Here is a 65700-nt window from a genome sequence, read left to right on the forward strand (position 1 = left end):
TCTTCTTTAGACACTGCCATGGGCATTCTCTCTGCCCTAACTTTAATAAAACCTTTCTTCATTCTCCCACTTTGTAGAGTCTGTGAATGCTTTCACCTTTTGTGAACGGCCAGGGGTTCATTCTACACCATGACAAGTCTGTTCTAGAAAGTTCCAACAAAACTGACTTGACGTCGGCTTCCCCATTTCCTATGAATGTCCTTGGCTCAGTTCCCAGCACCCTTGTAGCGTCCTCTTGACCATTTTCTGATGTAGAGCAGGTCCAGGGGAACCCAGAAACATGAGCATCGGACTTGGGTGACCCTTGGAAGATCTGTGTGGGTTGGCCCATGCTTTATCTTTCCCCAAGCCTTGCTTTGGCCTCCTAGCAGTTCCTTAAAGAAGGTGCCCTCTCCTGATCTCCTGCTCTTCCAGGCCTTTGCATCTGCTATTCTCATTTACCTGCCTGCCTAACTCCTACACACCCTTCAAAGCACAACTCCAACATCACCTCTTCCTGGAAGCCTTCTGAGACCATGCTCCTCCCCAGGTTGAGTTTAGTGCTTTCTCTGGGCACCCACATCTCCTCTTTTGACCTATCCTTGAGTTGGCCACATGTGTGCATCTTTGTAACTGCCTCGAGTCTTATCTGTCTCCAGGAGGACTGGGACTGATCTGCTCATGACTGAATCCTGAATACCCAGCACAGGGCCTGGAACACAGTAGGCAGTCAAACAAATGTTTGGTGAATGAATAAATGGATGAATGAAGACACCAAGCCACCCTCAAATTTCTCATCTAAGTTTGTAGGGCTGGGGTAGGGGTGGGTACAACAACTCACTGTGGGTTTGCCTGTTTTTTTTTAATTTTGTTTCATTTTTTTGTTTTTTCCTTTTCTCAGGAAATGGTTTCAAATGTGAGGGGCCCTGTCCTAACTCTCTCGTTACCAGGAATGTGTGGGTCCTGGCATTACAGGAGCGTCTGGCAGGGGTTGGGGGAGCTACTGACACCCTCCCCGTTGGAGCCTCCTCCCACCTTCTCTGTGAGACCCTGTAGCGTTGTGCAGAGCTGGACACAGGGTCAGCCAGATCTGAATTGGAGTCTTAGGCCTGTCACTTTACTACCTAATTGCCCTGTTTGCTGCCTCAGTTTTCCTACTTGTTAAGTGGACAGCTTAGAAGTCCTTGCAGGCATTCTGTGGCTCCTCTCCCTATCTCTTTCCCCTGGGAAAAATAAAGGGTCAAAATATGTGTCAAGAGAGAACAGGGGAGTCTTTTCAGGAAGAGAAGGCTGGAGCTGGGGGGCAGGGCTGGGGGATTCCCACTCTTGAGGTTTAGTGTCCTGACAAGGCCAGTCTAGGTCCCGGGAGGGCAGCTTTGCCACTGAGGCCCCCAGCAGGGCTGGGCAGGCTGAGCTGGCAGAGGGAGGAGGCTTGTTTTTCAGGGCCTGGCCTTCCCTGGGGGAGGCCCCTCCTTGGCCTGCTGGCTTGGCCCAGCCCCTGGCACAGCCAGGCCTCTCTGCTAGAGGTTGAAGGTACTAGGGAGGCAGCTCTGGCCTGGCCTCAGATACTGACCTTGTCCTGTTTTGACTTTCCCGCTTTAAAAAACAGGGACATTTCTTTCCTCCTGGCCACCCCCAGGGGCCTGGCTCTCCTAGACCAGGGACTAGTAGTGGTTAGGACCGAGGGGGTTGCCTGTAGCTAGCAGTGACCACAGAAATTGATGAGGGTGACGTTTATAGACAGCGTAGCACGGTGGTTAAGGGCCTGATGGCCACTTTATTTGAATCCCAGCTCTGCCTTTTAACTTCTCTGGGCCTCAGTTTACTCATCTATAAAATGGGGCTAATAATAGTGTCTGTCTCTTGGGGTTGCTCTCAACCCCAAGGAGAGGATTCAATACGTGATTATTCTCTGGTAACAGCATTTGGCACATGGTCAGTGCTCTATAATAAGTTTTTCCGTGGACCTGTGGGAGACAAGAAGTTGAGACCCTTCTCTGAAAGTCTAGTTCGTGGGGCCTGAGTAATGCGAAATACCTGGGCAGCAAGACAGACAGAGTCCAGGGCGGGAGGAAGGAGAGAAGAGGGAGGCTCCCAGGCAGGGTACGACATGGGGTGGGTGGATGTGGTGTTGCTCTGGCAGGCAGGATGGGCTGCTCTTTCGTAAGAGCCCCTGAGAGTGTGGGCATGTGGCGGGAGGAGGATGGGGGCAAGGCCCTGGACTGGCTTCAGGAAAGCCTGGGCCCCAGCCCCAGCTCAGACCTGCCTTACTGTGTGACAGGAAAACCACTGTCCATTTCTAGCCCTTGATTTCTTGGAAGCCAGAGCCATCTGGGGTCAAAGGGTTGCTGCCAGCACAATCCATGGTTTGGGCTGACTCCCAGAAAACCAGCTCAGGAGCCTAGCAAACGCTGAGCCAGTGGCAGAAAAAATGACTCATCCTCACTCTGATTATCTCTTCCCTGTGGCCCCAGCAAAGGCCTTATGCCCATTTCACAGATGAGGAAACAGCCTCAGAGACTAAGCCACTCAGTAATAATTCCTCACTTCTCAGTGGCAGGGATTGGGTTCCAGAGCCCTTCTGTACGCATGAGAATCCACTTAAATACAATAAGCTATGTTTGTCTGTTACCATATCACACAAAACAACGGAGTGGAGTTTTACATGCTAGGGATGATCTGATTTTAAATATAGGCTACCTCGAGTATTCAGAACTCACTTTGGGATTTTCAGGTCTACCCAGAGCATCTCAGGAAGAAAGCAGTTACCATCTAGCAGGCCTGAAACTGAGGTACAAGGAGAGGCAGATGGGAGATGAGGCAGTGGTGGAAGGATGGGTGCTCCCGAGGCAGACATCGATTTCTGACCAAGCTACTACCAGAAGGTCAAGGGCGTGCTGTCGAAGTCGTATGCTCCTTGGGGACAAATAGCAGGACTTATTTGTTTAATGACTGACGTGACATTCTCACTTGGATGTTTGAGACCAATTCCCAAACCAAACTTCTGCTGTCATCCACCAAACCAGCGACTCCCATAGCCACGTCATCCCAGACAATAACAATGTCCTCCTTCTTTAGGTCAGAATCGCTGGAATCATCTTTGATGCCTCTCTCTCACACTCACACTTAATCAGCAAATCCTACTGGTGCTACCTTTAAGACAGATCCAGAATCTGACCCTTTCTCATCACCTTGCCTGGTACTTCTGTAACTCGTCCATCGGTGTCAAGCCTCCCCCATCAGTCTAATCTATTCCCTCCACAGCCTCCAGAACCTCCAGAACATTCTGTTGCAACCTAAATCTGATTGCTTTTGTCCTCTGCTCACACTCCTTCAATGACTCCCATCTCACTCAGAGTAAAAGACATTGCCTTTGGAATGTTCTAGAAAGCCTAAATAGTCTGGTACTCCTTGTTGGCTCCTTACAATATATCTGGGAGGTAAGCATGGGAGGAAGGATTGCTCTAACTTTATAGATAGGGAAACAGAGGCCTGGGGCATGGAGAATTTCTGCTTGGGGCTGGAGTGCAGGTCACCCATTTGGGGACTCTGTCCACCACTCTCTCCCAGCTGCCCAAGCAGGCAGCTGCTGGGATCTCTAATCTGTTGAGACCGCTTACCCCACCCTCTCCATAGAGCGCTGGCTCACTGCCCATTCTCCAGAGACAAGCCAGATGCTGAAATAGGCTTGTGGACACTCTGCACTTGGCTGGGACCGGCCCCTGGATTCCACCCCTTTTTAGGCCAGATCAGAGCAGTGCACGGTCCACTCTGGGCTGCTGAGTAGCCATCAGAGGAATTTAAATCCCCTGGGGCCTGGAGTGGGTCAGCCCTAGGGCAGCCTACTCTACCCTGGCTGTTCCTCTCACTTGCCGAGTGGCCGTGGTCAGGTCCCTTCTCTGTTCTGAGGTGCACTCTTTCCACTCCTGTGGAGTTCTAACATTTAAGAATTCTAAGAACAAGTCGATGACACATGGGTTGCCTCCTACGAAGTCAACAAATAACCAGAAGCCAGAAGATGCCAGATATCAGCTCACCACTGCCCAGAGGAAAGGTCTGGGATGGAATGTCACAGGGTTCTGTCCCCAACCCCATCCTGTTCGACATGTCTATCAATCACTTTAAAGGTGGAAAGATGGCCTCTTACAGAGTGGCTGAGAGGGACAATAAAGCATTGAAAATCAGAACCAGGAAATCCAAAGACCTTGAGCAGCAGGACCAATGGGCTGTGTATAAGAAGATGAAATATTAGGTTGGTGCAAAAGCCATTGAGGTTTAAAAAGTTAAAAATAATTGCAAAAACCGCAACTACTTTTGCACCAACCTACTATAATAAGAGTGGCTGTTAAACCCTGTATTTGGACCCAGACACAACCAATTGAATTTGAGATCAGGAAGAAAGGGTTGAGATGAAGCAGTGTTAAGTCAGTAGTTCTTTAAGGGGCACTTTACAAATTCATGGGGTCATTTTGGGGTGTCACTATAATTGAGGGGTTCTCATAATATTTAGGTGGCAAGGACCAAGCATGCTGCCCATGCCATAAAACAGAACAGTTTCACACTGTTGAACATCTGTCTACGTTCTTCACAACTTTCAAATGTCGACCACATGAAAACTGACAACAAATATGAATGGGGGGGAGTTAGTGTATCCTAATGCTGAAAGATTTTTACAAGAAGTTGCCTGAAAAACTCAATAACTTAGCAAAAGGTTGTCAAGGAAGCATAAATGGAGTAAGGACAGTAACTCAATTATTGAATAATTTTCTTTCTGCCCAGCCTGTCTAGTCGATGTATTAGACCATCACTAACTACATATTTAGAGGTAAAGGGTTCCAAGGCATGAATGTAGTTACTGCAAAACAGTGAAACCCACTGTAAATATTTAATAGAGGAGATACGTAACTCTTTTTTTATTTTTACCAGCTTAGAGTCAAGTATTAGTAAATTAGAGATGCAAGAAATCTCATTGAATTTCTTTAAGGTCGATCGTTTTGAGTCTATGTTGGGAAAATTACATTTTGAGATGAATTTTTGGGGTTCCTTCTTGTTTTGCAATCTTACTCAGAAATTACCCCCTAGATGCATTGTGGTTTCTTGATGGAGCTGGATAGAAAGCTTCCTTTTGTGATCCATCCACTTGCCTCCTCTGCTTAATGAGGGGTGTGGTCACAAAAGGCTTTTTGTTGTTGTTTTTTAAGTTCTGAAGGTGAAATGCACCCCTCTATTGAGAAGTGAGATTCCAAGGAAGAGGTGTTTCCTCTGTGATCACACCACTACCCTGTCCTGTGTCATCAAACGGGAATTATTTATCCTTACACTCAGAGGCTCACCTTTCTTATTCTCTCCCCTTGACAGGATGCAATGTGCCCTGCTGTGTTCTCCCTACTTCAGGGAAGGTTATTTCTCTCCTTCTCTTATCTCACACAAATAATTCAGGTCTGTTATGTCTTGCCCTAACAGCAGTTTTAATTTTAATTTCCACCTGCACCTTCTGCCCTGTCATTTTCCTGTACTTCTTGTGTGTAATAATGTCTGATCTGCTTACGTCTTTGGAATCCAAACTTGTTCATTATGGGTAGATATGGGTTATTATGTCTTAAGGAATTGTGGCCAAGAACATATTGAAATACACACGATTTTATTATAAATTGCTTCCTGTTTATATCTCCTTTATATTGCAGACTGGGTACCATATTGACGTATATGCGTGTGGGTAGATTATCATCCATGAATTTCATTTCAGAAAATTAAAATGGAAGGAAGCATAAAATATATGCTATAAAAAAGGAGCTTTGGCAATTACGCTTTTGGGTTTATACCCAACTAGAATGTTTCACATGTTCACTAAAAGACATGTGCAAGGATGCTGGCAGCAGCACGTTTGTAATAATCCCAAACAGGAAACAATGGGATATCCATCAATGCTGAATGGACACGTACACTGAGGTGAGTCACACAGCAGAAATCTCCACAGCAAGAAGAACGAGCCTTTTACAACTATGTTCAACAATGCAGATGAATCTTATCTGAACATGCAGTTGAGTGAAAGTAACCAGACACAAAACAGTACGTACTGAATGATGACATTTCTATAAAGTTCTAAAATGAGCACAACCAATCTATGCTGTTAGAAGTCTGGACAGCAGTTACCTTAGGGCGGTTGTAGTGATTGGATGGAAGCATAGGGAGGACTTCTGGGGGTGACGATCAGGTCCTGTTTCTTGATCTGTCATGTTCAGTTTGTTGAAAATTCATCAAGTTGTACACTTATGTACACGTTTCTGTATATATGCTTGCATTGGTCAAAGTTCTTCAGAAAAGGAAAACTAATAGGAGAATATATTTTATATATATATATATATAATATATATATACTCTATATATTCTATATGTACTCTCCTATTATATATTCTCATATATATATAAATATATATATATATATATATATATATAGAGAGAGAGAGAGAGAGAGAGATCTATATATCCATACCTCTATCTATCTATCTATCTATCTATCTATCTATCTATCTATCTATCTATCTATCTATGGGGGTATTTTAAGGAACTGGCTCATACAATTTTGGAGGCTGGCAAATCCAAGATCTGCAGGGTAGCCCAGCAGGCTAGAGACCCAGGGAAGAGATCATGTTGTTGTTCAAGTCCAAAAGCAGTTCTGCTGGTAGAATTCTCCAACAGAGGTCAGTTGTTGTCTATTAAGGCCTTCAACTGATTAAACGAGGCCCACCCACATTATGGAGAGTAATCTGCTTTATTCAGAGTCTACTGATTTAAATGTTAATCCCATCTAGGGGTGGCCGGATGGCTCATTTGGTTAGAGCACGGGCTTTGAACAACAGGGCTGCTGGTTTGATAGCCACATGGGCCAGTGAGCTGAGCCCTCCACAACTAGATTGAAGACAACGAGCTGCCGCTGAGCTTCTGGAAGGGCAGCCGGATGGCTCAGTGGGTTAGAGCGCGAGCTCTCAACAACAAGGTTGACTGTTTAATTCCCACATGGGATGGTGGGCTGCGTCCCCTGCAACTAAGATTGAAAATGGCGTCTGGACTTGGAGCTGAGCTGCACCCTCCACAACTAGATTGAAGGACTTGGAGCTGATGGACCCTGGAGAAACACACTGTTCCCCAATAAAAAATAAATAGATAGATAGATAGATAGATAGATAGATAGATAGATAGATAGATAGATAGATAAATGTTAATCCTATCTAAAAAATATCTTAACAGAAACATCCAGAATAATGTTTGATGAAATATCTGGGTACTGTGGCCCAGCCAAGTTGACACATAACAATGCTCTACCTCAATAAAAAGTTATTGGGGAGTGGGGAGTCTTTGGACTGACAGGGTTGAGAACCACTCATTTAGGAATTCACATTATGGTTATAGTCACCATGGAGCCAGGTCCACATTAAGTTGCATGAGTAGGAGTATTGTAACTAGATTAAGGGAGGTGATTTTTATCTCTCTATCTCTATCTCTTTCTGCTGATCAATTATCACCTGGAGAGTTTGGGTCATTTCTGGAGGCTACCCCTTCATAGTAACCCAGGTTGTCACTGGAATGATGTGACTAAAAGAGTGGCCAAATGATAAGCATGTTTGGGGCATGATTCACATGACAAAGAAAAAGCCTTAAGAAATGAATGAGTCCTTACTGTGATAAAGGACATCTAGAAAAACCCCACAGCTAACATCATCATACTTACTGGCAAAAGACTAGCAGTTTTCCCCCTAAAATCAGGAACAAGAAAATGATGTCCACTCTTGCCACTTCTCTTCAACATTGTACTGGAAGATCAAACCAGAGCAATCAGTTAAGAAAATAAAATAAAAGTCACCCAGATTAGAAAGAAGTACAACTATCTCTATTTGCAGAGGACATAATCTTATATAGAGAAAACCCTAAGGAACCAATTAGGAAATTATTAGAACTGATGAACAAGTTCAGCAAGGTTGCACAATATAAAATCAATATACAAAAAAATCAATTGTATTTTTATACACTGCAAATAAACGATCTGAAATGAAATTAAGAAAACAGTTCCACATATAATAGTATCAAAAAGGATAAATATTTAGGAATAAATTTAAGAAAAGATGTGCAAGACTTGTATACTGAAAACTACAAAACATTATTATTGAGAGAAGTATTTCATGTTTATGGATCAGAAGACTTAATAGTGTTAAGATGGCAATACTCTCCAGATTCAATGCAATTCCTAACAAAAATCCAGCTAACTTTTTTGCAGAAATTGACAAGATGATTCTAAACTGCATATGGAATTGCAAGGGACCCCAAACATTGAAACCAATCATGAAAAAGAACTAAGTTGAAGGATTAACACTTTCCTGTTTCAAAACAAATTACCAAACTATAGTAATTAAGACAACGTGTGTGGGCATTAAGGATAGACATACAGAACAAGGGAATACAATAGAGAATCCAGAAATAAACCCTTACGTTTATGGTCAATTGATTTTCAACAAGGATGCCAAGACCATTCAATGGAGGAAAGAAGTCTTTCAACAAATGATACTAGTACAGCTGAATATCCACATGCACACAATACACAAAAACCAACTCAAAATGGATCATAGACCTAAATGTAAGAGTTAAAATTATAAAATGCTTTGAAGAAACCATAGGAGTAAACATTTGTGACCTTGGGTTAGGCAAAGCCTTCTTAGATATAATACCAAAAACACAAAGGGCCAAAGAAAAAATAAATAAATTGGACAATTAAAAACTTTTGTGCTGCAAACTATCATTAAGAAAGTGAAAAGACAACCCACACAATAGGAGAAAAATATTTGCAAATACATATCTTAGACTTGTATTCCAAATATATAAATAATGCTTACTGTTCATATACATAATAAAAAGACAACTCAATTTAAAAATGGGCTAAGGATCTTCATGAAGAGACATTTCTCCAAAGAAGATATACAAGTGACCAATAACCACATCAGTTATTAGGGAAATATAAATCAAATAGCACTTGACACCCTCTTGAATGGCTCTAATCAAAAAGAGAGACAATATGAAATGTTGCAGAGAATGTGGAGAAAATAGAAAGTCATACATTGTTAATGGGAATGTAAAATAGTGTGACAACTTTGGAAAAGAGTTTGGCAGTCTCTCAAAAAGTTATACATAGAGTTACCATATAATCCAACAATTCCACTCCAAGGCATTTACCCAAGAGAAATTAAAACAGTCACACAAAAACATGTACACAGAGCGGCCGGTTAGCTCAGTTGGTTAGAGCGCGGTGCTCTTAACAATAAGGTTGCCAGTTCGATCCCCACATGGGCCCCTGTGAGCTGCGCCCTCCACAGCTAGATTGAAACAACTACTTGACTTGGAGCTGATGGGTCCTGGAAAAACACACTGAAGTAAATAAAAGTTTTTAAAAAAAGCAACACAAAGGTTCACAGCGGCATTATTCACAATAGTTTAAAAGTAGAAACAACCCAAATGTCCATCAGCTGATGTGTGGATGAATAAAATGTGGTATAGCCATATACTGGAATATTATCTGGCAATAAAAAAGGAATGAAATTCCTATATACGCTACAACATAGTATATTGCTTAAAAGCATTATACCAAGTGAAAGAAGCCAGTCACAAAAGACCACATATTTTATGATTCTCTTTATATGAAATATCCAGAATAGGCAAATCCATAGAAACAGAAAAGAGATTAGTGGTTGCTGAGGATGGGGAAGGGGGTGGAGAGTGACTGCTCATGGGTATGGAGTTTCTTTTTGGGGTGAAAAAAATGTTTTAATATCATATTATGCTGATGGATCCACAACTCTGAATATATTAAAAAGCATGAAATTGTGCACTTTTAATGGATGAATTTTATGGTACTTTAATTATATCTCAATAAAACTATTTTCAAGAACAAAGGGTAAATCCTTGATTCCCTGGGTAGAAGTTTATCCTGAGGCAGTAATATCAGTCAACAGACTTAAAAAGGTAGTTCATGTTACTCAGAGTTCAGTTGCAGAACGCAGAAACCACATTTACTACTTTAAACAGGAAGAGATTTAATACGGGGAAGTTGGGCTCTTGCAAAATTATTGAAAGAACTAGAGAGTGGGCTAGGCCTCCAGGAATGACTCTCAGAACATTACCACTATACCGACTACCCATGGGAGCTGCTGCCTCTGCCACAACCCAGAAGCTTGGAAACTGTTGTCCTCAGGAATTTGTCACTTTAGTTTTAATCTAGGGGTTAGATGTTGCTGATGTTCCAATTACCACCTGTGGACACTCATGAACTGGTGACTGGATACTGAGACCATGGCTGCAAAAATCTTAATGCCTTGACAACCAGCAGGAAAAGCCAAAGCCGGAAGAATAGACCTCTATCTTACTTTTGCCTTCAAAATTTCACACATGTGCACTTAAAGGGCATGACATAATTGATCTCTAAAACCTAGCGGCAAGGGAGTCTGGGAAATGCAATCTTCAGCCTTCAGCCTTCCAGCCCCTGCAGTACAAGAAGGCACAACAAAAGAGGTTGAAATGGATGTTGGATGAGCCAACCCACCATAACCAATGGCTGCTAGGATGACCACTGTTTGATGTAGTGAAAACATGGGAAACAACTTAACTGTGCAACAAAAGGAATTTGATAAATTAAGCTTCATCTATTTGGTGATATCCTGGACAACAAATAAATTTGTGTTGTAGAAATACACGTTGTGACTTGAAAAATGTTGTACACACTCTGAAAAAGGACAGGTGACAAAATAATACTTACAGGCAACTTTCATGAGAGCAGGAACCACCTCTGTCTTGTCCACCTGTGTATCCCGCTGCCTGGCACATGGTTGGCACAGAGTAGGTGCGCAATAAACATTTATTGAATGATTGAAAGTGATTCTATTTTTAGAAATTAAAAACATTAATATTCCATTTTTAGAAATGAAAACCATTTATACATACACATATGTTTAAATATGATATAGCAATATTGAAAGAAATACAACAAACTGTTAACAGTTATTTTCTCTAGGGATGATACTTGAAGTGACTTTTACTTTCCTCTTTTGGCTCTTCTGTATTTTATAAATTTTGAATAGTGAACACACATTAATATCAATTAGGAAAAAAACACAGATGTTCTGCTAAAGCCACAGAAAGAAAACATCCTGTCTCATTTCTGCAGGGTCTGGCACAGGGCTGAGCCCAGAGTGGGTCCACATTCATGCTTGGTGACCAAGGGAATACATCTCCATTTGCTGCCTGAGGGATTTCTGGGTCACTCTCAAGGAACCTGAGGGTAGAACTGAGCTTCTAAGATAATCCTGACTCTAACACAGTAGTGCTTCGCCCGGCTAAAACTGGCCAAATGCCAAAGCCATGTGACCTTTCCCAAGTGCCAATCTTGAGTGCTTGTAGAGGCTGTGCCAGGGTGAGGTCATGCTCCAGGGTCTTTAAGAGCTAGATCGATGACTCATTCCTGTTCCTCCTGTGTACCCATCAGACCCTGGGGCCATTGCGACTTTGGCCTGCCACGCCAAAAGTAGGACTGACCTCACTGCTACCAGCTGGGCTCAGACAGGCCAAGGTTCTGTGGAAACCGGAAGGGGGGTGGTGTCTGTCCTCTAGGGCTGTCCCTTGGTATTGTGAGGTATCCCTCAAGGGATGGTTTTTACCACTTCCACTTACACAACTGTTGAGGTCTTAGGTCATCTTGAGAATTGCATAGAGACCAGAATGAGAAAAGTGAGAATCCCAGTTGCCATCTAGAGCCACACTTGGGCTAGTGAGGTAGAATATCAGCCTTGGTTTCCCCATCTCACCAAGAGCCCATTTGGAGCACACACTTTTTGCCAGTGGACAGGAGAACTGGTAATAGCTGGCCTTCGTCCTCCTTGGGGTCTTACTGAGGCCTGAGAATGTTTGATAGTCAGCACCATCTAGCATTTCACTTATTACATCCATTAGCCAGATGGGAATACTGAGGCTCTAGAGAGGAAGATCCAGGATCATACAACCAGAACAGGATTGTGTAAGCAGAGGACTCTCAGAGCCATCACGTTCTTCAGAGATTCCAAGGCATGACCAAAGGGGAGAAACAGAGAGGGACATCACAGAAAGATGGGAACCGGTCTACTGGGAACAGCTTCCCTTATAGGACCTGCAAACATATCCCAGCCTCGGGCTCAGTCCATCTTGAGAAACTAGGTGGGAGAAAACTGTTTTCTCCCCTGACCAGCTCTGGGTACCATTTCCCTTGTTAGCTTCAATTTGCTTATATTTAAAATAGAGCTCTGGAATTACAATGATCACTAATTCAAGCTCTAAAATGCCATAGTTAATGATTACACCATTATCTCCCCCAAACTCAGCCCTAACCACGCCACTCCCCCATTTAAAAGTGTTCCCATGGTTCCCTATGGCCTGAACCTGAACCTGACATACAAGGCACTTTGTGGTCTGGGCCTCACTAAGCTTTCCAGCCTTAACATTCCTTTCAAGTACACCTAAATTTCAGCCACACTTTTTGACACCCCCTTGCTATGAATTCTCCACATTCTTCCTCACCTCTGTGACTTTGCCCCTGTCTGGAGATAGCTCCCATTGCATCGAATGCTCCTCTTTGGCTTGTCTCTCTGACTAACTCATTTTCATACTGTATTACCTCCTCCGTGAAGCCTTCCCTGATTTGCCACACACAGAGTTTCTCTCCCATCTCGCTTCCCTCCAAGCTTTCCTCCACCACAACCCGGAACAGTTTATGGGAATTACTGTTTACCTAGTGAGTATATTATAATCTGTTTCCTCCACTGAGTTCCTTGATAGCAGGAACTGTGTCTTATTCATGACTCATCCCACAGTAGGTGCTCAATAAATGTTCAATAAATAAATTATCCAATAAATAAAGTAATCTCAAAACAAAGAAAAGGAAGAAAAACCCACACAGTTCTGTCTCTAACTCTTTATGGGTCTCTAGACAATGTGAGTCATATCTGAACTTCAGTGTCCCTAGCTATCAAATAGCAAGGCTGAACCGGCTGGCCTCTGAGGGCATAACCTCTCTCTCCCACAGCTGTGACAAATCTGAGGCCCCAGTGATGCAATCAGTTTATGTAAGAGCTAGTCAAAATGAAGAAGAAATTGAAACAGAAAAGTTAAGCAATCTCCAAGTTCACACAGTATCTAATGTGTGGGGGCCAAATCTTCACCCCATTCATCAGTGTGTTTCCTCCAAGCTCACTGCAGCCTGCCAAGCAGACGCAGCACACATTTCTCAGGTCCCCATGCCGTGCCCAGGTGCCCACACCAGGGAAGAGCATTACTCTCTGGCAAAGAGAACAGCCAATGCAAAAGCTCTAAGCTGAAAGCATGCCTGGTGTGCTGAAGAAATGGCAGGGAGGTCTCCCTGAGTGAGCAGGGAGAGCATGACAGGAGAGGAGGTCAAGAATAGCAGGGTCAGACCATGACAGCACTGGGGACGGCAGATGAGAACTTGGACTTTCAGAGGAGTGAAATGGGGAGCCACTGCAGGCTATTGAGCAGAGGAGTGGCACGATCTGACTTACATTTTAAAGGGATCCCTTTGGCTGCTGTGTGACTAGGGGTAGAGGGGAGGGGCAAGGGAGGAAGCCAGGAGACCTAACTCCAGATGAAAGACACCCGTGGCTTGGAATAGATTGGCGGCAGTAGAAGTCCTGAGAAAGGGTAGGATTTTGGAGATAGTTTAAAAGCAGAGCCACCAGGATTTGCTGACATATTGGGGATGGGGCCTGAGTTGGGAGGCGAGGGAAGAGTCAAAGTTTGGGGCCTGAGCAGATGGAATGGTAGCGCTGCCATCCACGGAGATGGGGAGACTGTGGGAGGACTGGGTCGGGGGGTGTGGGGACCAGGAGAGTCGAGGAGGTGATTGGAAACCTGGGTCTGCAATGTAGGAGTGAGAACAAGGCTGAAGTTGCACACGTGGGGCCATCCGTACATGGACAGTGTCTAAAGTCACAAGGCTGGCTAGGTGTGCAAATGAAAGGAGATGATGAACATAAAGCGCAGGTAAGTAAGCGCTGAGTGAATGTTTGCCACGCAGCTGTGTGGTGGCTGTCGTCGGAACATGTGACTCTGCGCTTAATCTGTGAAGGATAGACAAGCACGAGGAACAGCATGGGCAAAGGCACAGAGGCGGGAACTGGGCCCTCCCACCTCCCTAGCCCGGGCCTGTGTCCTCTCCCGCCTGGACACTGACACCAGCCTCCTCTCTGTGCTCCTCACGTCCTTTCTCCCACCCCAGTAACAACTGGCCCCTTATAGGGAAAAGGTAGTTTGTAAAAAGCATGGGTTTTGGAGCCAGGCAGGCCTGGTCCTAGGCAAGTGCATCAGTTGCCTCACCTATAAAAGGATGGGTCATTCAAAGGCTTTCACAAAAGCCACTGGAGGTGGCTGAGCTGGGGTTTGCTGCTCCCTGTGAACCTGGAAGGGAGGATTCAGGAAGGCCAGAGTCCTGCCGGCCTCTGCCTCTGCGGGGTACCCCAAGGGATGGCCTGTCCGAGCTCCAGAAAGGCAGTGGGTGTCTTGGAGCTGTTGGTCTAGAGACATGCACTTTTCTCAGGGCTACCTGACGGCAGTCTAGAAGGGGACGGCAGTAGGGGGTGGGGAGTGGAGCTAGCCTGTTGGGTTTAGCTGGTGGGATGTGTCAGAACGGAGGAGTGGGACCCACAGGGAAGAAACAGACTGAGCGTTAACCCAGCCTGACGGATGCCAGGACCCGTCCTATCTCCAGAAGTGTCACCCAGTAACCTCAGTCAAGCTCCTGCTCTCTCTGAACCTCATTCTTATCTGGAAATTGGACGACAAAACCATTCATCACGTAGACAGAGACCTACTTGAGAGAATGACAACGTAGGGTCTTTTGGAGCCAGACTAGGCTGAAAACTAACAAAGAAAAAGCCACAACATGCATAAATCTTCTCCACACAGAGCTGGCCCACAGTAGGTGCGCAATGATGCCAACATCCCCTCATCTTTGCCCCAGAGTTGACTCGAGGGAGCAAATGGAATCAAGGTCTTCAAAGCCTTTGGAAATAAGAGTCATGAAAACAGCCAACATTTGTGCCGCTTTTCCCTGGGCCCAACGCTCGGCCATGCAATCACTCATTTATTCTTGAGTCTGGGAGGTTGGTACTCTCATTGTCCCCATTATTTGGGTGAGAAAACTAAGGTGCAGAGGCCAAAAGGTGTTTGTAATCAGGTCATGCAGCTGGGAGCTGTCCGACCCTAAAGCCCTCCATCAGCTCGGCTTCCAGGCTTCCTGATAAGCCTGGGGACAGCCCTGAGCATCCAGGGACGGTGGTGATCTGGGAAGAGGGTGGGTCCTGAGGTAGGACTTGTCCTGATCCCAGATGAGATATCAGTCACTTCCATCTTCCCACCTCCGTCTCCCAACAAGCCAACAGCCCCCCTGCCTCTTATGAAAGGACAGGGTTAATCTAATTTGAGCCTCCAACACATGCATACTGTGACTCATTTTTATTTTTAAAAAGCTTAAAAAGAAGAAGAAGAAGAACCTCACCTGTCAGGTCTCATTTAGAAACCTGAACGTTCTGAAAAGATTGACGAAGAAAGGGGGCTGCGTCTCTGAGAAGACTCGCAGCAAAAAGGGTGATGCTAATCCAATGTGACAGAGGAATTTTTTTTTCTAGGCCAGAAAGGCAGAGACTGAAAATTGCTCTTCTAGGGGTCAAACAGCTGGGGTGCAAGCTCAGGAAGTCGTCTGTGGGGGTGGCTGTGGGGTGAAGACTGGGCCCCCCTCCCCCCCTCCCCACCCTTGCTCCATTTCCTGCGATTGTTTATCAGAAGATAAAGCCTTGTGGACTCCACTCTTAGAGTCACAGTACGTGGGAATCATAGACTCTAGGCGCATCAGAAATTCATTATTTGATCCAACCTCGTTATTTCTCAAATGGGCAACTGAGGCCCAAAAAAAGGAAGTGAAGCATTCATTTAATCAACTATCAGTCAATACACGTTGGCTAGACCCTTCATGATGAAGCCGTTAGCCTCCCACCAAGGTGATCAGGGATTCAGAAAGGCAGCTGGGCAAACTAGATGCCTTTGATTTGGATCCAAGTTTCTGCTGTGTGGTCTGGGGAAGCTTATTTAGGCTCTCTGAGCCTTGGCTTCCTAGGTAAAATGAAGAGAATAACCGCAAACCTCATAGAATGGTTGGGAGAGTTAAATCAGTGAAATGCAGGTGTCTCCACTCAGCTGTTTGGTGGCATGCACAGGCACAGACTGAGGGCAGCTTAACAACATCCAAAAAATCAATAGGAAGGACATGGGGGATGGCTCACAAGTATTTATTCCAAAGAAAAGAAAACATATGTCCACACAAAGAGCTGTACCTGTGTGTTTATAACAGCTCTATTCATAATTGCCCAGGACACCCCACGTGCCCTTCAACTGGTTAATATATAAACAAACTGTGGTATATCCCTTCAGTGGAATACTAATCATATAGCAATAAAAAGGGATCGACTGCTGTTACCACCACTACATGCATGAATCTCAAATGCATTACGCGTCGTGAAGGAAGCCAGACTCAAAAGGCCATCTACTGTAGGATATCATTTAGATGATATTCTAGAAAAGAGAAAACAATGTGAACAATAACCAGGTCAGGGGTTGCCAGAGACAGAGAGAGGACAGGAGAGAATTGCCTGCAAAAGGGCAGGAGAGAAGTTTTGGGGGGGATAGAAATGTTCTATGTCATAATTGTCCATGTAGTCACACGACTGTATGTGTTTGCCAACTCATTGAGCTATATACCTGAAAATGGGGAATTGTATATCTATTGTAACAAAAACTCTAATTTTAAAAAAATCAAACAAAAAGCTAAAAAGCCTAGTTTCAGAAAAGACAAGCTGTGAAGTAGTTCTAGGAATGAACCAGTGAACTTGAACCATTCCAGGCATATGGTGGAGATATTGTTGGTTCGGTTCCAGACTACTGCAGTAAAGCAATAAAGCAAGTCACCCAAATTTTTTGGTTTCCCAGTCCATATAAAAGTTATGTCTACACTATACTATAGTCTGTTAAGTGTACAATGGCATTATGTTTAAAAAAGAAAACAACGCATGTGCCTTAATTAAAAATACTTCGTTGCTAATAAATGCTAATCATCATCTGAGATTGTCAGGAAAATGGAGCTTGCTCAATGCAGGATTACCACAAAGCTTCATTTGTGAAAAAAATGCAATATCCACCAAGCGCAATAAAACAGGTATGCCTGTATTTAGAATCTGTATTGGGACCATAAGATTCAAAGTCCCAGGAGAGACTCTGATTGGCTGAGTTTGGGTCGCAGGCCTGCCCTTAGCAAGAGTTGGGCGGGGTCACTTGATTGACAGCTCCATCAAGATTGTAGAAAAGGGCCCTTACCAAGAAACAAAATGGTGGACAAGCTGTCTCTACAAAGAGGGTGCTGTCAACTGCAGAAGCCTGTAGGCATTGGGGTTTATTATCCTGGACACTGAGGCCTGCCCTTCCAGGAATGAGGCCCATCCTCTCATTTCCTGTGATGTCGGGACATGGTGACCACAAGTCCCACTCAGATGTAAAGACCGGGTTTCAGACTAACTGGGTCAAGCTGAGTGTGGCTTCAGAACTACAAGCGTTCAGTTCAGGCAGACAGTCACTCAAGTGTCTCATCCAACAGTCAGGAGAAGCAAGTGGTCAGTTCATCTAAACATGTGTGCAGCCACTGCCCTAGAGGATCATTTATTTCCATGAAAGAAAGTGTGTTCGAGTCTTATTGACTGAACTGGGTGTGTCAGGCAGACACAGCCAATGACTCAGCCTAAGGTGGGGAGAGGCAGGGGAATGCTGCAGAATCGGTGGTTCATTCCCCCTGCCTCCCTCTGGCAGACCCAAACGGCCATTGGAGCGTGGTCAGGCACCCACCCCCAATACTTTACTTCCCTTGAGTGAAATTCTAGCAGTATCAGTTACAAGCATGGACTTTGGGGCACTCACTCTGTACCTTCCAAGCTGTGTGACTTTGGGCAAGTCATTTCACCTCTCTGACTCTCATTTTAACAAAGTATGAGATTTTTCAAGAACTTTGTTGGAGTGTGTGTGTGTGTGTGCTCCAGAAACATTTTAAGACATAAATAGGGTTGTGAAGTAAACCAAAACTCAGTGTTCAATCCTTGAAATTCTGAATTTCAGATGTGGGAACTGTCATTGTGAATTTCCTCCTTATTCATGTGCTGGGCTTGTGGGTTTGGTTTTATAAGACTGTGCCAATATTGACAAAGTTTTCATGGGCTGATGGCGGATTTTTTTTTGACACGTTTATTTATTTTCTCTTTTATATGTATATATTTTTTTTACCTACTTTGCCAGAAGTTCTTTATTTTGGAGTATTTCCATTTTTATAAAAGCTCAATTCTAAATGTAAACCAGGTTATTCTTTTCTTTTGAAAATTAATCCTTAATTACCAAAGTGATATATAAAAACATTACCTCACTTAAAATCTTTTCTCACCTTCCATAAAATACTGAAACCACCCTTAATCACTACTACTTGGCCCCCATTCACGGCTCCCAATATTCCTCCCACCATTGGCAGCAATTTGGAATGGTTTTTTCCAAACTTTCTCCTGTATATTCACATTTACATATTTTACATATATTTGCCTTTTTGTTCTTATAGAAAATGAACAGACTTGTGGAATCATCCCCCACATAATATTCCCATATTTGCTTTCTTTGCTCAACATTATGACTTGGAATTTATTATTTCCATGTCTATACACAGAGAACTGCCTCTTCTGTTTTTTTCAATGCTGTGTAATATTCCCAGGCGTGGTTTACTTACCCATCCCCCTTTGCTGGGCACTTAGGTTGTGGTCAGTTTTTGCCATAACAAATAATGCTGTAAAGACTCTCCTTGTACACATCCGATGGGCACACATGCAAGTGTTTCCCTTAGGTTTTTGATTGGAGAATGGGACAATATTTGCAAAGACTTCCAGAATTTTATGATTGGCTTTTTGTTTTATTTTTCCATTACTATTTCTTTTTAAAAACCATGTTATTAAGATATAATTCACATCCCATAAAAGTCATCCACTTAAAGTATACAATTCAATGGTTTTTAGTATATTCATAGACTTGCGCAACCATCAGCACAATCTAATTTTAGAACATTTTCTTCATCCCCAATAGATGCTCCATACCCATTAGCAGTCACTCCTCATTCCCCGTCCTTCAGCTCCTGACATCCACTCATCTACTTTCTGCCTCTATGGATTTGCCTATTCTGGACATTTCATATAAATGGAATCATACAATATGTGGTCTTCTGTGACTGGCTTCTTACACTGAGCATAATGGTTTTGAAGTTCACACATGTTGTAGAATGGATCAATACTTTATTCCTTTTTATTGTCAAATAATCAACCACCCTTTCTTGAGTGCTTTCCCTCTACCAGGTATGGTGTTAATCCTCACAAAAAGCCCGCAAGGTAGGTGCTCTATTGTTCCCATTTTACAGATGAGGAAACTGGTGCTTGGAAAGGCGCTGTGACTTACCCAAGATGCCACAGGAAAGTAAGTGGCAGGGCTGGGTTTGAACCCAGGTCTGTTGAGCTCCCAAGCCTGTGTTCTTGTAGCTGAGCCATGCTGCTGCTAGAAGAAGCAGGAAGGGAGCGAAAAGTATCTCATGGGTCCAACGTACAGATTATAAAGTCTCTTTACTCACAGGATGCCTCTGGGCCACTGTCATGAGTGCCGATGATTGCCCTGTGAGGCTAGACAGAGGGAACGAGACTATTTACCCAATTCCAAATGGTCCCAGATATTACCAACGTTGGAGCTCTTGGACCCGCTTGTAAGGTTTTTCTGACATCTCCTTCTGTTGGCACCTCCCACCTCTGGTGTTTTTTCTCCCCAATCCTAATGTCTTAACTTCTAATCTTTTGGAGCTGTTATATCACGTTAGGATGTTACATCTTTGTTAGGACTGTATGCCAAGGATGTGATAACTGGTTGTGAGTAAGGGTCTGAAGTGGGTATTCCTATGAGTAAAGCAAATCTTGCTGCCTGAAATGGTCAGCGTTCCACTCTGCAAGAATCCTAAAACTCCCCATTCCTTGGGTGTCTGGACAGTTAAGAAATGGAAGCACTTAATGGTGACAACACTAATAGAATTAATTTATTCTCCTTGGAAGGGGCTTTCACTTCCTTTTACTTCCTTCCAGTGGGTTAGGGGTGTTGAGTCCCTTTTTTTAAAGACTGATATTTGAGGCTACATGGCCAGTAAAAGGGGGGCCGGGTTGGAGCCTGGAGCTATCGGACTCCATGTCAGACTCACCACTGATTCCATGCAAGCCTCATGTTTTCTGCTACTCCCTATTACAAAGCAATACCCACTTGCAAATTAAATAAAAGCAGTTTCCTAAATTTTCAAAATTGGGGGTAGAGGTACAGGGCAAGTACTTACTTTTCTATAGTGTTTGGAGGCCACACCTAGGGGTGAAAGCACCCAGACTCTGCCCTAATTTGCTGTGTGACCTGGAGAAAATGGTTTGCCCTCTCTGAGGCTCAGTAGTGGGCCTTCCTACTCCTGGGATTATAGGAGATCCGATTGGAGAGTATGTTGGCCCCAGACCTCTCGTCTTTGATGGAGGCAACCAAGATTGAGAGAGACCACAGCACTATACCCTGGTTCCTAGTCTTGCCATGGGCAACCAGAAATACAAATCCTGCCAACCAAGGCTCTGGACTAACCCCCAGAGCCTGGTCCAGGCTCGGACAACTCTCTGTCTCTCTCTCTCTGTCTCTCTCTCTCTCTCTCTTTCTCTGCCACAGGTCACTTATTCATTCAACAAACATTTATTGAGTAATCACTAAAAGCCAGGTGGGTGGAGGGAGACAGAGACGCAACACACTGGTCCTTAGACAGGCAGACTGTGACTGTTTCCTGTGGTGCTGGGGGCAAGAGGGAAGTCTTGCTCTAGGTGGTTTCTGGAAGGAGGTGTCTCTTGGGTGGGGCCTAAAGACCAAATGAAATTTTGATAGGTGAAGTGAGGTGTGTATCCCAGGTAAACGGCACAGCTTGAGTAAAGGCCTGGAGGTGGATAAAATTGCAGCATGCATTTGGGACCTAGCAGAGTGTCTGGTGAGCCGGGAAGGTACAAATGTGGGAGATGCTATAGGAGGGTAAGTCGAGACACACCTGCAGGGCCTCGGATGCCAGGCCAGATGCCAGGCTGAGGCGCTCAAACTTCCCCCTGAGGGGTTTCAGCGGAGGAGGGGCAAGCTCAGACTGCATCTCAGATGGTTCCCTCTGGCCCCAAGGCTCGTCTCATCTTCACAGCAGCCCGGTGAGGTCTGCTTTCACAGAAATGGAAACTGAAGCTTCAGTGAGGTGAACTAAAGTGCCCATGGCACACAGAGCGCCATGTTGGGGCTGAGATCCAATGCTGGGCACAGGGGCAGTGGGGAGGGGGGATGCATTGTGACCGTGGAACTGAGGACATCATGGTCAGGTCAGTTTCTCCATCTGTAAAATGGACACAATGGGAGGGCCATCCCAATCAGGTGCCCTGTTTTCTGCTCCCACAACCTGGGACACACAGATTTTGCTTCGGACAGGCCACCAAGCACACTCCCTCACATAAGGCCTGAAACATCACACCTACCTCTTGACCTTTTCCCCAAGTCTCCCATCTTCAGCCCATCCCACCTCAAGGGAGTTTGGCCCTACCCTCCCTGGACTTGCTCATGCCAGACGCTACTAATCTAGCATTAGTCACCATTTGGTAGAAAAGCTGAGGCTTTCTAATACCCTATCACTATTGCCTCATCCTCCCTGTCCCCCAGTTCAGCCATCTAGGGCCATCTCTGGCTTTTGTGCCCCTTATCCTTGAGGAATTGCTCAGTCGAGCCAGAGCCTGGAAGTTCAGTTTTGCTGTGTGACCTCAGGCAGTTTCCCCAACCTCTCTGAACTTTAATCTTTTTCCTTTGCTTTTTTTCCCTTTCCTTCCATTCTTCCTTCGACTCTCTGTGACACATCCCACTCTCTTTCTCTCATGCCAAACACTTATTGAATGTTCACTGTACACCAGACATCATGGAGAGAAGCATGGACTATTGCTCTTGGAGGGCTCACTTGCCATGGGCTGTAGGACATGACCCAGGCCACTGAGGCCCCACCCCCAGGGTGGTGGCAGGAGATAGGACTGACCCCTGAACCATGGAAGAATCGCTGCTGGCTTTTGAATCAACCCTAGGCTCCACGCTCCACTTCCTGACTGTGTGACCCTGGGAAAGTCACTTCACCTCTCTGAGCCCCGGTTTCCTCACTTAACAAATCACAGAAATCATATTGTGAGATTTAAATGGGACATCTGGCTGGTAATGAGTTATTTCAAAGTTCTAAAAATTCACCTTTTTCTCTACCTCGGGCCTGGAAATTTTTATATCAATGAAGGACTGATTTCTCTAATGGTGGGGTCCAGGCGTCATTGACCCTGGGTACAAGACTTACGTAGGAGGCAGGGAGTTCTTCTGAGTACCCCTCCTCAAATATTCTACATTGTTTGCAACCTGCCTCACCTATTCATAGGAACCTCCCTTTGTGAGAGAAGGGGAGTCCTGACTCTTGATAAGATCGTCATAAAAAAGTCTTAGGTAGCATTAATTGAACACTTACTATGTGCCTGGCACCGAACAGACATTATCTCTAACCCCCAGAGGTGCGGACTCTTATTACACTGAGATTCAGAGAGGTTTAGTAACTTGTCCAGGGTCACTCAACCAACAGGGACCCCAGATACTCCCTGCTGTACCCATTCCACAGCACTTCCCCTGCACAGGATGATTAAGGGCTCTACCTGTACTGTCTAGGGACCTTGAGCCTATGACCACCCTCTCTGAGTCTCCATTTTACCCTCAGGAAACTGGAGTTTTGAATCTTTACTTGCCCAGTGAGGTCAGACAAAGCAGGGTTTCCCAGCCCTTCTGAACAGATGGGAAAACTGAGACTCAGAGTGGGGCAAGGGCCCCTGATCACTGGGCCAAGAATCCAGGTCTTTGGCCTCTGCCTGCCAATTCTCAGAAGCTAGTCCTGACCCCGGCTGGCCTTGTTCTGGGGTTGCTCAAGACACTGCACCAGTCAAGTGGCCATCGCTCTATGGAAAGGGGAGAGGAAGGAAGAGGAGGCAGCTGGCTGGGTCAGACACAGGTCAGGACTCGGTGTCAAATCCCATGCTGGGCACCAGAAACAATCTGATGGGTATTCTAAGAAGACATGAGTGCATTCACTTCCCCCAGGGAGCTCCCAGACGGGGGTTATAAAGGACAATTAATACCAAGTTGAGAACATGTCATTTTCAATGGAAAAGAATGGACGAAAGCAAAATCCATCCTTTCATTTGAGGTAGGGCTGACAATGGTGGACCATACATCTTGCAGCCTTCTTTCTGCAAAGCCTGACTGTCCCCATGACTCCTGTGTCTTTGAGATTCCTGTTCTTCAGGGCCTGGTTCTGGGACAATTAGCATTTTTTTCTCCAAAACTCAGGGACTCCAGTTATTGATTGCTCACTATGTACTAGATGCCTGATCTTGATCATATTGGTTCAGTCTTACTCCAGGCCTGTTAAGGATAAATCCCTGACCCCATTTTGCAGAGGGGGAAACTGAGGCCTAGAGAGCTGAAATACCTGCTGGTCAGGGAAAGAGTGGGAACTCAAACCCTGGCTTCCTAGCTGATGTTCACTCACCCTGCTCCTTCCTTTGAGCTCTCTCCAGCTGCTGGGAACAGTTTCTGCAGCAATACCTATGAAATGGGGCAGTTACAAGGTCCACCCATGGGGCTATTTTCTAGGTCAGCAGGACCCAACACTGTGTCATGAGTTTGTTCACTAAGAATCCAGGCAGGGCCCATTTGACCCACGGACAAACATCCACTAAAGCAACACAGGTTTGTTCCCTGCGCTGTGTCACACAGGCATGAAAAATGGGGCTAGTTCTAGAGCCTAAATCCATCAACAGATACGGAAGTTATTCTAGAAAAATGGCTGGGGGGGGATCCAGAGGCTCCTGTCTCTCCAGAGACCCTCCTCACTCAGGCCTCCCCATGGGTAAGAAGTATAGGAGGCTAAGGGACCGGAGAGACCAGGATGGACGATGGTGCCCCTACCCAGGATGTTAGGCGATTGAGTCCCTGGAAAGTTGGTTTTGTTCCCTATGGCACACAGTGGGACTGCAAGGAAGATCAGTGAAGGGAGGAAGGGAAATGGGGGGGCAGAGAGGATTGAATGGATGGGTGGGTGGGTGGGTGGTTGGATGGATGAGTAGACGAGCAGATGGATGGATAGATGATTTGATGGATTGAGGGATGGTTAGATAGGCAGATTATGTGGGTTTTGCCCCAGAAAGATATGTGGATATGCCTGTCTTTTTTTGTGAGTACGTGCCTGTCTTACTTTGTGGGTATGCCTGCATCTGCACGTGAGTCTGTATCTGTATGTGTGCCATCTCTGAGTATCTGCATCTTTGTGTGTCTGTGGGTACCCCTATCTGATTTTGTGTCCACCTCTGGTGGTGTGTTGGTGTCTGCGAGAGCTGTCTGTGTGTGTCTATGAGCTGGGTGTGTGTGGACACCCGCTGTTTTATGTGTGGCTCTTGGTGGGTACCTGTGTGTCTAGCTGTGTCTTTGTTCTGGCTTGTCTCTGTGGTTTTAATCTGATTTTGTGTCCACGTCACTGTGTCTGTATGTCCAGGTTTGTCTGCATATCTGTGGAAGTGTGCCTGTGTCTCTGTGTAGCCCATCCCTACGTCTCTGATTGTGCGTCTGTATCTGCATGTGTGAATTTTTGTGTCCAGGTGTCTCTGTTACCCAACGTCTGATGCTGTGGGTCCTGGTACGTCTGTGTGTCCGGGTTTCATTGTGTGTCTTCGTCCTTGCTGTCCGGGCCCTGTACTGGGTCTGTTCCCCCCCAGGGGGAGCCCTTGCTTGGCTACCGCTCCCTCCCTCCCCTGGGCTCCTGCCCCAGCCGGCCAGCCCAGAGCGTGGGCTCAGACTGGGCAATAGTGGACTCACCAGGTCCCCGCCTTCCCTTGTGGCCCCGCCCCCTGCCCTCCCCAAAGCGGGCTATAAGTTGCCGTTGCTCTCCGCCTCAGCACTGCCTGCTGCCTGTGGTCTGCACTGGGAGGGTCCTGCCGCACGTGAAGAGTTTGAGTCACCGCCAGCACCTGACCATGGCCGAGGGTGAGTAGTAATGTCAGCGCCCCTGCCACCCCATGCCTGGCCGTCCCCTCCTGGTCTCAGTGGTCTGCCAGGGGTCAGGACAGGCTTGGGCTCAATCTTGAAGTCCCTGATTTGGAGAGCAGCAGGAGGGTTGGGCTGGGTGAGAGGTCCTGGCTCCCAGTCCTGGCTGGGCTTGGGGCCTCAGTTTCCCCATCTCCAGGGAATAATCATTAACCCCTGCCTCCCCGGGTGAGATGAGGCAATGGAACAGGAAGGCGTGTTGTAAACTGTAAAGTACTATGCTAGTGGACCGTTGTCCAGGTTCTCAGTCAGTTAGCGGGGCTGGTCCCTGCTGTGTGCCAGATGGTGAGACGCTGTGTATGGGCTGCTGGCCTGGCCTCAGAACACTTAGCTTTGTTAGTCCCTGCCAGCGGGAAGGAGGCGTGCATGCTGTCCCTGGTGGTGTGCAAGCCAACCCTGGCTGACTCCTTGGCCTGGGGGCCAGAGAGGAGGTTCCAGCTTCATGGGGGAGTGGGCTGAGAGCAGGCATGTGGTCTTAGGCCCCTTCCAGCCCTCAAGTTCTACAACCTCGTCCTTGGCCACTTGCTGAGTCTCAGTGTCCCCTCCTATAAAACATGGATGATAATGCCAGCCGTTGGTATATCTGTGAGGGCTGAGAGGAGCGGAGAAGGGGCTCAGTTCATTTCATACCTGCCCCCGATACACACACACACACACACACACACACACACACACACACACACACTGGCAGCACTATCTGCCCAAATAAGGGATTTCTACAATGGATGATGTCCCTGCACCAATGCTGCTGGACCCAGTTTCCCAGCTGGCTCTTGGGTCAAGTTTGTTTGCAGATGACGTCTGCACCACTGCCACCCCCAGGAAGGAGGTGTGCGGAGAGGGAATGTGGAGAGAGACATGGGGCAAGTGGAGCCGGGATGAGCGGGAGGAACCATGGACCTGCCTTACTGGCTGTGTGATCTCAGGGCACCTCTTTCCCTCTCTGGGACTCGGCTCCCCAACACATGGGTTTGAAAACCAGCTCAGGGCTGGCTGTGACATGTAACCTAAGTGACCACTTGTCCCCAACACAGCTTCCCATCCCTGTCCCCAAGAGTGACTCTCAGAGAGGGTGGGAGACCTTGGAGATGCCAGTTATGATAAGCCCTCGGTACCATTGCCACAGGGGCCACTTCCTACAGTGGTCCCCCGGCATGGAAGACCTCAGGTCCTTCCTCAGTGCAGACACCCTATGATTCCAGACCGCATTATTTCTGCACCTTTGGAGCTGGGCATGATTTCTGGCAATGCTTCTTTAGATAATAGCCTGAGACTAGGGACTGACCAACTCTCTAAGGTCTCCCAGGGGGACACCGTGGTCTTTCCTGCTTAAGAGATTAGGGGGTTGACGTTTCCAAAAACAGTGTTTCCTCATCCCAGCAAAACCAGCAGGCTTTCTTCCTTGTGGAAGTGTCTCTAGCTGTGATCGTAGAGGGTCAGCTGCCAGAGGACCCCTCCCAGGCTAGAGAACAACACAGGCCATGGAGGGAGGGGGAAGAAAGAAGAGGGGGAGGCTGGAGAACAAACCCTGAGTTCTGACTGACGTGCACGCTTCAGAATTTATAGCCCTGGATTCAAGTCCCAAAGTCGTCGCTTGCCCTGAGACCTGGAGACACAAAATGTCTCTCTCTACAGTCACTAGGCACTTTACACCTCACTTTTGGGATATTCTGCAACAGGAGGCAGGAGACCTGGCTTTATGTCCCAGTAGAAGGATTGACACGCGGGGTGACTTTGGACAAATCCCCGCCCATGGGACTTAGTTGGACTTCCTACTCCCCAAGGGCCCTACAACTGTGAGAGTCTATCTTGCCCACTCCCCTCGCCCTACGGCTTCTTAATCTTGACCTTGAGCTTGCCAAGATTTATGAGGTTTGTGCTTCCCTCAGACGTCCATCAACCCCATCCGCCCACCAGTACCTTGGTCTTCATTTCCCTCTGAAACTACACATAGAACTTGCGCATATCAAGCTTCTGCCCTGGGATAAGCCCTGGCGAAAAGGTATCCCAAGATCCTCTCCTGGAACTCAACAGTAGCCCTTTGAGGATTCAGCGAAGGAAGCACAGAGAGGGAAAGACACCTGTCCAGGGTCACACACTGGCACAGCAGAATTGAAACCTAGGTCCCAACCCCTGTCATTTAAAGAAACCTTTTATTATGGATAATATTGAACATACATAAAAGTAGAAAGAATAGAATAATAATAAATGCCTATGTTCTCATCACCCCGTCCCCAAAACTACCAACCTATGGTTACTCCTGCCTCTGCACTTCCATCTCACCCCCATTATTTGGAAGCATATCCCAGACATCACATCATTTCATCTGTAAATATTTCAATATGTATCTCTAAAGGATAAAGACTCTGTTTTATACATAAACAAATTAACAGAAATTCCTTAATATCACCATTTTCCCATCAGTATTCAAATTTCCAGTTGTCTCATACATGTAATAAATAGTTTTGGGTTTTTTTTCTTAAAGATTTTATTGGGGAAGGGAAACAGGACTTTATTGGGGAACAGTGTGTACTTCCAGGACTTTTTTTTTTTCCCAAGTCAAGTTGTTGTCCTTTCAATCTTAGTTGTGGAGGGTGCCATTCAGCTTCAAGTTGTTGTCCTCTCAGTCTTAGTTGTGGAGGGCGCAGCACAGCTCCAGGTCCAGTTGCCATTGCTAGTTGCAGGGGGCGCAGCCCACCATCCCTTGCGGGAGTCGAACCGGCAACCTTGTGGTTGAGAGGACGCGCTCCAACCAACTGAGCCATCCGGGAGCTCAGTGGCAGCTCAGCTCAAGGTGCTGTGTTCAATCTTAGTTGCAGGGGGCACTGCCCACTATCCCTTGCGGGACTCGAGGAATCGAACTGGCAACCTTGTGGTTGAGAGCCCACTGGCCCATGTGGGGGTTGAACCGGCAGCCTTTGGAGTTAGGAGCATGGAGCTCTAACCGCCTGAGCCACCGGGCCGGCCCCAATAGTGTTTTTCAAATCAAAATCTAAATAGGGCCCACACAGCCCTATTTAGGGGTTGGAATGTCTCTTAACTTTCTCTTAATCTATAATTCTCCTTTCAACATTTTTTCCCATTTTTTCTTGCAATTTGGTCATTAAAGAAACCAAAACCTTTGACTATAGTTTCCCTGAAAATGAATTTTGTTGATTGTGTCCTAGTTCTTTACTTACCATGTTCCTCAGTCCTCTGTATTTCCTGTAAAGTGGAAATTGAATCTAAAAGGCAAAGGCTGTGTAATCAACGTATACCAAATATTGCCTTTGCAGTAACCGAAAGAACCCCCCAATAACGATAGAATAACTCAAGTTTAGTAAGCATTTATTATGCGCCAGGCACTGGGCTAAGTGGCTTACAACAGCCCTGTGAGATGGATCCTACGATCCCCACCTGTGGACAGATGGGGAAACTGAGGCCCAGAAAAGTAGAGTTGCTGAGGTCACACAGCTGGGAGGGGGCAGAGCTTTCTCCCGACATGCTACCGTGGGCACAACCTTGTGATTAAGAGTTAGGGAGATTCATCCCTGGCTAGTCTCTAAGTGATGGGGTGGGGTGGGGGTCAGGAAGAGAAAGGGTTGGTTACTATTGCGTAGCCAACGTAGAAAGGGCTGGCTCCCTGGGGGCCCCGTGTCCAGAGCGCAGGTGTGTGGCAGGGGTTCACAGCTGGCTGAGGGAGGCCACCACGACCTCATGCTCCTCGTTGACTCTGTAGAGCTGGTTCTGGAGAGATGTGACCTGGAGCTGGAGGCCAATGGCCGTGACCACCACACAGCAGACCTGTGCCAGCAGAAGCTGGTGGTGCGGCGGGGCCAGCCCTTCCGACTGACGCTGCACTTCGAGGGCAGAAACTACGAAGCCAGTGTGGACAGCCTCACCTTCAGTGTCGTGACCGGTAAGTATCTGCACCTCCCACTCTACTCTGACTTGTTCTGTGATTTCATTGTCCCCTGACAATGAGACAGGTGACCCCGTTCCTCTTTGCCCCCTGGGCGTTCCCCAGCAGTCACTGGCTCCACTTCACAGATGAGGGCACTGAGGTCAGTAAGTCAAGAGATGTCACCTCAGGCCACCCAGCCTTGTAAACAAGTCTGTGCTTCTGCACACCTGGGTTCCCGAAAACATGTTATCAGCAGTCTTGGGTCAGCTTCCTACCATGTAGGTCCATCAAGATCTTGCTCGCTCTTTCCTACATCAAAACAACTTTGTAGCTTTATCAACAGCCAATTCCCAAAAGCCACGCAACCTGACCAGACCTCTGGGATCAGGCCCAGATCGGGCTTGGGTGGTGGAGAGAACCCAGAAGGCTCGTCTTCTGGAGGCTCGTCTTTGGGGTCTGGACGGACAGACCTGGGTTCTGGTGCAGACCTGGGTTGCATACCTGCTGTGTGGCCAGAGGCAAGTTGCTTAGGCTCTCTGAGCCCATGTGAAAAGCACTCATGGTAGAGGTTTGTGAAGTGAGAAGGGCCTGACTTGGGGGAGTACCCTGTAGACATTAGGAGACGTTGCTGGTCTTGCTCTAGGGGCTCCAGCGATGGGCGAAGGGACATCGAAGCCCCATTCCCAGATGCCCAGGGCCCAATCCTGGGAAAGTGGACTTGGATGCCATATTGGTTGCTTTGGCTTCTGGTGGGAACCACTCCTTTGAGGTCAGCGAGGGGCCACCTGGCTGGGCCTCTGGCCCAAGGGTGGAAAAGGTCAGCTCTTTCTAAGGTCACCAAGGGCAAACAGCAGCAAGCAGGAACCCGCCTGGCTGAGGCCTGTATTTACCTGGAAGCCATTTGATAAAGCTTATCACAATGCCTGCAGACTGACCACGGAAATCCCCTTTATCCCTTGCCTCCCCCCTCCTTCCCTTCTGGCAAGGACTCACCCGTTACCCAGGGGCAACCCCCCCACAGACGCACACCCAGCTCCCCTGGGGCCCTTTCTAACGGAGGGGCCTCCAGTTAGTCTCTGATCTTTCTAGCGTCAGTTTCCCTTCCATAAAGTGGAATGTTGAAGTATAGGACAGCGGGTACTCTAAGAAGAGTCAGGCTTAGGATGATAAAACTCACATCCATGTGGCACCTACTGTTTGCATTCCTATTCTATTAGAATCCTCCCATCTTGGAAGCGTAAGGAGCTCCCATTTTACAAATGGGAACACTGAGGCTCAGAAAAGTCAAGTTCCTTGCCCAGGTCACACTGTGAGCAGGGAAAAAGCAGGATTCAACCCCTGACCCCCGAGTTGACGTTTTTCGTCACTATGACCCCACAGCAGGCATCTTCACCTATTAACCCCAAGCACCTGCCGGGCCTTGGTTTGTTTCGCTGTGAAATGGAATGGTAGATGAGCTGCCAGTCTGGAGGGCAGCCTATGAGTCCCCACTTTCTTTTTTCTTCTTTCATTCTCAAGGTGTCCCCTTTCTTTCTCTTTCTCAATTATCTAGGCAACCTGACCTTCGATAATTAGGGCCCCAAGTTCAGGGTTGTGGAAGCAACTGGCCTTCCCACTCCAGCAACTAATCTCTGTTCTCTGGTCTTCACTAGCTTCTCTCAAACTGTAGCCACCTTGCCCTGATCACTTCCACAGCTCCTGCGAGCGGCCATTGAGGGCACCATTATCTCTAGAAGCACACTGCTTCCCTGTCTGAGCATCCAAGACCCTCCCCAACGCTGGGGCAGCCTGAGGGACAATAACAGGAAGCCAGGCCTCCTACCTCAAGGCCTGGCTTGTGTCAGCTCCCAGCCCCGGAGCCTGGCCTGGGCACCCTGCTCCTGTGTTGGAACATTCCAGCTTGTGATTGGCTTGTTCTACTTCTTCAGGGAAAATGAGGCCCAGAGAGGGGAGAGAGCTGGGCAACAAATGGAGTGTGTGGCCTGATCCCACACATTCCCAGGGACCGTGTATTTCACCCAGACAGTTGGAAATCTGGCAGGCTCTGTTAGAGGGTACAGCCCCCAGGAGACGAGCACTATCTTTGGTACAGGATTAAAGCTCTGCTTCCCTCTAAGGGGAAGTCAGGGCTTGGGGGTGAGTAGGGAGGGAGTGAGGTCAGCCTGAAGGAGTGAAAAGAAAGCTTATGAGGCTAGCGGAAGGCTTTGTTCTGGAAGATTCCTCTCACCCACCCAATCCAGTTCCCTGCCACCATGGTCCAGGAGAGTAGCCGGGACGCTTCAGGTCGCCAGAGTCATTTAGGCCTAGAGGGGTCCCTGTGGTGTCTCTGGCCCCACAAAGAGTACCATGTGGAACCACAGCCCAGGAATTTTCAAAGCCAGCTTACGTGAGCAGAGCAGCAGTGGGGCGGGGGTTGTGGGGGTATCGTCCTTCCTCACCCCACCCTCCAGGCCCCTTGGAAGAAAGGGACATGTATGTGTGTGTGTGTGTGTGCACAGCTGGTTTGGGACAGAGAGAAAGGGAAGTGTGTTTCCTGACCTTTCCCCAAGGGTGGTATGTCAACAGTGATCATGGCCATGGGACCTGGCCCAGGCTGTAACCATGGTGACCAGATCATTGATCATCCAAACAGGGACCTTTCTGAGAATGAAAAGGACGCCATAAATAATTATGCTAAGACCACAGGCATAAACTGGAACATAGAGTCACCCTAACTTTACTCCTGTTAGCCTCAGTTTCCATTCTACTCCAGTCCGCACATCTGTTATTTGGCCTGAGAATTCTGATTTTTAATGGTCTTTTATGATGATACTGAGTATAGCTCACATTTACTGCATAATTAATATGTGCTAGTCACTATTTTTAATGCCTTCTATGAACTCTCTCACTGAATCCTCTAAATAGTGTTGGGAGGTGGTGGTGACAATAAACAATAACTATTATTTATTGAGCACTTACTATGTGCCAGGTACCTTGTGATAGGCCTTTACATGCCTCACCTTCTTTAAGTTTCATATTGACGAGGTACTGCAATTGACCCCATTTTACAGATGAGGAAACTGAGGCCCAGAGAAGCTACGTAGCTTGTCCAAGCTTACAGAGCCAGTATCAGACCTGGAATCAAATCCTCCCAGGCGTGTGGTCTAAGCCTATTTTCTTCTTTGATGAGAAAATGGCAGATCAGAGAAGCCTGGTGACGTAGTCCAGGTTACACAGTGCTCAGGCCTGAGTGGGAGAACCAGACCCTGGTTGGCCCCAGGACTGTCAAACTCCTCTCTCAAATGTTGACTCTGGAAGACAGGGAGCATTTAAAGGCTTGCAGCTGGCTCCTGGCACCCAGACAGGGTCCTGGAGGCCTGGGTCAGGCCTGTTAGTTCATGGTTATATTTGGGCCTGGGTGTGGGTGGGAAGCAGGGGTCTGCGTGATGGGCGGGAGGCCCTCAGTGCGCAGGCCCCCATATTGTCAGCAGCAGTGGGCAGAGCTGCAGGGAGGGAGATGGAAGAATAAAAATAAACCTTCCTGGGCAGCCGCCCAGTCGAGCAGAGAAGGTTCTGTTTCTCTTCTCCGCCACGCAAGTCCAGAAAGGGTGACCAGCCAGCTCTTGCCCTCCCTATGACTCAGACCTGCCTACATGGGCCAGGCCCTCCCCTCCACCTGAAAAAGCAGCTGTTTGAGGAGGGCTTTCCACCTCCCTGAGCTTTGAGATCCCGAATAGGGAGCGTCCTCTGGGAATGAGAGGTGCCGTGCGGGATAGCCCAGAGCCTAGAGACCTGGGCTCAAATGTTAACTTTGCTATAGACCCTGGGATATCTTTGTGAGACTCTGTCTCTTTCAGGCCTCAGTTTTCCCACCTGTATAATGGGTCTTAGAGGAAGCAGGAAGTGCCAAGGTATTTCATAAAGTGTAAAAGGCTGTAGGAAGGTCAGGGATGGTTATGACCACTCCTCAAATCTGCCACTGGAGATCCAGAAGCCAAAAGCTGGAGGGGACACTGGGGAGATAAACACTTAGAGGCTGTATGGGACAGGACCCGACAGCACGGGGACTCTCAGACAGGCCCCCGTGGAGACGTCAGAAAGCCAAGGTTCTATCTTACTCAGAGCCTGGGCTTCTCTTTCTGAAAAGGAAAGGACACTAACAGGTAGAAGAACTAGGCAGAAAAGGAGGACCCTTGGGGTCATCTGCCTATTTCCTATCCATGTTCCAGATGCACAAACTGAGAATGGGATGGTCTAGTCCAAAGTTGTGCCATCCTAGAGCGGTATGACCGAGACCCCGTGCCAGGCTGCACTGTCCTCTCTCCCAGGAGGAATCTGTCTAGTTGAGGACCTGCTGAGTGCCTGCAGCTTTTCGTGCTTTCCCACAAAACCACTCTGTAAGATTGGGGTTTGGTCCCCACTTTACAGATGAGGAAATTGAGGCTCAGGGAGATGAAACCTCTTGGTGAAGTTCCCTCAACGTTTCATGGCAGAACTGGGTCTTAAACCCAGGCCCATGGACCCCCAGCATGTGCCTGATCCTTGTCACCCCTGGCTCCCCCCTCGCCCCCCCGGCTCACAGCCCCTGTTTTCTTCCATTGCAGGCCCAGCGCCCAGCAAGGAAGCTGGGACCAAAGCCCGCTTTCCGCTGTCCGATGCCATGGAGCAGGGCGCCTGGACAGCCTCGGTGGTAGACCAGCAGGACAGTGCCCTCTCGTTGCAGCTCAGCGCCCCCGCCCATGCCCCCATTGGCCTGTACCGCCTCAGCCTGGAGGTCTCCACCGGCTACCAGGGCTCCAGCTTCGTGCTGGGCCATTTCACCCTGCTCTTCAACAGCTGGTGCCCAGGTGAGCCGCACTCCATCCACGGGCAGGTGGGAGATGGGCTGGGCTAGACCCACCCATGGGAGCCACTGAGGGTGGGGAAGGGGGCAGAAGAGACATCAAAGTTGATTGAGTGAGGCCCACTCTGTGCAGCTCCCACAAAAACCTGCTGATACGAGGACTCCAGCTGTTCCCATTTACAAGCAAAATGACTTGCCCAAGGCCACACAGCTACCAAGTGATCTTACCCCAGGTCTTGGCCCATAGGTTCCCATGGCACTGTGAGCCAGTCATGGAGGTGGCCCAGGGTCAGAAGCCCTGTTGAGGACGAGGGTGGCCAGTGGATACCCAGCACCATGGCTCCACACATGGTTCTGTGTCGTGGGGCTCTATTTTAAATCTCACCAGACTGGCTTGGAGAGGGGAAAGTGAGGGAGGTGGGGCGTGCGGTAGCCAGGAGAGGTGGGCAGGCGCAGTTTGGTTACCTAAACGCCTCCTCATACAGTCTCTCAATTACTCCTCTCAACAATCCCAAGGGAGGAGGTCAGAGTCCTCATTTTACACACAGGAAACTAAGGCTCAGAGAAGTTAAGTGGCTTTTGGCAGTTCCTTCAATGGACAAAAGTAGAGAGTCAGAGGGGAGAGCTCAGAAGAACCAAGGCTGACTGGAGCCGGAGGGAGGAGGCCAGGGCTGCCACGCCACTTCCTGGACCTCAGTTTCCCCATCTGACTCCCAAGGCAGTCAGATCTGTTTCCTTCCTATTCCTACACAGTAAGGCAGAGAGCAAGGCTTTGTGGGCAGGCCCCAGACTGGGAATGAGGGTGTCCCGCCTCAAAGCCTGGGACCAGGGCAGAAATTCTGGCCTCTCCAGCATCAGAAAACCAGCTTTTTACAGCGCCACTGCTTTATTTTTTTTCTTCTCCACGTTGGGGGCATTTTATAACACATTTGAGCAGAAATACTTTTTATTTTCTCGTTTATATACTTTGGCTTTTATGTCTAATTATAACAGTACTACAGGAGAAGATCCTCTTTCTAAAAGCTTCAAGCACTACAGAGAAACAGCCCCCGACTGGCTTCCCTGGGGAATACCATCATTAGCCATCTTGGGGGGTTCATCTCCTTCGATTCAGGTGCACGTGCCTGGAGACACGGCTGTATTAATGGGTTCCTCTGTCTCTCTTAACCATAAAAGGATCCCGCAGTATACATCAACCTACTGGGGATTTTTCCCTCTACGATATGTCTTAAGGTTCTTTCCACATCATCTGCATACATCAGCTCATTGTACTTAAGAGCCTGAGTGTCCGGCCCATATGGATGGTTCATTCATGTGACCCATGGCCATCCGGTCGTCCCCGGTGACTCCTCACGGGGAAGGGTCACATCCAGCACCCTTGCTCACATGGCCACGTGGAATGATTTCTCGGGCCGGAAGTGGGCTTGCTTGTGCCCCGTTGTCTGTGTGTTTTGATTTTTGACAATCTGCAGAGCTTACTGCTGTTTGGCAGCCCGGCCTGTGGAGCAGGAACATGCCAGTGTTCTCCTGTGACCAACAATGCAGGGTTTCAGAGTACAGGGAAGCACGGTTCCGGGGGATCTCTTCCTTCCTCCGGAACTGTCCCCACCCTGCCTAGCCCCTTGGGATGGCAGCCAAGCAGCACAGTGACTAAAGTGACCCATATCCCAGGGTGGGAGCCTTGAGGAGGCGGTGGGGCTGGTGATGGGGAGACAGGAAGTTGGGCTCCGTGGGGGTGGCAGCGCTGGGCGAGCACACTGCTCTCCCTCTTGGGGGGGGGGGCGGGATCTGCCTGTGAAATGGGACCTTCCAGTCCCTGAGCTCCAACATGGACAGGACCGAGTGCCCGTTATGCGGGAGGCTTCTGTCCCCAGGGCCCCTACCTTTACCAGAAAGAGACCTGAGCTGAGGACAAAAGTCCCAGCGTGCTCACACCCTCATTCCAACACCATGGGGTTTTCTTTCTCTTTCATTCTTTCTCCCACACTGCCAGCTAATTTATAACCATGACGTTCACTTATCGTAAGGCTAGTTTTTATTGCACAGTTTCCAGAACCAAAGAACAGGATACATAAGACACTGAGCCACTTTTGCATCTGCCTTCCTCCGTGCAATAAGAGTGGGAGGTGCTGGTCACTGCAAATGGGCCTCACAGAGCCCAGGGGCCCCAGGGACCTGGGCAGCTGCAATCTAGGCTCACCTTTGCCAGCTTCTGGATGTGCTTTGCAAGCTGACTTCACTAGATACAGTGCCTGGGCCCACCATCCTTTTAGGAGTCCATGAACATACGTTCATTTCTTTTAAAATCAGAAGAAAAAAATGAATATTTAGACCAGAGAATGTTTGAATATGTACTATTAATATATTCATCATTATATCAATGCAGTCATAAGTATATTTTTGATATCTTTTGTTATGGAGGAAAGGGCCCACAGAAGCAAAAATGCCCCGGGCCCACCAAAGATAGAATTTGGCTCTCAATATCCCCTTCCCAGACTCAGTTTCTTCATTTGTGAAGTAGGGATGGTAAAGGTCAGCCTGACTTTTGACCTGCTGCCATCTGCCCCCAGTACCTCAGCGCCCTTTTCTGTCTTTACTAGTCACAGGGAACGAAGTGTCCCTGCATTTTCCAGCAGCTGCACCTTTGCAGTCTCTGGCCCTCTGCTTAGAATGTCATCCAGGCATCAGGTGCCACCTGCTCCGGGTGGATCTCCCTGACTTCCCAGGCAGACAAGACCCCACCTCCCCACGGTCACAGTCACCCTTCCTTGGCTTTCTCTCTTCCCTGAATCATGCTTCTTCCTCATGCTGGCTCAGGGCTTTAGCTTGCCAAGCACCTTTCAGTTCTGAAATCACATTTTATTCACAGGGAACAGAGAAAAGTGGGCAGGAGAAGGAGAAGTGCCGTACCCAGGGTCACACAACAAGTGAGGATCAGAGCTAGGGGCTCGAACTTCTGTCCAGGGCTCCTCTGTTTCTTGTTTTGGCAGCAGTTTTCCAATCTGTAAAATGGGGCTTTCATGAATGCCTTGTATACAAGGCTTTTGTGGAGAATAAACAAACTAATATATGCCACACACTTATCACCAATCCTGGCATGGGACAAGTGTTGGATAAAAAGCAGCCATTGTTGTCACTAACTGATAGCATCTTATGTCATTGACAGAGTACTATTAATTAATGATTAGTTTTTCTGATTCAAAGATAAAAAGGCTTCTGAGACGCCAACCTGGCCCTGGAGAATTTGGCAGCTTAGCTGTCACGTCTGCGGGGACTCTGGGCCTTGCCAGACCCAGAGCTGAGTTTCCTTCCTTCTCACCCATAGCGGATGCTGTGTATCTGGACTCAGATGAGGAACGGCGGGAGTACGTCCTGACCCAGCAGGGCTTCATTTACCAGGGTTCCGCCAAGTTCATCCAGAGCATACCTTGGAACTTTGGGCAGGTAGGGCCACACCCTGCCCCTCTCAACCACCTCAGGCCCACTGTGTGCCCTGCCCTGGGTCGGAGGCAGTCAAAGCTGCAAAGGTGTGAGCAGGTCTCAGGGTCAGGATTCAAGGGCCCTGAAATGGCTGGAGTTCGGAAAGGAACCAGGCCAAACCTGAGGTCACACAGCAAAGGGTTGTCCTGCCCACTATGGGAGCGGCAGCCCTGGATACTCAAAGTGGAAAAGAATCGGGAGAGTCTTTGGGAGTTGTCGGCTAACAGGTGCTTCGGGAAAGAGAAGGGGAGCATTCAAGGCCATGGATCAAAATAATAGGCAGCATTTAGAGAGTGCTTACTACGTTCTAGGCATGTGCTGAGAAGGAGCTTTAAACCATTGTCGAGATCCGTGGTTCTCAAACTTGAATATACATCAGAATCACCAGAAAAGTATGTAAAACACAGATCACTGCGTCTACCTTTAGTTTCTGATTCAGTAGGTCTGGGTGTGGGCTCAGAATTTGCATTTTTAACAAGTTCCCAGGTGAGGCTAACGCTTCTGATCCAGTGTGCATACTTTGAGAACCCCTGGTCTGGTTGTATCGACTAGCTACTACTGAGTAACAAACAAGCCTAAGCTTTAGAGACTGAAACAATCATTTATTATTTCTCAGAAACCTCTGGGTCAGCCAGGACATGGCTATCTAGGCTGGGCCTGGCTGACCTCAGCTGGATGGATCCTTTCTGTTCCATGTGGTTCCTCATCCTCTAGCATGCCAGCCTGGGCTTATTCTTCAAACCAATGCTCTGATTTCTTCTACCATCCAGCCTCCTTTAAAAATTCCTGAGATATTGCTAAAAGAAGTCATGAAGCAAGAACCATCCTCCCCTGGCCCCTTACCCTCCTTGTGTGTTAGTGGCTGTTGGCCTGCTGAGGTGAGGTTCACCTTGAGACATCCCCTGCATCAGAGGCCGTATTCAGATATAGAGAGTCCTATCCTGGGACCACAGAAAAATTCTCCCTATGTGATCTGGGACGCTGACCTCAGTTTCCTCATCTGAATATTGGGGGTAATAATTGTAAAACTATCTGCCCAGAAACCCTGTAGCCTGTTGTGGGATATAAATGAAATGGTACTGTGACGGGGACACATAAAATATATCCAATAGTGAATTGGTTCTTATTTCCCAGGGTCTGTATTCTCCCCTGAGAAACAGAACAAAGCCAAGGCCCCCTTTCATTTCCTGAGTTCCTGCTCTGTGTCCAGGCTGCTCTGGGCCAAGGGACATGGCCCCTGCAAAGCTCCCAGAAATCATCACAATCCAGGATCACAAGACAGAAAGGAAGGAAGGGAATCAGGGCAGTTCCTGGACTAGGGACAATTTGAACTGAGCTTTGAAGGAGGTGGGTGTATGGTCTACTAGGCAAAGGGCAAAAGCTCCGAGGAGGGGAAATACATGCCTAAGAAGAACATGGTAGCTTGGGAAACACCTTATTTATATATGAAGGAGCTCCAGGAGATGAAGTGGGAGAAGTCAGCAGTGTCCAGATTGTAAACAGCCCTGAATGCGAGGCTGATGGTAATAAAAAGTCACGAAAGGATTCAAGCCAGGGAGGGCTGTTCTGCAGCCTGGAGGTCCAGTTAGGGACAAGACCACAGAGACGGGGAGCATGGGGCAGGTGGAAGTGCCCTTGAACATGACAGGTCCAAGGGAAAGTGACCGGGAGGGGGTTCTACTTTTGATAAAGATAACAGTTGAGTCGCAAGGATGGAAAAGTGTGAGCCAGATGCAGAGTGGTGGAAAGAGCATTCCAAGCAAAGGAAATAGCAAGTGCAAAGACCCTGAGGCAGTGAGCCTGGGTCAGAGCAAGTGTCTGTGAGAGTAGTGAGAGATGAGACAGAAGGGGTGAACACAGATCATGAAGGGCCTTGCAGGCCGCAGGGGAAAGTCTCGATTTTGCCCTAATTGTAGTGGAAACAGAAGGGTCATGGGATTAGATTTATATCTTTATAATCTACCTCAGCCCCAATCAGAGCAATGTGTGGTGGTGCGGTGGGGGAGGAGGTGCCACGCATCAACCCTGCGGGGTGAGTCAGGCTTTAGGGGAAGTGGGAGATTTGGCTGAGCAGAAAGGGGAGATGGGGTGAGGGGCAGGGGCAAGGCCTGAGGTGACTCTGAGGGGATGGAAGCCTCGGGGATGCTGAGTTCCCTACTCTGTGGTCTCTCCTCCAAATTCCCAGGACCCCCTAGCCAGGACCCAGATGCAAACACACCCCCTTTCCCTTTCTCACAGTCTTTGTCCCACATTACCCCATCCTGGGCCAGGAGAAGCTGACATCACAGACATGGGGCAGACCCAGCCTGAGGCTCCCTGTCTGGTGTGTGAGACAGAGGAGAGAGGTCCTACAGCTGCTGGGCTTCAAGGCAGGCTTCCTGGAGGAGGTGACCCCCCTCATTTTCCTCTTGTTTCCTCTGACATAGTTTGAAGACGGGATCTTGGACATCTGCCTGATGCTCCTGGACGTCAACCCCAAGTTCCTGAAAAACGGTGGCCGCGACTGCTCCCGCCGCGGCAACCCTGTCTACGTGGGCCGAGTGGTGAGCCGCATGGTGAGTAAGTGGTAGGACCCACCCACCCCACGGGCCCATAACAGGGCACAGTGCGGGGACCCAGGAGATAGATAAGTCTCAGCTAAGAGAGCTTGTATTTAGAAAGACAAGATTTACCCAAATGAGGGTAATACCATGTGATCCCTCAAAGCAATTCATTCATTCATTCATTCATTCATTCAGCAAATATTTATCAAGTGCCGCTATATCCTAGGCACTGGAGAAGCGGCTGGTAGAAGACATGTGTGGTCTCTGACCTCATAGCACTTATGTTGTAGTGGGAGGAGACAGACATTAACCAAAATGTCATGTGAATGGGTGTACTCATAAATCATGGTACAGGCACTGAAGGAACGCAGATGTCCCTAACCTCAATGAGGGGTGGGGGGACCTCCCCAAGTGATAATCCCTGAGTTGGTAGAATAACTAGGAGGAGAAGAGCATTGCAGGCAGAGGCTCCAGGCTGTGCAAAGACCCTGAGGAGGGACCGAATTTGGCAGGTCTGAGGAGCAGAAGTTCTGCCAAGACGGTGGGGCGGAGTGAACAAGGGGAAGCAGGGTGCCAGCGGGGCTGCAGACGTGGGCGGGGGTCAGACCACACAGGCCTTGTGGGCCATGGTCAGGATGCTGGATTATATTCTTGAGGGAATGGGAGTTTTGGGGAGCCACACAATCTGGGCAGGGGCCAGAACTGGTCTTTCTGCGACGCAGATCACACCTTGTCACTCCCCTGCCACCCCATAGACAAACTCACATCTCCAGCATCGCTTTCATGCCCTCTCCACCTCCTCCCTTCCCCTTCTCTGTCCTGCACCCGGCGCTCCTGTCCCAGACACGTGTGATGTACCACAGTCTGCCACACCTTGCTACCCTTGCTTCTGCTTTCCCTCCTCCTGGAACTCCCTTCCCTGCTTTTCACTACCTGCTGAACTCGTGCTCACCCTGGCACAGCCACCACCCTCTCCCCAGACTGGGTCCCTCTGATGTCCTGCTGGTTGCAGGTCAACTGCAATGACGACCAGGGCGTGCTGTACGGGCGCTGGGACAACAATTACAGGGATGGTGTCAACCCCATGTTCTGGATCGGCAGTGTGGACATCCTGAGGCGCTGGAAGAACTTTGGCTGCCAGAATGTCAAGTACGGCCAGTGCTGGGTCTTCGCCGCTGTGGCCTGCACAGGTGAGCGATGTGAGGCGTGCAGGTGGGATGTGAGGAGGGCCTGGAACCTTCTCTCAGCTCTGTGAACCCTGGGAGGGGAGCACAGAGAGCACTGGAGTGGGAATCAAGAGACCCAGGTCTGGTTCTACCTCTGCCACCAATGTATTGTGTGGCCTGGAGTCTGTGGCCGCTCCTCTCTGTTCCTTTTACCAGCAACTATCCATGAGGTGGTTGTTAGGATCAAGGGATGTCATTTTGGGGGGCAGTGTGAGTTCAGGGTTGAGATTATGGGCTTTGGAGCCAGGCACACCTGAGTTAAAATCCCCACTCTTCTACTCACCTGCTCTGTGACCTCGAGTATATGACTTCTTTCTGAACCTCAGTTTCCTCATATGTAAAAGGGGGGACAACGACAGGACCTACCTCCTAGGGTGGGCTCAGCACAGAACTTGGCCCAGTGTAGCTCTTACTAAATATGGCCTATTAATAACTTGATAAGAATCATAGTATCAATGTCAAGAAAGAGAAAGCACTTTCTAAAGTGCAGAGAAGGAAAGGATGAAGCAATTTAAAAGCAAAAGAGGAAAATAAATCTCTAAACTATCTTGAAAATTTGAGCCCAGTGAAAGGTTGAAGGTGGTTTCAGAGCTGCTGATGGTGCTTAGGAGAACGGGTTAGTATCATATACCCATTGGAAACAGAATCAGGAGTCCAGGCCTGAACTCACACCCCAGCTCTGCTTCTTACCAAATCTGTGTGCCTTTGGCTAAATCACTTAACTCCTCTGAGCCTCAGTTCTATTATATATAAAATGGGCACAGTCGTGCCTGTAGCCTGGGGGGGAGGGGTTGTAAAGATTAAATAACATATGTGAAATGTTTAAAATGTTTTAAGGTGCACTTATATTGTGCTGCTGCTTATTATTATTAATTATTATTATTGGGCTCAGGAAATCTAAGAGGCTTATCACAGGTTCCCAGCTTTTCTGACTCCCAGAGACGGAGCCCCAGCGCTGTTCTCCACACTAGCAGGCGGGGTGGAGATAGCTGGGCCCTGGTTCCCAGCTGGACTGTCTCTTCCCCATCACCACTCCACCATAACTTTCTGCCCCCTGTGACCTCTGAATTCCTCTTTCTCATGGAAAGTCCCTTATCCTAGACTTTTCTCTCCGAGGGGCCTAACACGTGTCTGCTCAGAGAACCTCATGGGTTTCCTAGAAAAACCCCGCCATCTGTGGCCTGGGTCCCCAAGCTCCCCTGCAGATGCCTTCTTCACCCTGAGCTGTGACCACTTGCAGGTTTAGCTGCAGATCTTGCCCTCGACTGTCCTCTTCCCGATGTCAGGGCTGATTCAGGGTCCTTGCAGCCTCCTCCCAGGCCTGGCGTGTAATGGAGCCCCAGAAAACTTGGTCAAACAAGGCGCCGTCTGACCCCGTTGGTCCCAGGGTTTCTTCAGCAAGCCAAATGGTGGACTGGTCCATGGACACTGGACTTAGACTGCCTGCTTTGATCCCAGTTCTGTCTCCAAGCCTTGGGCAAGGGAATTGCTGTCTCCAAGCCTCAGTTTCCTTCCCTGTAGAATGGAGACAGTGATGACCCACCTAATTCACAGGAAACTTGTAGGACTCGGAGATATGTCCTTCAGGACGGTCTCTGGTTCAGGTGAGGTTTGGGTTGGGGGTTTCTGAGGGCAGCTGTGACCTCAGCTGGATCCTGGAGCATTTTCTCAATGTCTGTGAGTTGGCCAAGACAGACATTTGCAGTGATGGGCATTGTGACACACTTTGCTGTTCCACCCTGGGCACTGGGCAGACGCGACTGCCCACACCCAGTGCCTCTCTGAATCATCACAATATCCCAACAAGCTGTTATTCTTAGCGCCTCTTAGAGGAGAAAATAGAGGCTCAGACAGGGGAAGTGGCTTGCCCAAGGTCACACAGCTGGTGAGCAGCACAGCTGGGCTTACAACCAGATGTACTTGGTTCTGGGGCAGCTTCCTGGCTTTAGGCTGTGATGATGACGCTTCCTGGGACACCATCCCTGGGACAGGAGTGGTGCCTTGCTCCTTGGGCAGTGGGGACAGGAGGCTGTTGGTATGGCAGGGCGAGGCCTGGGGTTGGGACCCCAACCTTCGCAAAGGGCAGCAGTGAGTCCGGACTCAGGGCACAGGAACCAGGCAAGAGGTAGAGATTCATGGCTGCTCCTTCCTCCCTCCTCCCTGTGCCCACACTTCTGGCCAGAATCCAGGGCCATCTGGGAGGCTCTTGCCCTGGTTGATGGGGGGCAAAGGTCACATCCCTGCCCCTCCCCCTGACTCAGAGACTCAACCTCAGTCAAAACTAAAAGTGAAACAAAAGTCCTATAGGTTACATTTAATAGGGCTCTTTTGTTTCGCTTCTTTTTTTAGATATTTACTTTCTTTATCCAACCCAAAGGGAGAATATGTCAGTTTTACAGTATACATTAAAAAGTACACAAAAAGGTGAGGAAGTAAAAGCACCCATAATTCCATCTGTCAGGAGCACCCAGCGCTGCCATTTGTGCAGGATACATGCCCAGGGTTTTCCTCCTCTCAGTCCGTCCATGTCATTGCTCCTGTTTCTTTTTCACCTGCCATTGCAATACCAGTCCCGTTCCCAGGTACCACTGTGCAAACTACTCTGCAAACCTCACTGTAAGCTGTACTTTGGCATGAATGCAGGGCCTGCCTCATCCACGACGGTGTCCCAACACATCTTATGACACTGCACCTGTACCCTGACCCCATTTCGTAGAAAAAGAAACAAGGCCCAGATAGGAGAAGGGACTGGGCCCTAGGTCACACAGCCGGAAACAGCTGGGGCTTGAATGGAAGATCTCCTGACCTCAGTTCCCTGTTCCACTGTTTGCTCCTCCCTCTGAATCTCTATCATTCCTTCACTCCTTCCCTTCCTCCCTTCCTCCAACTCTCTCGACTTCACCCACACCTTCATCCCATTTGACAAAGTGGTCTGTGCCAGGCCTGTGCTGGGCTCTGGGGATAGAAAATAAGACAGGTCCCTCACTGCTCTTGGATGTTGATGAAAGAACCCTCCCCTGGCTGTACACTGAGAATGATGATGAATCCCTAGACTTACTACCAATGCAAACGTTGGGGCCACCTAACCCTGGTGAAGTGGCTTTCCTGGCGGAGCAACCGGCATATGCCAATGCCCTGTGGCTGGTGGGAGGGTGAAGTGCTGGAGGAAAGGTGAGAAGGCCAATGTGGCCGGAGCAAAGTGCAGGAGGTGGTCAGGGCCTCCACCCTGCAGGGCCCAGGGACCACAGCTGGAGGTCTGGCCTTGACCTCAAGGCCATGGGGCGCCACTGCAGGGTTAGCAGAGGAGTGTTGATGTCAGATTTGCATTTTAGAGTCTTCTTCTGTCAGCTGTGATGTGAGGGGGGCAGAGTGAACATGGGGCGACCAGTAAGGTGGGCACCATTGCCCAGGTGAGGGGATGCCACATACCCTTACCACCTGGACAGTGGGTACAGTGCTCTCTGGGGTACATATGGGCATGTGGAGGCCCAAAGCAGGGCCGATGCCTTGAGATCCTCAGCTCAACCCCTAACCCCTCTCTCCATCGTGCCCCACCCCCACCCCAGTGCTTCGGTGCCTCGGTATCCCTACCCGCGTCGTGACCAACTATAACTCAGCCCACGACCAGAACAGCAACCTGCTCATCGAGTACTTTCGCAACGAGTCTGGGGAGATCCAGGGTAACAAGAGCGAGATGATCTGGTGAGATGAGCCCCAGGGTTTGGAGTCGGGGCCAGTGGGCAGGGTCCCTGGGAGAAGAAACCTGGGAAGACTTCTCATAGGAGGTCACATTGGAGTTGGGCTTAAAAGTTCAACAATATTTGGACCAGGGAAAACAGGCCTCGGGGAGGGTTCTCCAGGCAGGGGGAACAGCATGAGCAAAGACCAAAAGGAGGGCAAGTCAATGCACAGCACATGAAAAAGCATTAGGGAGACTATGTGGTCAGGAGTCTGGAATGTCAGGATAGGAGGTCTGGGCTTCCCGTTGTCACCAAGGCATCACACTGGGAAAGGGACATGCTGACGAACGTGGAACAGGCAATCTGGGGAGAGAGATTGGAGCTGGGGGTTGGGGTGTGATCCAGGCAGGTGATGATGAGACATAAAACACGGCAAGGCCTGTGGGCTGGAAAAGAAGAGGCAGGGCTGAGAAATTAGGAGGTCACATTGGCTAGATTTGAGGAGCCACTGAAAGGGGAGAGAGGTGGGAAAGGCGTCGAGAACGGCTCCCAGGGCAGGAGTGAGCATCTGGCTAGGGCCTACGGGGGAACAGCAAAGAGGAGTGTCAGGGGGACATGCTGAGCTCAGCTTAGGACAAGGCAAGTGTGCATTGTCGGGGGAGGTGACTGAAAGCCTGAGTTTGAGTCCTGGCCAACATTCTGCTTCCTTTCCCGATAGGAACTTCCACTGCTGGGTAGAGTCGTGGATGACCAGGCCGGACCTGCAGCCGGGGTACGAGGGGTGGCAGGCCATCGACCCCACGCCCCAAGAGAAGAGCGAAGGTGGGTACCATGGCCCCCTTACCTGGAAACTGAGGCTCACAGAGCACTCACCCAGAGTCTGTCAGCCAGAGATCGCACGGCTGGCATTCTAACCCAGGGCTGGCTCACTCCCAAGGCCATTGGCTGGTCCACACCGGCGTGCAGGGACCTCGCTGGTAATTTATAATACGCTTCTGTATCGTTTAAAATTCATTCCCGCACATTGTGGAAAACATGAAATAAGGAGAAGCGCAAAGAAAAAAATCAAATGGCATCTTTGTCCTCTCCCTTCAAAAGAAGGATCATTAACAGTCACACAAAGTTTCCAGTAATTTCCAATTATATACTTGTTCATACACGTCTGTAGGTGAGAGAGAGAGAGGCAAGGAGTCGGCAAAATTGGTGAAGCCAAATGATTCCTTTCCCAGAATAATACTTTTAAATTCACAAACTGTAAGACCTAGGGTTACAAACGAAACCAATTACATTGAAATATAGTTATCAAAACATTTTTCAATGTGTTTGTGATATAATAATATATCCTTTACATAACAAGATTTAGTGGTAGAATTAATAAATTGGACAACTTTGTGGTAGAGGTGAGCATAAATGATATCGCCAGTTATCTGTGACAACTATAAAGGGATATGAAAGGACGTATGGTTTTTATGGGGGGGTGAGTCATAGTGCACTTAAGACTTTGTGTCTGCTTTCACAAAGGAAGTACTATCAAAGTACAGTCACAATAAACGTGTAAGTTTTTTTTTCCCATCCAAGTTCATGGACCTCTGAATTCTATTTGCTGCGCCTTGGGGGTCCATGGACGCTGGGTTAAGAACTCTGGCTGCATGTGGACTTTTTTGCTGGCTCTGTCACTTCTCCATATGTCGTTAGCATTTCTCTATCCGGTAGTGTTCTGTGATTTGAATTTTAATTAAGTGTTACTGTGTTCCACTAAATGGATGCACTGTAATATAGCTACCCAGCCTCTAGTCCTCAGCTTTTAAATCTGTGACCGGTTTGAGGCAGTTGTAAACTACACTGAGTATTTGTCTGGCCCTAACTGCCACTCTCCGCATGGGCAGGAAATCAGATAGACACACGGCCTTCTGAAATGCTGGTTCCTCAGTTCCTTAGGAGGCCTTGGGATGATATTCTTCTGTCTCATTTATCACTTACACAACATCTAGTATATGCAAATCCTCATTATGTAAATACAAATATCATCCCCCATGACACTGAGGCTCGGAGAAGTGACACAGCGACCCCAAGGTCACATAGCTAATCAGAGGCAGAGTTGAGGTTTGAACTTTAACAGTTGGGCTGCAGAGTCTCCGTCCTTCATTCTTACCCTATGCGACCTTCCTATATAATTGAAGTCCCTAAATCAAAGGGCTGTACAGTCTCAAGATTTTTTCACCATGTGTGGTTGAACTGCAGAAGGCCTGTCTCTCCTTCCTCCTTCCGCCAACCAGGGGCGTATTGCTGTGGCCCAGTTCCAGTGCGTGCCATCAAGGAGGGTGACCTGAGCACCAAGTACGATGCACCGTTTGTTTTTGCGGAGGTGAACGCCGATGTGGTGAACTGGATCCAGCACAAGGATGGGTCCATGCACAAGTCCATCAACCGCTCCCTGGTCGTGGGGCTGAAGATCAGCACGAAGAGCGTGGGCCGCGACGAGCGGGAGGACATCACCCACAACTACAAGTACCCGGAAGGTAGGGGCACCACGTGCTCAGAGCCTTCCACACTGCCTTGCAGATAAGAAGCCCATTTTGCCAGCCCAGTGGGCGTGTGGGCGTGTGTGTGTGTTTTATTTGGCAGCTTGCGTACAACCAGACCCGTGAGTGACTCTCCATTCTAAGAAATTCCTTAGAAACAGATGCAAACTTACCAAACACACTGGAAGACGGGGGTAGAGCGTTGTTCCTTTAGGAAAAGAATTCTGTATTCCCCCAAAGGATGCCATTTGGTTTTCAAGCCTCAGTTTTTTGGTGGGTTTGACTCAATAAAACGGAAGAGGGTGGCTGTTCCATAGGCGAGGCCTACAACAGAAAGATTAATGATGTCCATGTGTGTATTACCAGAGTGGGACCTTCAGGGGCAGATGGACAATGCCAGACTTTTTTATGGCAACGTATGTGTACTAGAGAGGCTTGGAAATCCTGAGAGGCCATGGAGGAGAGGTTCCTGCAACTTGTGTTTAATTTTGCAGTTATTTCCCATCTAGCTGAGGAAGTGAGCATGCAGGTGAATGAGGAAGGGTTAAATGAAAGAGAAATGGAGCAAGAGAAACTTAAAGAGTAGATGTATTCAGTCAGACACACAGATGAGGCTTCCTTCTGCTACTGAATCGGAAAGGGGGGAAAATCAGTCGGGGAAAATAGGACGTGGCTTATTTTTAAAACTGGACGTGAACACATCCAACAGCCAATACAATTCTAAGCATCTTCTGCGTACCAAGCACAGTGGGGCTCACAGAGATGGCTAAGAAACCATAGCCCCTGCCCACATCCAACCCCCTCTGACTTTCCAGGGCTGACTGGGGATTGGGTGTTAAGTGGCCATGGTCTAGGTGGAAGGATAAAACAGAAGGAAAAGATGCTTTCCATGGCCTCTATAAGGTCTAGAGCTGAGGGTTTGATTGAAGAAATAGATATGTACCTAATCACACTTGGGGGAAAAAAATAAAAGGAGCATAGGTGAGAGGTGAATAGAACATAAAAGTGGGACAGTCATTCCTGCTGGAGAGCTCCACAGGTAGGGAGGGGAGGGAAAGAAATTCACAGAGAAGTAATCTCTGTGCAGGCGAGAAAGTTTATATTGCATCAGTGCTTACTATGCACCAAGCACGGGGTATGACATAAAGATAAGTAAACACAGATAAATAAACACAGTCTTCGTCCTCAAGCAGCTCAAGAGCGTAAGCACATAAACAGAAAACACCTTGGTGAGCTAAAAAAACATGATAGGCTATAGGCTGCTATGAAACTCCAGAAAACACTGTGATACATTCATCATGGGGAAGGAGTGGTCAAGAAGACTTCCTGGAGGAGGGGCCGTATGGGGCTGGGTCTTGAGGGATGTATAGGAGTGCACTTGTGGAAAGTCAAGAAAATATTCTTTCCTCCCCTGGCACAGAAATGTAGAGAAGGTGCTCATTTGGGGCTGATCTGAGTCACCAGGAAAAACCAGCTTGCCCTGCCCCAGTCTCCCTCTCACTGGAATAAGTTCCAGCCATGAAGAAGCTCTCTTTCCTATCCCCACAGGGTCCCCAGAGGAGAGGGAAGCCTTCAGGAGGGCCAACCACCTGAACAAGCTGGCTAATAAAGAGGAGGCGGGGGTGGCCATGCGGATCCGCGTGGGCCAGAGCATGACCATGGGCAGTGACTTTGACGTCTTTGCTCACATCACCAACAGCACCAGCGAGGACCACACCTGCCGCCTCCTGCTCTGTGCTCGCACTGTCAGCTACAACGGGATCCTGGGCCCCGAGTGCGGCACCAAAGAGCTGCTCGATCTTTCCCTGGAGCCCTACGCCGGTAAGGTCCTGCATTCCTGGATTACTTATTGACCGCTGATTGACATGCTAGGTCGTGCCGTGAGCGCTCAACGTGTGCAATGTACCTCACAGACCCTTGCATAGCACTTATTCTGGCTCAGGCCCTGTCCTCACCACTTTATATGTATCAACCCACTTAATTCTTGTAACAAACGTGGGAGGTGGAATCTTGTATTGCCCCCATTTTCCAGATGAGAAGAGTAAGCCCAGGAAGGTGAAGTAACTTCCCCAAGGCCACACAGTTAGGAAGTGACAGGACGGCGACTTGAACCTATATTCTTAGCAACTATACTGTTGTGTCACTTAGTGGGGCAGCACAGAGTCTGGTCTCCCACCCCGCAGCAGACCAAGCCGGTCTTCTGCACCGGAAGCCTGCAGGCGTGAGGAGGGCACAGGGGTCATGGAGCTGGGAGAGGACCTGAGCAGTGCAGTGAGAACATCCTCCGAGGGTCCTGCTGGCTGTGTCACCTGGGCAGAGGGCTGTCTCCCTAAACCTCAATGTCCCCATCAGGTACACGGAAGTCATGACCTGACAATGCAGGACGATCTGGTGGGGAAAAGGCCGTGCACACAGTAGGCATTTAATACCTGGGAACTAGTATGCTAATACACAGAACTGGTGGTGAGGCCCAGGGCAGGGAGGGTTTACAAAACTCTCTGTGTTTACAGAAGCTGTTGGCCCTCCCCTCTCCTCTTGCCTGTCAACCCAGAACTTTTCCTCTTTTTTGTGACCTCTGGCTTGGCCCTTGGCCCCATGGGCTGGCATGTGGGGCACAGCCTTCCAGTCCCTAAGAAGGCCTGTCTGGTTCAGGTGGGGGCCTGCGGTATGGACAGGGTCACCTCCTGGTTTTTCTGTCTCGGGCCCACATGGGCACCCCTGGAGCTACACCTCCAGAGCAGACCCTCTGTTAGGATCTCTGAGCAGGGGCTAAGCCCTGAGGGGCAGCCACTTGACCCCAGGGCTGGGGCCCCAATACTTACAACTGCTGAAAGATGTATTTTGAGGCCAGCCAGACTGGTTTTGAATCTGGCCTCTACCATGTCTTAAAGGTATAACCTTGGGCAGGGTGAACATGCTCTCTGAGCCTCAAATCAGACTTGTCCATTAAATGGGACAACATCACACCCACCTAATGGGCCCTCGTGAGGACCGAAGAAGAAGACGTGTCCTTGGGGAATGTTTAGAAAGTGTAACCTGGTGCCTGGACGTGTTGGAGCTCTTCAGTCCTTGCTGAGCAGAAGTACAAAGAGGCATGGGGAAACTGAGAAGCTCCACGGACCTTTCCTGAACACTTACTGTGCTAAACAGCGGACTCAGTGCTGGGCTTAGTGGTGCCTGAGTCCCTGCCAACCTTGGTGGCTTGGAAGGACCCAGCTCACACCTCTGCATCCAGGCCCCACGTACCAGGGGCAGGGGTCCATCCCTGAAGGTGTGTAAGATGGTCAGGGCACCCAAGTTCTACCTCCAGCAATTCCGTCAACAGGCTCTGGGTTCCTGGATCTTTCTCCTCTCCATCCCAGGCCTCAGGTTCCCCATTTGTACCAAGGCTGGATCATCTTTGCAGAGCCCTTGCAGCAGCCTCTTCATGTGAATGCCCGTATGTCAGTTCCTTCTCATGCTCAGGCCTGCTTCAAAGAGAGGAAGTGTCCTTCTTGGAATGTGTGGCATGAAGTGAAGTTCAGCTTGGGCCAGTGATGCCAGAATAACTTTCTCCCAGGCCACTGTTCAGTCGCTCTTTGCCTCCCAGATACCATCGGGTCCCTGGAGCATTGTTCTGTGTTCACAACAAAGGGGGTCCCTCCTGCTGTGTCATCGACCCACAAGGGACGCAGCCTACAAGGAGAGGGCAGAAGTCCTCCCGTGTGCTACCCTCAGGTTGTAAGGCAGAGCTAGTCCGGAGTGACCTATTGTAGCCTCCAATGCCAAGCTCAACCTGAGATAACCCTAGGAAACTCCACACTTTACCTAAATTGCTTGTTAATCTTTGATGACAAAGGTCTGGGGGATTTCTGTGTGCTGATGACAGGAAGCCAGGCCTAGGACAGCTGAATAGAATGCAGTAGCCTCCACCCCTGCCTCCTTGCTCTGCTGCTTCTCTCCCTTCCCTTTCCTGCCCCCACCCTTTCTCTCCTCCCTCACCCCTCCAGGTGGGTCACTGGGAATGCAGCCAGCATGGCCTTGGGGATCACACCCACCGCACCTTCCAGAACAGGGCAAATCATCTAAAGAATGACTGTACATGTTTCCTCCTCTCAGCCAGCATGTGGCCCAAGGCCAAAGTCGTGGTCCCTGGCCGGCAGAAAGCATTTCTCAAAGGCCCAGCCCCACCCTGGTTCAGCCTTCTGGAAAAGTCAACACTTAGTGCCAGGGCCATGTCCTCCAAACTCCTCGAGGACAATGTTTTCTTTCTTTTCCTGTGGAGCAGATCAGAGTTTCCACTCTGCCACACCAGGCCCTGACCCAGGAATTTTCACTCCTTTTTGTCCCTTTTGGCAGAAGGTTTGGTTTTCTTCCCCCCACGTCATCTGGTCACAGATCCACCCTGGGAATGAATGGCAGTAGGGCTGGGCACACAAGTGCAGCATTTTCCAAAGGGTGGGACGTGGACCATCAGTTCCCCCCCTCCTCCGCCCCAGGACCTAGACCTTGACTCACATGGTGAGAAAGTGACTCTCAGTCCTCGCCGTCCTTCAGATGACCTCGTGGGGAGCAGCTGCGTGGGTGTTCGTGGGTCTTAGCATCCCTAACCCTTGCTAATCTCCCTGTTTAACAGCAGGCTCTGGTCTCAAAGTCAGAACCCTCAGCAGGCAAGCCTCTCACCGAATTGAATAAGCATGACTTTGCTTGTATCAATTTTCACCAGTTACCTCCTATTTATGGTAAATGAGACTAGTTTGCTGCAAATAATGATGAAAAAAAATCTCCCGAAACAACCAAGGTTGAAAAGTATAAAATGAGGGGACTGAAAGAAAAATGATGAGCAAGTAACGAGGATAAACTCAGAGGCGTGAACAGGCAGGCGGCGGGCTAGGAGTTTGGGAAACGTTGGTCTGGTGGGGGTAGGGAGAGGACAGATGGCAGAGAAAGAGCCAACAGCATCTCCCGTCATGGCACTGGGACAATGTCAAGAGATTGGCTGGGCTCCAGGGATGCTAAAGACCGTCTCTCTAGGGCTCTTGTTTGACAGGGGAGGCTAAAGAGCAGAGGGATTTGCCCAAGTTTCTTTGTGACCAAGGGACACGCAGGGCCTGGCACAGGCCTGCAGATTCTCAGTCCTGTGCTCTTTTCACTGCTCCTTCCTGCCTCCTACAGGAAGGCAGAAAGATCCCTGGTGCCTCCGGATCTCAGTGTTCTTGTCAGAAAAATGGGTCTAAACATCACGTTGCATTTCTCTGTAGTGGGCAGGGTGGGTCCTGTTGCCTTTTTTCTCACTTCCCTATCACTGTGTGGCTTTTGCTCTGAAATGACCTCTGCTCTCAGTGTTGCCAGAGTTCAGGGTGCCGATGGTCTGGGGAAATAAAACAGAGGGGGAACTGGAGAAACAGGGGAGGGGGGTCATCTTCCCAGGCTCACACAGCCAGTCAGTGGCCAAGCAGGGCCAGGTCTCCTGATCTGAGCATTTACTGGCAGAAGTGTTTCTTCATCTGTAAAATGGGTACAATCTTGCCAACTTTAAGAGGTGGGGGAAACTGCGGTCCTGAGGGTGGAATGACTTGCCCAACATCAGCAGTTGTCAAAGGGTGGAGGCAAGATTAGAACCCGGGCCTGCTGGTGTTCCAGCATTTCCCCTACCAGCTATTCTGCCTCCCTTCCTGTTCCTCTCTGGGAAGCCTGGAGCTGAGGCAGGTGGGGGAATGGCCTGGCGTCTGCCCAGCCGTTCACCAGCTGTGTGAGCTCCAGCACATTCCCTCCCCTCTCTGCAGCTGGTGGAGCCGCCAGAGGAGAGGTGGGGGCCGTGAGTCAGACATTATGTGTACTCTCCCCTTCCTGCCTGCAGAGAAGAGCATTCCCCTTCGAATCCTCTATGAGAAGTACCGTGACTGCCTGACAGAGTCGAACCTCATCAAGGTCCGGGGCCTCCTCATTGAGCCGGCTGCCAACAGCTACCTGCTGGCCGAGAGGGACATCTATCTGGAGAATCCAGAAATCAAGATCCGGGTAAGGGGCAGACTGGGCAGGGTGGGGGGCAGGGCGCGGGCCCAGGACAAGCCCAGGACTGGGAAGGGGCAAGCCCCATGCACACACCTGCATCCTTGCACCCTCAAGATCTTTGGTGTCTCAGGGAGCCTCCAATTTTGGCTTCACCAAAGAAAAGCATCATGAAGCCAAAAGAATTCTTAGAGACTCATCGTCTCTAAGAATGAATCCTAGAATCTCAGAGCAGTAGGATTATGGAATTTAGGGATCTTGGCATCATGACCCTTAAAAGCTCACCTCCTAAGGCTAGATTCTCAGAGCCCGGGGCCCTGGTAGGACAGGGAGGGTGGAGGAGTTAATGGCACAGACTCTGGAGTCTGACTGCCTGGGCATGTTACTTTGCCCCTCTGGGCCTCAGTTTATTCAAAATGGGTATTTAACAGATTAAATGTGCATTCACAAGAAGCATATAGAACAATAGCCAGTGCATTATAAAGTCTGATAAAAGCTATTATCACTGTCACCACCATCATCATTGTAGTGATTCACGTCAAGGAGCCTCAGCCCCAGAATCCTAAATGCAGCATTTACAAATAAATGGTGAAGAGTGGAGGGAGATGGAATGAGCACGGTGTGCAACACTCTGCTAGGAGTTTGCACATTTTAGCTCAGTAATCCCCATGAGGAGCCTGCGGTCAGGCATTTCTCTCCCATGAAGAAACTAAGACTCAGAGAGGGTAGGGACTTTCCCAGGGTTACACAGTGAGAAAAGGGTAGAAATCAGCTGGCTTCAAAGCCTGTGATCTTTCCACTCCAGACTCCAGAACAACAAAGGTACTTTATACCCCCTCTGGGTTGCATGGAGCCTCACTGCAGCTCCATGAGGAAACTGAGGCACAGAGGCAGAGAGTGGCAGAGTGGACATGGCTTTGTTCAGCAAACATTAGGCCAAATTGCAGCAAATACAGAGATGACACAGCCAGGACCCTGCCTGCCTTTGTGGGGCTCTGGGCCCCCTCCCTCACTGCTGCCCCTGACATCTGCCCCTTGCCCTCTCCCAGGTCCTGGGAGAGCCCAAGAAGAATCGCAAGCTGGTGGCTGAGGTGTCCCTGCGGAACCCACTCACCATGGCCCTGGAAGGTTGTACCTTCACCGTGGAGGGGGCCGGCCTGACCGAGGAGCAGAAGACCGTGGAGATGTAAGTGCTGGTCACTGCAGCCCGGGGACCTGGGAGCAGAGGGCAGACGCTAATGGAGGGAGGGGCTGCCCTTAGGCACCAAAGGCCCTCGGGTGACCCCTCCTCTCGTCTCCCACACACCCACCCACACACCTGCCCAGTGTCCCCCCGTGTCCCTTCCTAAACATTCTCAGGGCAGAGTTTGCACCTTCAAATCCTCTCAACGCCCCACCACATTAGCTGCGTTCCACGCATGTGCCTTCACAAACCTGAACACTGACACATTCGATCACTAAGCACCCGCCCTGCCACACGTGTCCTCACATAAACGTGGGCACCTGCACCCTGATTGTCTACAGGTGTGCACGGAACATATCTACAGATATACACATAGACAAACATACACACTCCTTAACTGTTACTTTTTTTATTGTAATGTAACTTACATACAGGAAAGAACACAAATCACACGTGTACCTCTCAATACCTTTTCACACAGGGTCACCTGAGCACACCCACTCTTACACCCAAGCACACCTTCACTTCTATGTGGGGGCGCACACTCACGAGCCCCTCTCCACATCAGAGGGCAGGTTGCCCAGGACCTCGGAGAGTGGTCACTGGGCCCATTTTATTCTTGTCGGCATTAAGCTGTACATCGTGCTAAGTTCTCAGCAGTCAGGCGTCATCCTGGCCTGACTCCATCATGAGGACCCGCCCTGGGCCCTTCTGCTCATCCTCTTCCTCTCTCTCTCCACAGCCCACACCCCGTGGAGGGGGGGCAGGAAGCCAAGGTGAGGGTGGACCTGCTGCCGCTCCACGTGGGCCGCCACAAGCTGGTGGTGAACTTCGAGAGTGACAAGCTAAAGTCTGTGAAGGGCTTCCGGAATGTCATCATTGGCCCCCCCTAAGGGACTCCCGTGCCCAGCCCCACCTCAGCCAACTGAGAGCCCAGAACTTGACCCCCAATCTTTATCCCAAATTAACGAGCAGCATTTGCCCCTCTTTGGGCCCAGACCCCAGGTCAGGGGTGGGCTGCCTGGGAGGGCGGGGGTGCTATTTGGAATATAATGTACTTCTGGCCCATCTTGTCCCCCGAGCTTGGTTCCCAACCCCCCTTACCTGTAAGGAATGTTCTGGACCTCCACATGGAGGCTTGACCTTGGCTGACTGGGCCTGGGGAGGTGGAAAGGGACCCACTCCCCCCTTTCCAGCCCAGATGCCACTTGGAAAGCTACTGACGACCCGCCATATTGTCTGAACTACTCCATAGTCCCGTGGAGCAAGCAAAAAAGAAACAGTGTGTCCATTGGCTGAGTCAAGGAACTCAACACCCCATCATGCCCTGTACCCCTGCCCCAGACTGTGCCCAGGCCTCAGGGGCCCTTGGGATAGACAGAGCAGGTGGGGAATGGGAGGGTCGCAGGTATAGGCCAGGCTTAAACTTCTCCCACGTCCAGAAGCTCTGGCCCACAGTCCCCTACCCTTCTCATTATTGTGAGGCACTTACTATGTGCCAGGTGCTTCCTGTAGTTGCTGGTGCTCACGCGGCCACCAACCTATTTAATCACAACAGGAATCTGCAGAGTGGGAGCTGCTTTCACAATGAGGAGACTGAGTCCTGGCGAAAGGCAGTGGCTCATTTCCCACCGGCCAGCTCGTGGATATTTGCAAGGCTGGGTATGGGGAAGGCATGGGAACAGAGTCTGGGCCTTCTGACTCCAAGTCCAGTGTCCTATTCATGACACCCGCTCTGACCTGAGAATGTCAGAGAGGCCATCTGGGACCTGATCAAAAAGGATCCAGTTGCGGTGAGAAGGTGGGAAGGGATTGCAGGGGTCAAAGCACTAGGTTGGAGCCCCCAGACCGGCCAGCCACTGCCTTCTCCTCTCTGGGCCTCGGGGTCCTCTTGATCAATGGAGTGGTTCAACCAGTTCATCTCTAAGGCCCTCTCAGCTCTACAATTCTGATGCTTTGGATGACCAAGCCTTGCAAATGACAGCGAGTCCTGCTCCCTGGCTCCACAGAGCCTTAGGCCACAGACCCAGGATGTTTCTGAGAGTGAAACCATGACCAGGACCACCATTCTGCCCCAGCCCAGCCAGGTCCCCCATCTTCCTCCAGACCCCAGTTCTAGGGAGAAAGAACCCCGGAGGTAGCTGTCCTCCCCGCGAGCCTACCCACCGCGATGCCTACACTTCACAAGTGCCTTAGCTGCCTGCGCTGGCCACTGACCAACAAGGTTGGCACCTCATCCACTCACTCTTTGCAGGACCGGGGCCCTGGACCACAGCCCTTGCCCCTCAGTAAGCTTGGGGAGCCCAGGAGTTCTCATCTCTGACTTTACCCTCCACACTCTGCATGTGACTACGCCGCCCTCATTCTGGAAGAGGGAAAAAGGGAGTATTCTCTACCTGGGGTGGGGTCACGGCCTCCAGGGCCACCCAAAGCCTGGAGAGGGACCTGGGGAAAGTCATCCTGACGCACTTAGAACTTTCTGCTTTGCACAGGGAAGAATCACAAAATGAGCCGACACGTATGTCCTCTATGAATATTGCTCTATTTCTCTATGGTTTTGTAAATGCTTTGGGGTTCCAAGCAGACAGTAGATATGCTTTTGAGCCACAAGTAGTGAGCACTGAAATAAAAGAGTTTATTTTTCACATTCAAACAAGGTCTGGCCTGGTCCTGTTCATACCTTTGAGGAGGGTGGGTGGGGAGCTCATTCTCATTGCCACCTCCTGCCTAAGAGCCTTCCCCCAGCCTCAGCCCCTCCCCCAGGTCTAAACTTGACTGGCATTCAGGGCCCTACACAGTCTGGTTCCATCTCTAGCTTCTTCCTTGAACAAACCATGTTTGGGCCACAATGAACTTCCTGTATCCCACCAAATACCCTGTGCACTTGTCAACCTCTTAGCTTTTGCATGTGTAGTTCCCTGGGCCTAGAATGCCCTTCTTCCTTACCCGTCTTGTGAACTCCTATTCAGCCTATAATCTTAACGGGAATGTCACTTCTTCTGTGAAGCCTTCCCAGATTTCTTCTCAGGCCCCCACAGGCCTGGAACATGGATCAACTGAAACATTTATCAGTGAAGTTCCATGTTGGTATATCTGTCCCACTCATCATCCTATCTGAAGTCCTCAAGGGCAGGGACAATTTCTTAAATAGACACTAATAAATAAGACTTTGAAATGTGGTGTATATTTATACTGACAGCCCATCTCACTTCAGACGAGCTGCATTTCAGTGCTTAATAATCACAGGTGGCTACTGGCTATTGTACTGGCCAGTGCCACATCTAGACTGTGATTCCAGAAGTGCGGGGATTTGGTCCTTCACCTCATTCCCCACCGACAAGACACTGACAGTGTTTGTTGACTGAATAGAGGATAGAAGATAGTCTGTGGTCCTCGGGAAACTCATGTTGAAAAACATGACATGCACCTAAAAAATGAATCAAAATGAACACTCATCGTATTTTCTGGGTACTGATTGCTCCTATTCCTTGATTAATCAATTGGTGACCCACTAGAAAACAGAAATCACTGGGCTATTTCAGGGGGAGAGGGAGTTCAAAAGGAAATTTATTCCAAAGGCATCTGAAAGGCGGGATGGGCAAAAGGAGGAGGGTCACCCAGAAATCGGACAGGAGCTGCCACGCTAGACAGGAGCCCACGAGCCAGTGCTCACCACCTAGCTGCTGGAGGCACTGTCACTGCAGCCCTGGAACCAACAGAGCTGCTGGAATCTACAAAGCCTGCTGAAATTGGCTGTGGCAGGAGCCAGAGGCAGGCTGCATCTCTCATCCTCCGGTCTTCTCCCCACTGGTATACCCTAATCAGAAAATAGCAAGCAAGGGGCTCTGGAAAATATTATTTCCAGCCCCCTGAAAACAGATGACTAGGCAATTGTGGGGGTGGGCGGTGGAGTGGAATAGCTGATACCTCATTGCTCCCTCTACTAAGAACGCCCTTACCATCGTCTCCACCTAAGGAACTCTTACGTAGCCTTCCAAACCCTGCTCCAAGGAAGCCTCTTCTGTGCAGCCTTCCTGGATTGCAGCCAACTGCTTCAATCTCTGGTTCCCTTTGCCATATAGTAGAAAGCCCTTTAAAATGCTCAGCAGCCTGAGTTAGGGACAGCTGTTTGTATGTCTGCCACAAGTTCTAGAGCATCCTGAGAACAGGGTCAGGGCACATCCCCCAAGTGGACTCAAGACTGCCAAGCCTGGCTGCTGGGCCTGACTGCCTCCACTCTGAAGGGCAGGGGCAGGGCTGCCCAGCCAGGTCTGCCAATGCTAGATAGATTCAGAGGCTTCTCCTGACTAGCCCCTATGCCTACCCCACCCCTGGGAACCCACTAGCCAGGAACCCAGAAAGGAGAAATGCCCTGCTGGTCACATAGGCCCATTTTACAGATGGAGAAAATGAGCCTGAGATCCTGCTCCCCAAATCAGATGTGAGGGCTGAGTCTGCGTCCTTACAGTACAGTCCCTTTGTGCGCTGCTACATGGCAGCTCAGTGCTGCTGGCCCCCATCCAAGACCAACTCACGGTGCTGGTATCAGGGGCCTTGGCACGAGTCAAACAGACCTAGAATCGACAAGTTCTCAACTTCTCTGTGCCTCCACTTCCTTACGTGTTGAATGAGGATGACATGACGTCTCCTTTCACGATCAGTGTGCAGGTTCAATAAAACAGTGCACATAAAACACCGAGCTGCTCCTGTCACATTGTAATCATAATAACCAACGTTACTCCAGGTCAGGACGCTTCATGTGCATTGAGTTATTTACAAACAACTCTATCGTGTTATTTCCCACATTTTATAGGTTTTATTGCAGAGCTGGGACTTGAATCCAGGTAGCCTGCCCTCCCCAGGGTATAGCCTAGCCCAGAAGAGGCCTGATTCTACCCTGAGCCCTCCCCTCCCATATTGTTCCAGATGCGTGGGGCCGAGGTCTCCACACCAGCCCTGATGGCCCTCATGGGGTGGAGGCTCTGATCGGGTCCATGGTCCCACCCCTAAAATTCCTCTCCTCTCTAGTAGCTGCTCTTGTTTGCCTAGGATGCCTGCTAACTCACCCTTTGGCCTCAAGCCAAGCCCAGAATAACAGAATGTGATAGAATCTAAGAAGGAGGGGCTGAGGGTAGAGGGCCAAGCAGGGGTCCCCTGGAAGCACGTGCATCTTGGGTTCAGGACTGGGTCAGCCCCCTGTCCCGGCCTCCCCGCTCCCTCCCCACCCTGACAGATCTGGACAGAGACACAAACACACGTGCTGGGGCACCATGAAGCCCTGTGTTCTGTTTCAAGAGCCAAAATCCAAAGTGACCCATTAAAAGTAGAAGTGATTAAAAAAACAAAAACGTGATGATGCATCCAGCCTTGAGAAAACAGGGTCTATAATGACACACGACACAGTGAATCTCACAGACCTAAAGTTGAGCAAAAGAAGCAGACATGAGACTATCACTGACAATTCCACTCACCTGAAGTTCACGAACAGGCAGAACCCATCTGTGTGTTAGAAGTGGAGACGCCGGGGTGGCCGGTTAGCTCAGTGGGTTAGAGCACGATGCTCGGAACACCAGGGTCTCCAGTTCAATCCCCACATGGGCCAGTGTGAACTGCGTCCTCCACAACTAGATTGAAACAACTGTTTGACTTGGAACTGATGGGTCCTGGAAAAACACACTTAGAAAGAAATAAATGAATAAAAATTGAAGTTGAGACCCTGTTTTCCCTGGCCAGGGAGAGACTGGACTGGCATGGTTTCAATGCTGGGTAAACAGGTACATTCAGCCTGTGAACATGTGCCAACTGCATACATACAATGGTTCTCTTCTCGAATGTTATGGTTTGCCTCAATAAAATTGCAAAAAGTTCAGTACTCAGAGGTTCTAAAATTAAGTCCAAAGAGGGATGGGGTTTCTCTCCATTTCTTCTTCCAGGGAGCTGGGACACCAGTAGGATATACCTCCAGGGATACTGTGAGGCTTAAACAAGATGATTATGTAAATACAGGACCGTAAGGGCAGGGATTTTGTGTCTCATTTGCTATGAACAGTGAGAGGCACGTCAGTAGCAATAAATATGTCCAATGAATGAACATACAGCTATTTTAGGACCTCAGCTAATCCTCAGAACAGGCCATAGAGAGGATCATCTCATTTCCCAAACGGGAAAACTAAGGTTCACAGATGTAAGACAGTTCACTCACCGCACCTAGCCAGCTGATAAGCCGAACAGGAGTTGGAATCCAGTTGACTCTCTCCCATGGCATCCCGCAGAAGGGATGTCCTCGAATGTCCATAGCAGCATTATGCATAATAGCCAAAAAGTGGAAACAACCCACAGGTCCATCAACTGATGGATGTATAAATAAAATGTAGTATATCTATTAAGTGAAATAGTATTCAACAATAAAAAGGAACAAAGTACCAATACATGCTACAACATGGATGAGCCTTGGAAACATTCCACAGTGAAAAAGCCAGTCACAAAAGACCACATATTGTGTCATTTCCTTTATATGAAATGTCCTGAATAGGCAAATATATGGAAACGGACAGCAGACCGGTGATTGCCCAGCGCTGGGGGGATTGAGGGACAGGGAGAGGGTGATGGCTAAAGGCTGTGGGGTTTCTTTGGGGAGGGAGGAGGAGGTAAGGAGCATTTAAGCAGATCTCCAATGCAAAGTGAGAGGTGCCAGAAGGAAGGATTAGGGATTCGGGTAGTGGGGACCCCAGGACATCAGAAGAACAAGGGTGCCAAATACTCTCTCCAAACACTACATGCGTTAATGTGGGTCCTCACAACACCTTGTGAGGCAGGGGCTAGCGTTACCTTCTCCACTCTACAGGTAAGAATACTGAGGCCCAGAAAGTTTACGTGATGTGTCCAAGGTCACGTAGCTAGAAAATAATAGAACCAGGACACCAAGCGGCAGGATGGGTGCACGGCAATTGCCTCCTAACCTCCTGCTCTGTTGTCATCCGTCCTATGACGTGGACTTATGACATAAGAGGGTCTTCTGTGACAAGGAGGTCAGAGAAGGCCTCTCCGAGAAGCTACTGTGGAAGCTGAAACCCCAAGGAGGAGGAGTCAGGCCAGGAAAGGGTGGGGGATGGGTTGAGGGCCGGAGGCAGTGAGGCCTGGCAGAGGCCATAGCCCAGGAAGCTGGTGACTAAACTCTGGACCCACAATGCAGGACGCCTTTTTCACAGGAGGGAGATCTCAGGCAGCCGGGAATGTTTCCAGGCAGGGAGGAAGCCAGGTTACTATCAGGAGCATTTCTATGCAAGCATTTCTGGGAAAACCGCCTTAACAACTCTCAGAAGAAAGGAATCTGAAGCGTGGAAGTCTCAGCAACTTGCTGTGATTTCTTTTCACATTCTTAATAAATATTCACGTTTGTACCCAATTTCATACTCATAATTTTATTTTATGTTCTTTTTCTTAAAGATGGTTGCCCAAAATTAAAATGAAAACCACAGTGTTTCACACGGCCTACCCACCAGAAGGGCTCATAAAAAAGCCCCTCGTCCCCCACCCCCCACACATGCAAAGTGTCAGCTGAAGACGTGGAAGAAGCACTTTCATGGGCAGCTGGCAGAGGAGTGGAAATTGTGCGACCACTGGGAAAATTATTCGCCGTATCTTCTAAAGCGGAATCTTTCAGTTGCTCCCTAGGAGGCGGTAATTCCTCTCGTGGATGTTTACCCAACAGAAAACAAGTCCTTATGTCTTCCAAAGACACGTGCAAGAACGTTCACAGCAGCTTTTTTTTTATATATAATATTGCAAAGGTGAAAACCACCTGAGAGTCCAATGCTAGTAGGATGGATGTATAAAATGTGGTATAGTCGTTCAAAGTGACAGTACAAGTGCGAGAAAGAACGAACCAGAGCTACGTGCAGCAATTTCTTGAATCCCACAAACACGTTAAGCAGAAGATGGAAGACACTGAATGGCTTTCTTTACATGAAGTTCAACACCAGGCAACACTCCTCTGTGCTGTTAGAAGTCAGATAGTGGTTCCCTTTAGGGGTTGGGTGTGGCTGGGAGGGGCACCAGGGGAAGGCCTGGGGTGCTGGTGATGGTCTGATTCTTGAGCACCCGGGGTGCCAGTTGACATGGACGTGTTCAGTGTGGGGGATTCAGGGAAGTGTGCGCTTATGACACGTGCCTTTTCTATATGCACGTTATCCTTTAATAACAATCTCCCCAATGAGACAAACTTCGAGTCCCTCAGAGCCTTGACCTGCCTTTGAGATCAGAGAAGGATTTGGATTTTATCCTCGTGCAGTGCTTCCGCTGGAGCGATGTGAGTGACAGGTGATATGATCTCCTGATGCTTTAGGAAGTGACCCCTGGGTGGAAGTGGAGACGCTTGGGAGGTGCTGTGGAGGGGTCCGGGGGAGGGGGGTAAAGGACAGAGAAGTCTCCCCTGATGGGATTTCAAGGGCAAGACAGGCATAGAGGAGGTGCAGGTGGGTGGAGAGGATTACTTGGGCAAAGACAGAATAAACTAGGGGTAACCAGGGTGGGGGGTAGAGAGAGAGGTCTCTGATTATCCTGCAATCCGCCCGGCGCCCTGGCACTACAGGCTCTGCGCTACCTGGATGCCACCTTCTCTTGGCTAACCCCCCCTTCATTCCTTCCCTGGGCTGGCCAACCCTGCTCACGAAACTCTAAGGGGCCTACAGCCAGATCTTGGCGGTCATCCAGACCTTTACAGCACTGACAACTTGTCTCTCTCAATCGTGACTCATTTTTCTTTTTCCTCTTTCTATTTTATGGACCCATGCCTTCGTGAGGCTTTCTTGGGCCGACTTCAAACTTGATGACGTGTATCTTATGTCATTGAGCCCCCTAGTGGCACTGGTGAAGTGGCTGGTACTAACCTATTTCACAGATGAGGAAAGTGAGAACTGACGAGGTGAAGGGACTTGGAGCCAACACCACCCACCCAATAAGGAGCAGAGCTAGATATAAACAATAACGACAATGGCACCTGCCATGTATTCACTCTAAAATGGTGCCAGACGCTGTGCTAAGCACTGTACATACATTTGCCCACCCATTCAGTCCTCACAGTGACCCAGTGGAGGAAGTTGTAATTATTATCACCCCCTCAAAAAAACTGTTTACTGAAGTCTTTCATACATATGCAGAAAAATGTATAAATCATAACAGCCTGATGAATTTCCACAAACCGAAGCCACCCATAGGAACCCGCACCCAGGTTAAAAAATATAACAATTGATACAACACCAAAAGCATAAGTGATAAAAGAAAAAACTGATAAACTGGACTTCATAAAGATTTAAAATTTTGGTGTTTCAAAGAACACCATCAAGAAAGTGAAAAGATGAGACATGCAAATAAAACCACAGTGAGGTATGACCTCACACCTGTCAGAATGGCCATCATCAATAAATCAATGAACAAGTGCTGGCGAGGATGTGGAGGAAAGGGAACATTCGTGTACTGTTGGTGGATTGCAGATTGGTGCAGCCACTATGGAAAACAGTATGGAGGTTCCTCAAAAAATTAAAAATAGAACTACCTGATGGCCAAGCAATTCCACTCCTGGTATTTATCCAAAGAAATCTAAAACATTAATTCAAAAATATATATGCACCCCTATGTTTACTACAGCGCTATTCACAATAGCCAAGATAAGAAAACCACTGAAATGCCATCAGCAGACAATTGGATAAAGAAATTGTGGTCCACATATACAATGGGGTTTTCTCTGCCATAAAAAAAGAATGAAATATTACCATTTGCAACAACATGGATGGACCTAAAGGGTATGATGCTAAGTGAAATAAGTCGGACTGAGAAAGACAAATACCATATGATCTCACTTATATGTGAAATCTAAAGAACAGAATAAATAAACAAACAAACAGAAATAGACTCAGACAGGGAGAACACACTGATGGTCGCTAGATGGGAGGGGGTTGGGGGATGGGTGAGATTAGGAAGTACAAATTGGGAGTCACAAAACAGTCACAGGGATGTGAAATACAGTATGGGGAATACAGTCAATAATATTGTAAAAAACTATGTATAGTGTCAGATGGATATTGGACTTATCAGAGGGATCACTTCATAAATTATATAAATGCCTAACCACTATGTTGTACACCTGAAACTAATGTAAAAATAATATTGAATGTCAACTACAATTTTAAAAATTGTCACGGGATGTAAAGTAACCGCATAGGGAATATAGTCAATGGCATAGTAATAGCTTTGTACGATGTCAGAGGGGTAGCAGACCTGTTGGGGTGATCAATTGTGAGGGGTATAAATGTCTAATCATTATGTTGTTTTATACACCTGAAACTGATAATAAAAAAAAAAAGTGAAAAGACAACAAATAGGATGGGGAAAATAGTTGAAATTGTATATCTAATAAGAGCCTAGCATCCAGAATATATAAAGAACTCTTACAACTCAACAATAAAAAGGCAAGTAATCTAATTTAAAATTAGGCAAAGGATTTGAATCAGGCATTTCTCAAAACAAGATATACAAATGGCTAATAACGAAAAGATGCTCAACATTCATTAGCCATTGGGACATGAAACAAAACCACAAAGAGATACCACTTCACACCAACCACATGGCTATGACCAATAAGACAGATAATAACAAACGTGGGCAAGGAGGTGGAGAAACTGGAATCCTCATATACTGCTGCTGGAAACATAAAATGGTACAGCTGCTTTGGATAGTTCTTCAAAGGGGTAAACACAAGAGTTGCCATCTGACTCATCAAGTCCACTCCTAGTAGAATTAGAGAATAAAAGCATATGTTTACACAAAAAGTTGTACATGAAACTTGTAGCAGCAGTATTTATAGTAGCTAAAATGTAGAAACAACTTAAATGTCCATCAACTCATAATGGATAAATAAAATGTAGTATATCCATAAAATAGAATATTATTCAGCAATAAAAGGGAATAACGTAATACATGCTACGACATGAGTGAAACCTGAAAACATTATGCTAGATGAAAGAAACCAGTCACAAAAGACCAC

At 48.6% G+C, this 65700-nt stretch overlaps 1 protein-coding gene across 1 annotated transcript; it reads left to right on the plus strand.

Moving 5' to 3' along the window:
• Window positions 1-25134: 25134 nt before the first annotated feature.
• Window positions 25135-57338, plus strand: TGM2 (transglutaminase 2). The gene is made up of 13 exons (XM_033094946.1): window positions 25135-25269; window positions 29048-29227; window positions 33796-34038; window positions 37360-37478; window positions 39941-40069; window positions 41070-41247; window positions 44850-44985; window positions 45682-45785; window positions 47240-47482; window positions 49034-49306; window positions 53325-53485; window positions 54526-54662; window positions 55402-57338. Exons 1-13 carry the CDS (start codon window positions 25260-25262, stop codon window positions 55550-55552), a joined length of 2064 nt encoding a protein of 687 aa, XP_032950837.1. The 5' UTR covers window positions 25135-25259; the 3' UTR covers window positions 55553-57338.
• The last annotated feature ends 8362 nt before the right edge of the window (window positions 57339-65700 follow it).

This window comes from Rhinolophus ferrumequinum, chromosome 23 (genome assembly GCF_004115265.2).
Source record: "Rhinolophus ferrumequinum isolate MPI-CBG mRhiFer1 chromosome 23, mRhiFer1_v1.p, whole genome shotgun sequence".
NCBI lineage: Eukaryota > Metazoa > Chordata > Mammalia > Chiroptera > Rhinolophidae > Rhinolophus > Rhinolophus ferrumequinum.

Coding starts and splice junctions, on each gene's coding strand:
- TGM2 (XM_033094946.1), top strand. Junction 40,070..41,069: donor GCCGAGTGGTGAGCCGCATG/GTGAGTAAGTGG, acceptor TGCTGGTTGCAG/GTCAACTGCAATGACGACCA. Junction 54,663..55,401: donor GAGCAGAAGACCGTGGAGAT/GTAAGTGCTGGT, acceptor CTCTCTCCACAG/CCCACACCCCGTGGAGGGGG.